General features: G+C 43.7%; 2 protein-coding genes across 5 annotated transcripts; both read right to left on the reverse strand.

Annotated features, from left to right (window-relative positions):
* Positions 1 to 21126: 21126 nt before the first annotated feature.
* LOC311108956 (alpha-amylase-like) lies at positions 21127 to 31070 on the reverse strand. Its single transcript, XM_084151737.1, has 11 exons — positions 30396 to 31070; positions 28474 to 28671; positions 27612 to 27758; positions 24023 to 24229; positions 23623 to 23853; positions 23147 to 23280; positions 22681 to 22803; positions 22507 to 22606; positions 22212 to 22333; positions 21737 to 21862; positions 21127 to 21486 (listed from the first exon to the last, which is right to left on the reverse strand). The coding sequence occupies exons 1-11, from the start codon at positions 30399 to 30401 to the stop codon at positions 21294 to 21296; spliced, it is 1587 nt and encodes a 528-aa protein (XP_084007863.1). The 5' UTR covers positions 30402 to 31070; the 3' UTR covers positions 21127 to 21293.
* A 133-nt stretch (positions 31071 to 31203) lies between these two features.
* On the reverse strand, positions 31204 to 50020 carry rnpc3 (RNA-binding region (RNP1, RRM) containing 3). Of its 4 annotated transcripts, none has more exons than XM_084151880.1 (16): positions 49968 to 50019; positions 48013 to 48172; positions 40507 to 40554; positions 40284 to 40393; positions 40103 to 40192; positions 38977 to 39088; positions 37652 to 37720; positions 37215 to 37354; positions 36735 to 36860; positions 36117 to 36286; positions 34653 to 34829; positions 34101 to 34195; positions 32734 to 32792; positions 32438 to 32570; positions 32113 to 32188; positions 31204 to 31293 (listed from the first exon to the last, which is right to left on the reverse strand). In XM_084151880.1, the coding sequence occupies exons 2-15, from the start codon at positions 48166 to 48168 to the stop codon at positions 32117 to 32119; spliced, it is 1557 nt and encodes a 518-aa protein (XP_084008006.1). In that variant the 5' UTR covers positions 48169 to 48172; positions 49968 to 50019; the 3' UTR covers positions 31204 to 31293; positions 32113 to 32116. The 4 variants fall into 4 exon arrangements, with proteins under 4 accessions (XP_084008006.1, XP_084008004.1, XP_084008005.1 ...); XM_084151878.1 differs by having other exon boundaries at positions 34653 to 34832; positions 49968 to 50007; XM_084151879.1 differs by lacking the exon at positions 31204 to 31293 and adding an exon at positions 31577 to 31859 and having other exon boundaries at positions 49968 to 50020.
* Between the last annotated feature and the right edge of the window lie 22069 nt (positions 50021 to 72089).

Here is a 72089-nt window from a genome sequence, read left to right on the forward strand (position 1 = left end):
GCCAAGGTGCATTGAAGCTGTTCTGGCTCGTGGTGGCCCAACACCCTATTAAGACACTATGTTGGTGTTTCCTTCATTTTGGCAGTTACCTGTATGATTCCATGACCAACTGGTAGCCAAGCAGCTGGCCTGTATTATATTATTTAGCACAAAGCACCATGAAAGCACCATTCCTTTACATAATAATAATAATAATATGCCACTTAGCAGACGCTTTTATCCAAAGCGACTTACAGTCAGTCATGCGTGCATACATTTTTGTGTATGGGTGGTCCCGGGGATCGAATCCACTGAGGGAGCCAGTGAGAAGCTCTAGCCTCTGGCAATGTACCTCCATCATGACAGAAGAAAGCAGTGGGTAGCTAACTATGGGCCCTGGTCAAAAGTAGTGCAATACAGTACATAGGGAATAGGGTGCCATTTGGGACTCAATTGAGAGAGCTGTGCTAGGCTAGGAGGAAGCCTTCAAGAGAAACAAGCAGGCAGGATGCTACAGCAACATCAACTCTGGCCATAGCCGCAGGAAGTATGGGTGCTGAGGGTGCTGCAACACCCCCTGAAAAATCATAAAAATATACAACCTTTTTTAAACTTTTTGTTTTTGCAAAAGTAGTGCACTGGGCCTTTACTAGTCCTGTATTAGCGGACCGATATAGCCGTCTGTAGCGCAGGCAAAAAATAATAATTCTGCCCAGCGTGTATAATATGTTACGAATCTGCAAAACTGGCTAACATTAGCTATGCTAGGGGTTAGGGTTAAGGATAAGGTTACGTTTTGGAGTTAGGTTAAAGGGTTAAGGTTAGGGTTAGGGAAAGGGTTAGCTAAAAGGGTTTGGGTTAGGGGAAGGGTTAGCTACAAGGGTTAAGGTTAGGGTTAGGGGAAGGGTTAGCTAACATGCTAAGTAGTTGCAAAGTAACTACAAAGTAGTAAGTAGTTGAAAAGTTGCTAATTAGCTAAAATGCTAACGTTGTCCTTGATGAGATTCAAACTCGCGATCCTTTGGGTAGCTAGACGTTCACGTTATACACCCGACTTTAGTTTTTGCCTTTAGTAACCATCTGTTTTATGTAACCATACCAAATGTAACATTTCATACTGATTTGAGTGTCCCGGATTTACATTTACTATGTTACGTCTAGTCTGTAAGACCAGGCTGAGACCTTAAACAAGTTGTGTAAATATTGAACATACATGGGGCCTGAAGCTTTGTGGGGCAGTTAGGTTGTTAGGATTTTATGTTGAGCTATTAGGGAGAGAAATTGACATAAATGTTTAGGTCAGACTGTGGGAGTATTCACTGCATGGTGAAACTGCCAATGTTTTCTTCACAGTCTACAAGAACTTGTTAGGTGTTGATGATTCTGTACCAGCTGGGCTGTTTGATGTTAGGCTGCACCTACAGTTAGTAAGCTCAAAAGAAAGAAGGCAGCTTTTCATGTTACCTCACCATCTCCTGAGAAGCCTGACTGGTAAACATCTCCCCATCCCTCTTCTCCTCTCCCCCGCCCTCCCTTCATCTCTTCTCTTCGTGTGTCCTCTCTCTCGCTCACATCTGGTTTCAGAGCGTTCCTGAAAGTCTCAGTTTCAAAGTGCAATCTAAAAATGAGAACACGGATCAGCTTTGGCAACGATAAACTATGTTTAGTTTAGTCGGAGAGAAGGTCCTATCACACAAGCACGCACTCACACACGCAAACACGCACGCACACACACACAGTTAGGAATTGTCAATTTGCCCAAAGTGTGGAAATGCTGGATACAAGGATAAGGCGAACAAATTCTATATTTTAAAAGGTTTAATAGACAGACAGAACGGTGCACCGGGAGACAGACACGATCCTCCGAAGAGTCTCGCAGCAATCTACCAACCATGTGAAGGACAAACCTCTCATTATATGCTCATTCCTTATCTGTTCGTTCCCTCAGTGCCAGGCCCAGACCATAACAGAGCTGGGTCATAGTGAACCATAGATTATTCAATCATTTAGACGGGCCTTTAGCTGAGTTACAGCCACCGGCCTAAGCCTCACTAGAAGGTCTCTCAGGGTGCTAAGTCCTACTTTATGGTGACCCCTAACCTAATAGGAGGGTCATCAAGAGGCTACTAATAGATTTAATGGGCAACTAGAATTTTGATCCTGACAACCAGGGATTGGAACTGAAATTATTTTCTAATCATTCGTTCTGAACAGAACCACTATTTTTTTTGTTCTGTTCCAGTGTTCCGACCAGCATAATAATGTTCAGAACCGGTTCGAACCCCAAAAAATAACGGTTCAACATAGTTTTTACATTTAGAGCATTATTTTACCACACCAATTAGCACGGAATAGAGAAGCTTGCTATGGAACGGATAAACTAGTTGTTTACATGTTTATTGATCAGAGATGATGCGACTGAAATGTCATGGGTGGGGAGGGAGAGGGAGAGAGAGGGCTGAACATGGAGGGCGCATGGTTGACATGACGTGAATTGGAATGTGTTTAGCCTATTACTAGCATCATAACTTCACTGAATTGCAGAATTATATACTAGACATTAGGAATATTTTTGTAACAAAAAATATCATTATTAACTGGTTCGCAAGATTTGAAAATAACGGTTCTGTTCCGGAACACTAGAGATCACTTTTGTTTCTGGTTCTGTTTCTTGAAAATTTTTATTTTCCGGTTTTCGGTTCTGTTCCCTGAACCGGTTGCAACCCCTGCTGACAACAAACACACACACACACACGCACGCACGCACACCCTCATCTCAGTTTGGCGGTCCAAGTCTTTGGACTAAGCGTTTCCTAAGGTTAAGAGCAAAGTGAGTGCTATTCATCGCTCCCCTTTGAACATGACAGTTCCAGAGAAGATGGTGGCTGGCTGGGTGGACCAGAGCAGTTAAATACTTTGCTAACAGACCCACAGCTTAATGCGTTTCAGAAGTGATTATGACTTCACCAATGGCTAATTAGGGATTCTCATTAAAATTTCCTGAGACTGTTTGTAAAGCATTAAGTTCCACTAATTAAATATGGGATGGTTGATGAGAAGTAGTCATCTGAGGGGAAGGAGGAGAAGAGAAGCAATATATTTAAGGGACCCTTCCCTTTTCATCCATCCTCGACAGACAGCATGCTAATTCTACCTCCACGTGGCAGTACATCAAATGAAGCGTGGTCGGATGCATGTGTTTTTATGTCTCAACTACAGTGCTACAAAATGTATCTTTTCACCTCAGTGTGTGTGTGTAACCATCAAACTTAACAGTGTATACTTACCCGGCAAGGGAGATACCATGATCAACAAGGTATAGAAAGGTATAGAAACTTCACCCATGCCACATTTGTACTCTCCCCAAACGTGTGAAGTCATGCCAAAATGTATTACCTTGAAAGAAAATAAGTATACATTTGTTTTTGTTTTCTAATATTGTGCATAACCTTTTGTTCTGTCTGGTAACGTTGATTTCATTTGTCTGATTTCCTGATCCCCATGCGCTGCTTTCTGCCCCCTCTTTTTCTACCCCCTCCATCTCTCACTAATCTTGCCTCAAAGTAATTCCAGGTTAGCAGAATGTCACAGACATCCAATACTTACCCTCGGATGGCTTTTGTTGTTTTTAAGGGGTCATGTACATCTATCTAAGCAATGAATAAAGGATGCCCAAGGGGCAACAATAGGCTAAAAGAGAAAACAGCCCAAAGAAAAACACACATATACCTTTTCAATTGGGCATCCCTGAGAAGACGATACAGCCCTGTAATAGTTCAGAGGTCAGCGCCGGTAAATGCCTGTCACAGTGCAGCCTGTGGTCTTGCTCAGCGGAGCTTGTAGGCAGCAGCCTCCCTCTCTCCTCCCCCAGGCGACCATGACTAGTGAGTGATGACTAAACCAAGAGGATGAAAATAAGCCTATAGGAAGACTTCCACTGGTAATGAAGGACAATAACCAACCTTTCTGACTCATAGAATTATGTTTTCCATAACCATGGGAGATGGGGGTGTAAAGTATACAGTGCATTCGGAAAGTATTCAGACCCCTTGACTTTTCCCACATTTTGTTATGTTACAGCCTTATTCTAAAATGGATCGAATATTTGATACATACACTACCCCATAATGACAAAGCAAAAACATTTTTTTTGAAATTTCAGCAAATGTATATAAAAAAAAAAAAACTGAAATATGACATTTACAGTGCCTTGTATTCATCCCCCTTGACGTTTTTCCTATTTTGTTGCATTACAACTTGTAATTTAAATGGATTTTTATTTGGATTTCATGTAATGGACATACACAAAATATTCCAAATTGGTGAAGTGAAATGAAAAAAATTACTTGTTTCAAAAAATTCAAAAAAATTAATAACGGAAAAGTGGTGCGTGGATACAGTGGGGGGAAAAAGTATTTAGTCAGCCACCAATTGTGCAAGTTCTCCCACTTAAAAAGATGAGAGAGGCCTGTAATTTTCATCATAGGTACACGTCAACTATGACAGACAAAATGAGGGGAAAAAATCCAGAAAATCACATTGTAGGATTTTTAATGAATTTATTTGCAAATTATGGTGGAAAATAAGTATTTGGTCAATAACAAAAGTTTCTCAATACTTTGTTATATACCCTTTGTTGGCAATGACACAGGTCAAACGTTTTCTGTAAGTCTTCACAGGGTTTTCACACACTGTTGCTGGTATTTTGGCCCATTCCTCCATGCAGATCTCTTCTAGAGCAGTGATGTTTTGGGGCTGTTGCTGGGCAACACAGACTTTCAACTCCCTCCAAAGATTTTCTATGGGGTTGAGATCTGGAGACTGGCTAGGCCACTCCAGGACCTTGAAATGCTTCTTACGAAGCCACGCCTTCGTTGCCCGGGCGGTGTGTTTGGGATCATTGTCATGCTGAAAGACCCAGACACGTTTCATCTTCAATGCCCTTGCTGATGGAAGGAGGTTTTCACTCACACTTTTGGTCACACTTTAAGAGGAGCCTCTTAAAGAAGAAGTTACAGGTCTGTGAGAGCCAGAAATCTTGCTTGTTTGTAGGTGACCAAATACTTATTTTCCACCATAATTTGCAAATAAATTCATTAAAAATCCTACAATGTGATTTTCTGGATTTTTTTCTCTCAATTTGTCTGTCATAGTTGACGTGTACATATGATGAAAATTACAGGCCTCTCTCATCTTTTTAAGTGGGAGAACTTGCACAATTGGTGGCTGACTAAATACTTTTTTTCCCCACTGTACGTATTCACCCCCTTTGCTATGAAGCACCTAAATAAGATCTGGTGCCACCAATTACCTAAAAAAGTCACACAATTAGTTAAATAAAGTCCACCTGTGTGCAATCTAAGTGTCACATGATCTGTCACATGATCTCAGTATATATACACCTGTTCTGAAAGGCCCCAGGGTCTGCAACACAACTAAGCAAGGGGCACCACCAAGCAAGCGGCACCATGAAGACCAAGGAGCTCTCCAAACAGGTCAGGGACAAAGTTGTGGAGAAGTAAAGATCAGGGTTGGGTTATAAAAAAATATCTGAAACTTTGAACATCCCACGGAGCACCATTAAATCCATTATTAAAAACGTGAAATAATATGGCACGACAACAAACCTGCCAATAGAGGGCCACCCACTAAAACTCACGGACCAGGCAAGGAGGGCATTAATCAGAGAGGCAACAAAGAGACCAAAGATAACCCTGAAGGAGCTGCAAAGCTCCAAAGCGGAGATTGGAGTATCTGTCCATAGGACCACTTTAAGCCGTACACTCCACAGAGCTGGGCTTTACGGAAGAGTGGCCAGAAAAAGCCATTGCTTAAAGAAAAAAATAAGCAAATACGTTTGGTGTTTGCCAAAAGGCATGTGAGAGACTCCCCAAACATATGGAAGAAGGTACTCTGATCAGATGAGACTAAAATTGAGCTTTTTGGCCATCAAGGAAAATGCTATGTCTGGCGCAAACCCAACACCTCTCATCACCCTGAGAACACCATCCCCACAGTGAAGCATGGTGGTGGCAGCATCATGCTGTGTGGATGTTTTTCATCGGCAGGGACTGGGAAACTGGTCAGAATTGAAGGAATGATGGATGGCGCTAAATACAGGGAAATTCTTGAGGGAAACCTGTTTCCGTCCTCCAGAGATTTGAGACTGGGACGGAGGTTCACCTTCCAGCAGGACAACCCTAAGCATACTGCAAAAGCAACAGTCAAGTGGTTTAAGGGGAAAACATTTAAATGTCTTGGAATGGCCTAGTCAAAGCCCAGACCTCAATCCAATTGAGAATATGTGGTATGACTTAAAGATTGCTGTACACCAGCGGAACCCATCCAACATCCAACGCCCAAGTTTTCAGTATTTTTTTCATATTTCTTGTTTGTTTCACAATTAAAAATATTTTGCATCTTCAAAGTGGTAGGCATGTTGTGTAAATCAAATGATACAAACCCCCAAAAAATCCATTTTAATTCCAGTTTGTAAGGCAACTAAATAGGGAAAATGATAAGGGGGGTGAATATTTTCGCAAGCCTCTGTACATAACTATTCAGAACCTTTACTCAGTACTTCGCTGATGCACCTTTGGCAGTGATTACAGCACCAAGTCTTTTTGGGTATGACGCTACAAGCTTGGCACACCTGTATTTGGGGAGTTTCTCCAATTCTTCTCTGCAGATCCTCTCAAGCTCTGTCAGGTTGGATGGGGAGCGTTGCTGCAGAGCTATTTTCAGGTCTCTCCAGAGATGCTCGATCAGGTTCAAGTCCGGGCTCTGGCAGGCCCACTCAAGGACATTCAGAGACTTGTCCCGAAGCCACTCCTGTGTTGTCTAGGCTGTGTGCTTAGGGTCGTTGTCCTATTGGAAGGTGAACCTTCGCCCAAGTCTGAGGTCCTGAGCGCTATGGACCAGGTTTTCATCAAGGATCTCTCTGTACTTTACTCCGTTCATCTTTCCCTCGATCCTGACTAGTCTCCCAGTCCCTGCCGCTGAAATACATCCCCACAGCATGATGCGAGGTTTCCTCCAGATGTGACGCTTGGCATTCAGGCCAAATAGTTAAATCTAGGTTTCATGAGACCAGAGAATCTTGTTTCTCATGGTCTGAGAGTCCTTTAGGTGCCTTATGGCAAACTCCAAGAGGGCTGTCATGTTCCTTTTACTGAGGAGTGGCTTCCGTCTGGCCACTCTACCATAAAGGTCTGATTGGTGGACTGCTGCAGAGATGGTTATCCTTCTGGAAGGTTCTCCCATCTCCACAGAGGAACTCTGGAGCTCTGTCAGAGTGACCATCAGGTTCTTGGTCACCTCCCTGACCAAGGCCCTTCTCCCCTGATTGCTCAGTTTGGCTGGGCGGCCAACTCTAGGAAGAGTCTTTGTGGTTCCAAACTAATGCCATTTAAGAATGATGGAGGCCACTGTGTTCTTGGGGATCTTCAATGCTGCAGACATTTTTTGGTACCCTTCCCCAGATCTGTGCCTCGACACAATCCTGTCTCTGAGCTCTACCAATCAAGTTGTAGAAACATGTCAAGAATGATCAATGGAAACAGGATGCACCTGAGCTCAATTTCGAGTCTCATAGCAAAGGGTCTGAATACTTATGTAATGAAGGTATTTGTGTTTTTTTTGCAAATATTTCTAAAAACCTGTTTTCGCTTTGTCATTATGGGGTATTATGTGTAGATTGATGAGGAACAAATTAATTTTAGAAATTTTAGAAAAAGGCTGTAACGTAACAAAATGTGGAAAAATAAGGGGTCTGAATACTTTCCGAATGCACTGTAAGTACAATGGTTTACTATCACTATTTTGACGTATTCTAATGAGACCATGTTGACAAGTTTGTGTAACACTGAACATTATTTTTTAACTGGTGACAAATAAAAGTTACAGAGCCACATTAACAGTTATGATTTACAATCCCCAGCCCACAGAATAGTTTCTGCTGTAGAGAAACCCAGGGGATAAAATCCTTGGTTCACCTGGATCACCAGAGAATAAAATGTTCCTGCCAGAATGTGTGCTCATTAAGTAATGATTCAGAGAACAATCTTCATATCTGTTGCGGCTGGTAAGCACTAAAAAACAGATTGCATTTCGAGAGAGAGCGAGAGAGAGAGAGAGAGAGAGAGAGAGAGAGAGAGAGAGAGAGAGAGAGAGAGAGAGCGACGTGTAGAGTGTAGGAAAGTAGAGAGCGAATGTGTGAGAGAGAGGGAGGTAGAGAGAGGCATTTAGCTGGCAGACAGTTCTCCTGATTCAGCCTGGCTGGAGAGCGGGGCTGGCTGTCTTGCTCCATGTACCTCATCTATCATTGCCTATTTCTGGGAGACTCACCCTTTTCTCCCTCTGTCCTTCCTTCCCTCCACACAGCACAGTGGGGAGAATTCAATCTTTCCATGCCTTCCAGTCATCTCCAGAAATGCATTAGTTCGCCCTTCACGTCGGGGGCCTCCTCCTGCCAATAACGGGCCACCACGCAGCACGATGAATGGCCAGAGGAAGCTGCAGCTTTCTACATGTATTCTGATTCCAATCGGTATGGTCCTACAGCTAGATTAGAGTGGAAAGGGAAGGATGGAGGGAGGGAGAGAGGGAGAGAGGTAGAGAGGGAGGGAGGAGGTAGTCTAGCTGCCTGGCTTGAAGGGGTTTCATGGAGCTTGCGGGGAACAGCACAATAAATGTCACAAGAGAAGATGGCCGTATTATATATTAATCTCTGCTCTGAGGTACATTTGTCACATGGGGTTTTGTGATTCAATCTTCTCTGCCTCGGAAGTTTGGCTCTCAGAGAGATGGAGATTCCTAACATGCATGGGTTTCTGGCTATTATGAGTTGAGGAATCTGTGTGTGTGTGTTACTTGATAGAGTAATGCAAACAATTTTTTATTAACTATTTTTAAATACCAACTATCCCATAACAACTACAAAAATATAAAATGCTACATGCAACAATTTCAAAGATTTTACTGAGTTACAGTTCATATAAGGATTTTAAAAAAAAAAGTAGGGCCGTTGATCAGAAAACCAGTCCGTATCTGGTGTGAACACTATTTGTCTCATGCAGTGCGACACATCTCATTCGCATAGAGTTGATCAGGCTGTTGATTGTGGCCTGTGGAATGTTGTCACACTCCTCTTCAGTAGCTGTGCGAAGTTGCTGGATATTGGCGGGAACTGGAGCATGCGATCGTACACGTCGATCCAGAGCATCCCGAACATGCTCAATGGCTGACATGTATGGTGAGTATGCAGGCCATGGAAGAACTGGAAAAAGTTCAGCTTCCAGAAAATGTATATAGATCCTTGCGACATGGGGCCGTGCATTATCATGCTGAAACATGAGGTGATGGCAGCCGATAAATGGCACGACAATGGGCCTCAGCATCTCATCACGATGGCATTCAAATTGCCATCGATAAAATACAAGTGTGTTCGTTGTCCGTAGCTTATGCCTGCCCATACCATAACCCCACAGCCACCATGGGGCACTCTGTTCACAACGTTGACATCAGCAAACCGCTCGCCCACACATACATGCTGTCTGCCATCTGCCCGGTACAGTTGAAACCGGGATTTATCCATGAAGAGCACACTTCTCCAGCGTGCCAGTGGCCATCGAAGGTGAGCATTTGCCCACTGAAGTCGGTTACGATGCCAAACTGCAGTAAGGTCAAGACCCTGGTGAGGACAACGAGCATGCAGATGAGCTTCCCTGAGATGGTTTCTGACAGTTTGTGCAGAAATTCTTCAGTCAGTTTCATCAGCTGTCTAGGTGGCTGGTCTCAGACGATCCCGCAGGTGAGAAAGCCGGATGTGGAGGTCCGGGGCTAGCGTGGTTACACATGGTCTGTGGTTGTGAGGCCGGTTGGACGTGCTGCCAAATTCTCTAAAACGACTTTGGAGGTGGCTTATGGTAAAGAGTGGCCCTTTATTGTCTCCAGCGCAAGGTGCACCTGTGTAATGATCATGCTGTATAATCAGCTTCTTGATATGCCACACCTGTCAGGTGGATGGATTATCTTGGCGAAGGAAAAATGCTCACTAACAGGGATGTAAACCAAAAACATTGTGTGCTTGGATTTTTTTTTTTTTTCAGCTCATGAAACATATTTTGGTTCAGTATACATTTGATGGTTTCCGATTCCATTTTAGAGCATTTCTAGGATACAGCAAAAAGACCAAGTGCATAGTTTCCATGGACCCATTGATACAGTAGAGTGTTGATTGTTTTTCTCACAGCATTTATTCCCAGAGGAAAGGGTTGTTGTGACAGGAAGACAGATCTACAGTTCTGGGTAGCCTGGTTACATCCGTCAGATGAGACCACATCCACTTTGGGGGCCCCAACTGTTTTAGTACTGAACATCTCAAACAGGTGTCTAGACTGAAGAGGATGAAGATATTTTGAATCACCAGGTAACAGTGCCCCATGTTTCACTTCAGACTGTAAGGGCTGTCATACTCTTTAACAACGACATGGTGCTGTTGTGTGTCATCAATGCTGGGGAGATGACCAAACTCTCCTTCTCTTCTCTCTCCCTCTTTCTCTCTCCATCTCTCTCTCTTTCTCCATCTTGATCTCTCTATCTCTCTACCTCTTCCTCTCTTTCCATCTCTTTACCTCCCTCGCTCTCTTTTCTCACCCCCCTCTCTCTCCCTCTTTCTCCTCTCTCTCAGTTATTTGCATAATCCCTGTGACACTCAGATTAATAACTCCACAGTTATTTGCATATCTATGCCTGGAATTGAGAACAGACATTAACACCATAAACGCAGTCCATCTTGAAATAAACTGTTTACTGATGTAGGCCTAGATGTGTTGAGTTATACTGGTAGAGAAGTGAGGGAAACAAAGACAGTCTGATGGTTCCCAGGACCCCAGTACACACACATACACTGAGCCATGCACACACACACACACACTATCCTTCCTTCTGCTCTCTTCAAGCCCTTCACCCCGACCAAACAAACGCAGGCCTGGGAAAAGGGAGACCTTGCCACTCTAATGGTTCTCGGTAACAAACTGCAGTTTAAGAAAGTGTAACCCCAAATTACAAACCCAGAGCTTTGGTTAAAACCATTGCCTTTTCCTGTTGGGGGCGAGGAACCACCAAGATCATATCTGCTTCAACACTGTCCCCCAGTGGAGATAAGATGATCAGCTCTATCATAGATGGTTGCCTGGGAAGCACAGGACTTTGAGTTCTAGTCTTTCCTAGTATAGGAGATCCAGGACTTTGGAGCTTCCAGGAAAGGATTCCCCGTGTGTACAAAGCAATCTGCCGTCAAATATCAAATATGAATGAGACAGTTGAGACTTTCATGAACACAAAATGTAGGCAATTGAGAAAACTATAATGTAGTGCCAAACCTTCAAACCAAGCGGGCCAAACTGGTTCAAGTGATGTCATTACAACTCCTGCCGGGAAGAGATTGAGAATGTCTCCTCGAATAAATGAATTGAGGACCCTGTGAACGAGACATAATGTATGTACAGCTTCCATAAGAGCTTTGAGCATCTCTTATAGTTTCTTTACCCTTATGGCCATCAATAGGTGAAACAACAAGAGTTTTCTGACATTTTTATCTCATATGTCAAGTCCTTTCAAATCATTGGTCAGAAAGGAAAGGAAACATAGAAAGGAGGCCTATCGAGCCACAGTGTGTGTGTGTGTGTGTGTGTGTGTGTGTGTGTGTGTGTGTGTGTGTGTTTGTTACTGACAGAGAGTGGCAGGGTGATCTCACCCCAGGATCTGGTGATAAGAGTATGTTTATTCCCCAGAGTTTGTGAACGGGGTCCTCCTGCTCTGCTCTGCGCAGTGGGGCCTAATGCACTTGTGCTGTGCACTTACACTACACACACTCTTCACAGTCACACACACCCAGAGAGATGCACCACTGCGGAAATGACGTTTGCAATGAGGTAATGACATTTCCCCTATAATGTGGCCGAAGGCATCTTTCAGCAGAATGACAGGTCTAAGAGTCTGACCTGCTCCAGTGACAAGCCAGGCTCTAATCGGTAGGTACAGCTTTCACTGTGGCTCAGGACCCAGCCACAGAGTGGCCGTTCAATTATTGAACAGGTGCAATATGTTCAGGCAGAGAGAGAGAGAGGTACTTCTCTAAAATGGCTGCAGTGTCCTTCCTCTGCTTGCATGGTAGGAGTCATCAAATGTTAGATGGGAGAAAATGTCCAACTACTTTCCCCCTCGTTCCTTCGGTCCGGAAGCATCTTCCTCTCAATTCCCCAAAGGTGCATCGACTTCGTCGGTTGTCAGCCGCGGCACAGATTTCTTTCTTCTTCTTTTATCTCTCTTTCAGAGCAGTTTTTTTTTTTTTCTCCAAAGGATGTTTTATTGTTTTTCAGCTTTTCATCAGGGCCTGGGTTGCCATGACGACAAAGTGGAATGTCATGCTGAATTTCACCTTTGCTGTTTCACCTCATATGCAGCACAGCATCGCAGTGTGTGTGTGTGTGTGTGTGTGTGTGTGTGTGTGTGTGTGTGTGTGTGTGTATATGAGTGTGTGTGTGTCTCATATGGAGCTTGCCGTTCAGAGCAAACACTGCGGAACGGCTCGGCCATACAGATGCCTGATTTCACGGCGCCGGGCGATGAGAGAAGGAGGCGGAGGAGAGGAGGAAGAGGAGGTGGCAGGGGAGAGTGACCTTGGGAGAGTGTCCCTCTTGAGGTTTGGGGGGGGAGGAGGGGGGAGGAAGCGGTGTTTCACTCAGCAATCTGCTGCTTATGAGCCCCCAACACGGGGCCCAAATGGTGAGTGCCACAGCTGCACTCAGGTGAAACCGACATGGCCTCCCACTGAAGGCTAAGGACTGGAGGGAAAGTTGAAATGAATAAAAAACAACACTGACTATACTGTTACTGCAGGAGACCTACAGTGCATTCAGAAAGTATTCAGACCCCTTGACTTTTTCCACATTTTGTTACGTTATAGCCTTATTCTAAAATTAATTGAATTGTTTATTTTCCTCATCTACAAACAATACCCCATAATGACAAAGCAAAAACTGGTTTTTAGACATTTTTGCAAATTTATATAAAAAAAAAATATATATATATCACATTTACATAAGTATTAAGACCCTTTACTCAGTGCTTTGTTGAAGCACCTTTGGTAGTGATTACAGCCTCGAGTCTTCTTGGGTATGACGCTACAAGCTTGGCACACCTGTATTTGGGGAGTTTCTCCCGTTCTTCTTTGCAGATCCTCTCAAGCTCTGTCATGTTGGATGGGAAGCGTTGCAGCACAGCTATTTTCAGGTCTCTCCAGAGATGTTAGATTGGGTTCAAGTCCGGGCTCTGGCTGGGCCACTCAAGGACATTCAGAGAATTGTCCCGAAGTCACTCCTGCATTGTCTTGGCTGTGTGCTTAGGGTCGTTGTCCTGATGGAAGGTGAACTTTCGCCCCAGTCTGAGGTCTTAAGCGCTCTGGAGAAAAGGTTTTCATCAAGGATCTCTCTGTACTTTGCTCCGTTCATCTTTCCCTCGATCCTGACTAGTCTCCCAGTCCCTGCCGCTGAAAAACATCCCCACAGCATGATGCTGCCACCACCATGCTTCACCGTAGGGATGGTGCCAGGTTTCTTCCAGATGTGACGCTTGGCATTCAGGCCAAAGAGTTTAATATAGTTTTCATCCAACCACATAATTTTGTTTTCACGGTCTGAGAGTCTTTTAGGTGCCTTTTGGCAAACTCCAAACGGGCTGTAATGTGCCTTTTACTGAGGAGTGGCTTCCGTCTGGCCACTCTACCACAAAGGCCTGATTGGTGGAGTGCTGCAGAGATCTCTACAGATCTCTACAGAACTCTGGAGCTCTGTCAGAGTGACCATCAGGTTCTTGGTCACCTCCCTGACCAAGGCCCTTCTCAGTTTGGCCGGGCGGCCAGCTCTACGAAGAGTCTTGGTGGTTCCAAACTTCTTCCATTTAAGAATGATGGAGGCCACTGTGTTCTTGGGGATCTTCAATGCTGCAGAATTTTTTTGGTACCCTTCCCCAGATCTGTGCCTCGACACAATCCTGTCTCGGAGCTCTACGGACAATTCCTTTGACCTTATGGCTTGGTTTTTGCTCTGACATGCGAGACCTTACTGTATATAGACAGATGTGTGCCTTTCCAAATCATGTCCAATCAACTGAATTTACCACAGGTGGACTCCAATCAAGTTGTAGAAAAATCTCAAGGATGGTCAATGGAAACAGGATGCAACTGAGCTCAATTTCGAGTCTCATAGCAAAGGGTCTGAATACTAAAAAATGTTTTTAAACATTTGCAAACATTTCTAAAAACCTATTTTCGCTTTGTCATTATGGGGTATTGTGTGTAGATTTATTTATTTTTAAATATAAAAATATATTTTAGAATAAGGCTGTAACGTAACAAAATGTGGATAAAGGGAAGGGGTCTGAATAATTTCCGAATGCACTGTATATCTGAGGGGCTGTGTTATTCAACTCACAAGGCAGTATCACCGTAAACCGTATCAATTATATGATGTTTAATATTCTTATTATTGTTGTCTTATGACTATTTAATAATGTTTTTAATAACATCAGCTGTTTCTGAGATCACACAGTAAAGTTTAAAACATGGCCTACAAATAATAACTATAAACTCCTACTCAACAACCAAAACCACCTATTGTAATGACAGATCATGCAGTGTGTTTTCAGGAGTCTCTACATGGTTCTCTGAAGGTCCCTATTAGAAGAGGTATTGTTGTGAGAAGTGGCACGGTGCCACACAGGTGCCACAGCAAGCAGATGCTGTCGTAGCCTGTCACCGTTGAGTGGTAGAGCGCAGGAAGAATACCCCTCCACCCCAGAGAGAGCGAAAGGGAGAGGGGAGGGAAAGAGAGGGACATACAGAGATGGAGAGAGGCAGACAGAGAGAGACAGCGACAGAGACAGGATTGGGCTCGGTTTCGACATTGTTGTGTATCATGGGACCCCCTGTCAATCCTCCAGACAATGCCTCTCCTCTCCGTTCATGCTGGGGTTTAACTGACAATAATGGCTCTAACTGTCATGGCTGACGGCTATATTATTCACCATGACAAATGGGGTTGAGTGAAGAGAGATGCGGATGCCAGAGATCACCTCCCCCTCTCTAATCCATAAGTGTCTCTTTAACCCCCCTCCCATCACACACACACACATCCCACACCCCCTTATGCTCACCTCTAAAAAGTGATGGACAACTTCATTATTGGACTGTAGAGGAAAATAAGCTTTTCTGTGGTCGTCAGTGTGTGTGTGTTTGTGTGTTTGTGTTGTGAGAAAATGCTTCTGACATTTCTGAGAGCTATTGTTAAACCATATGACAGATGTCATTATGAAGACTTGGGAAAAGGGCACATAAAGCCATCAACGAGATTGACTGTCATCTGCCAAGAGTCAAACACTGTGACCAAGTCCTGATTTATTACAGTGTAAGCCTAGAGTGGAAAATATGGTGTCATACTCTGCCCCGTACCGAAATGCATTACTTCCAAAAACTGTTCCACAAACACCAACAACTATCACAGAACATTCTCTAAAAGCTGCATGTTCAAGATGGGTGTTTTAGTGGGCCTATATTCCTGTCAGTTATGATACGATAGGGGAGAATAGATTATAAGACTGCTATCAGGAGCCTTGGGGCCATATAGTACTGTCTGCTGTTAGAATTCATTAAGTGAGGATAGGCCCTATAGGATTATCTCTGTTCAGAGGCCTGGCTTAGATGCTGGCATCAGGCAGCCTTTCTGACAGGTCATTATGGCGCATCACACTGGGACCCACTGCAGAGAGAGGAGAAGAGCAGGCCCACCATGCCACTGTGTGTGTGTGTGTGTGTGTGTGTGTGTGTGTATGTGTGTGTGTGTGTGTCTGTGTTTGTGCATGTACCCCAACAGACATGGGGTAGTAAGATCTGCTCTTCTCTGAGATGTGTGGAGGGTTCCCTGCTACACTAATTACTTATAGTTGTACACATTGGGCTCTGGAAGGCCTCACAGCAGTAGAGATGCTTCAGACTGGGAGGAGAGGACTGATACATCATCTTAATGCAGATGTTTAACTAGTAGGGGGCACAATGTTAGAATCATAGGAGAGTCAGGCACTGGGTACTGGGTAGCATAGATGAATACACACACACACACACATACATACATACACATATACATACATACATGCATACATGCAGGCACACACACGAACAAACACGCATGCATACACACCCAGTAGAAATAACTCCTCTATGAGAATCCTTTCTGGATAGACATAATGTCTATGAGTTGTTCATATTGGTAGCAGAACTATTACTGTGTCATGCTTGAGCTTAATTCCCATTCATGTTTGATGTCAGTGACTCCCAGTTCAGCTAAATGTCTGTCTGATGCTATCTCCCCTTTAACAGAGAGTAGAAAGAGAGAGAGAGAGAGAGAGAGAGAGAGGGGGAGGGAGAGAGAGAGGAAGAGAAGCAGAGAGGGAGAGAGAGAGGGAGAGAACAAAAAAGAGAGACTGACGGACAGAGAGAGAGAGAGATAGAGATGATACAGTGGGAAAACCAGCATAGATAATACATGTTCCATATGTGCAGCAGACCTTGATCAATAAGCCTTGTTGTTATGGCAGACCAGAGAGAGAGACGGAAGGGGTATCTGAAGGCAGATGGTATCGATTTGCTCCCGTTTAAACAAACCTCCGTAATGCAATTCCGAGGGTAACTGACAGACACACACACACACACACACTGACGACCACGGAAAAGCTATTATTTCTCAATATTGCAAAACAAATTGTAATTAGACTTTGAGGCCACAGACGATCGAGAAACACAAGTGAGTGGAGCCCTTGAAATTCATCTGCCATTTTATTTAACTTGACCTCTCATAAACTAGGAAGATTATTAGAGGCTTAGATGATAAACCTGTCTGGCTGGGAAACTGCCTGGCTTACAGACATGGACAAACAGACAGGAAGGGGACACTTGATCTCATCAAAATGAAAGGGACAGCTCAGCTACCCCTCTCCTATCGAGCTAGGAGCAGCTCATCTAGCCCTAAAGTAATGTGTGACTGACTTCTCCACTCCATATGTCTGAGACCGAGTCTGGCCCAGCCAGCTCCTAAACAATAAAGACCTAGGATTTATGTGGGGCTCATTGGAAGTGGGAGTGCACACACACACACACACACACACAAACACGCACACACAAAGTATACACAAAGTACACACACACACACACACAAAGTACACACGCACGCACACACACAGATTTCTCAATCACACAGTGGTGAATTAACGGGAATAGGTAAATGCATTAGATGAGCATTAGATGAAATTACCCAGTCTGGGCTGCTCCCTCCCAGCTAATATTCATGGCTAATTACCAGGTGCTGGTCGACTGTCTATCAACACGGTCGGTGACGCAAGCAGACGTTACAAAGACCTGTAGGCCTAGGAGATGAGTCCAGAGACTGGATTAATGTTAACGACTGATCAAACGCTTGGAGATGAACTTCATATGGGTGCTGAGGGGAACACCATCAGGCTTGACAATGTAATGCACAGAAATTAAGTGGTGAGTTTATAGGAACTCAATAGGATTTTGTCAGACCTAGTTTCAAATAATAATACTTTGAGTGTTTGCTGTAGCCTTCGTTCCATTGCAACAGGCAAGCTCAATCAACCACAGCTAAAGTATTTGAAATAATTTCAAATAGTATTTGAAACCAGGTCTGAATCTCGTACACACGTTACGTGTAGAAACTTTACTCCCCCCAGAGAAATGAGTAGGACTTTCTTCAAACATCTCACTCTTCAAGGTCATACGTCTTCTGCGCTCCTGTTGCTTTAATTACTCTTGATTTAAGGATTCATATCTAATTCTACCAGTGGGCCCAGATTACTCTTTTGTTATTAACTTTGGCACGGCGAAAGAAAACCTGTTGGATTATTTCAATTGAAATGTTTATTTTTAGGCTCATAGCCGATTGCACACTGTGCAGCGAAGGTTTACTCACCACATCGATCTTCTGGATGATATTGAGGGTGGAAATCACAGGATACATCATCATCACCCTGCGATGGCTTCTACTCACTCGCTCTAACTTTTATAAGAGATTAGGCCGTACGGATGCTCTCTCTACACACGCTACGAGAGAGAAGAGCACAAGGTTAAAAGATTAGCAAAGTTCTGTTGAGATTTGAGGCCCCAAAGTAATGCATACCTGTCTGGAGCTTTGCATGCTGGGAGCTAGAAATGCTAGAAATCTCTGCCTTAAAGGTCCAATGCAGCTGTTTTTATCTCAATAACAAATATTTCTGGGTAACAATTAAGTACCTTACAATTAAAATGGTCCAAAACAAAAATAGCTTCTTAGCAAAGAGCAATTTCTCAAGCAAGAATGTTCCTCTTCTCTTACTCTGTCTCCTCTTCTCCCATCCCCTCCAACCCACTCTCTCTTCATCAGTATGCTGTCAGGTCATCTCCATACATCCCCTATGAGGAATCCCTCTTTAGGTGGAGATAAAGATATACATTATGTTCCATAATTCATCCCATTAATAATGGAAGCATTTGCTTTTCAGATGTGGGAAAACATTATCATCTGTGCTCTCAAGGGAATCGCTGGAGACACTATCTCATTGATTACAAAATTCAATGGCGACATGTTGCTGTACGGTAGTGGGTGCACAACCGAAATCACTCAATAGGAATACTACACATGGCTTAGTAGATAGCAGATAGTGGATTGTATAATCTCAGAGGCAATAGTAATGTTTTTTATTCATGCAATAGCTTCAGTTGCAGTCCCTATCAGTTCGATCGTTCTCGTTTGAACAGGCTCGACAGAAATGACTTGACTATTTTCATGAATTTTATTTATATGTTGTTATTGCCTGTATTACAGAGCCAGTGAGTGGTAACTCACATTCCCAAGAGTGTTTTCATGCCTGTAACACATTCAAAACACAGTCAGGCCTGGTACTCAGTCTGTGCATCAGGTCAAACTGAACATATTGTAAAAAAAGGCTGGTACATTAGATGGCTAAGTTAGCCCCTGACACAAATACACACATACACCTAAATAACTTGCATGTAAACTGATATGTATCTATGCAAGTATGTAAGGGATAGATGTGACTGAATATAGGCCTAGAGCATAGGTCTACCTGCTTTCTCAGGGTTTTGTCACTACAGGACATTTTTTTGTTCTAGATTCTTATTTTAAATGTATGTAATTCTGTCCTTGAGCTGTTCTTGTCTATTATTGTTCTATATTATGTCAGGTTTTATATGGACCCAGGAAGAGTAGCTGATGCATTTGCAACAGCTAATGGGGATCCTAATAAAATAACAATACACACACACACACAGCTGAGTCAGGCCCACTCGGTCTGGGCTAATGATACACACTCATAGATGGATACCGGCCCGCCTTACCGGCTGTCTCAGAGCCGAAGGCCAGCTGAGCCATATTAAAACCATGGTGTACACACACTGCTGTGCTGTTTGGCATGCTGCTCTGTCGCCTTACCTTAGTCCTGAAGAGTTACCCAGGGAATAGTTATATCCATACTGATCACCGCCCATACCCTTCTGGCCCTGAGAAATCAACAGGCAGGAAATATATATTTGCCTTAGATTGCCTCTTCCGCATTTGTCCCCCCATAAATACTTTTACAGCTCTACTAATGCCACTACGGGGAATAAGCAAGGTTACAGTGGATAAGATGAGGCCGAGATTTAGTTGGCAGTTCAGACAGCTCCGGACAAGTGATGAGGAAGGGATTGTTGTTGGGCTGTGTAGCGTTAGCATCGTTAGCATGCTGTGTGTGTGTGTGTGTGTGTGTGTGAGTGGGAAGGCATCACAGATGCTGGGGTGTATGTGCTCCCAAGCAGGGTCTAGTGAGAATATTCCTCAGCCTAATGTGACAACACCACGGCATTGTACTCTCAACACATGCATTGAGTTTACTGTAGAGACTGTGACATGTTTGTTCCATGTGTTGTTGTTTTGCTGAAGAAGGATTGCATAATTCAAGCCCTGCACTGTACCACAGCTATGGTGTTAGTTATGTCTATATCAAGCCCTCTGAATAAGTAAGAAGCAGGTTTGGTAGAATGAGGAAGCTCCCTCTGTGACACTCTCTCTCTATCTCTCTGTGTCTCTCTCGCTCTCTCTCTCTCTGTGACTACAAAGTTGTTTATCAATGGGCAGCATTATTGAAAAGCAGCTCCTGGCTGAAGCAGAACGGATGACCTTGGTGCTAATGCTTATCAGAGACATCCAATATAAATTATTCAAATGAATGACTTCATTTTAGTTTTAAATGCTACTCATTTGGACAACTTCATGAAACTTGCAGGGTTTAAAGCCATAAAATATGCATAGTAAAGCCATCACTCGCTGTATAATGAATAAGCACACCTTGGAATTGACAGATTTGCTCCAGGAAAGTCTTGTTAAACTGATTACAAGAGTACTCTCTAGAGTTGGCTGGGTTCTCTTCACACACTATGTGAAGCCACATCAGCAATATTAGGAGGAGTTGTTAAACAGGTTTTGTCATCATTGTGCCATGGCCAGTTAGCCTTTTTAAAAATCTACCTGACAGTTTTCAGTAAAAAAAAAAACTGGAACTGGTTCTATTTCCAACTGGACATTTAATTAAATGTTATAAATGATAACACATACAGTATATAATTAATGTAAATGTATGTATGTGAACGCTAACTTGAAGTCATGCAGAATCTATAGTGCATAATCACATCTGATGTAACATTTCCATTGATTATGTTTTTACACATTTCACTTGACCCACATTGATATGAGCCATAATAACACATGACATTTCAGTATCTCAATACATCACTGTAGTATAATCTTCATTATAAACTGGGTGGTTTGAGCCTTGAATGTTGATTGGCTGACAGCCGTGGTATATCAGACCGTATACCACGGGTATGACAAAACATGTATTTTTACTGCTCTGATTACGTTGGTAACCAGTTTATAATAGCAATAAGGCACCTTGGGGGCATTGTGGTATATGGCCAATATACCACGGCTAAGGGCTGTGTCCAGGCACTCCGCAATGCGTTGTGCCTAAGAACAGCCCTTAGCCGTGGTATATTGGCCATATACCACACCCCCTCATACCTTATTGCTTAATCATCCATCATCATCATCTTTCCAAACATCGATAGAAAGAACACTTGAAATACAGTAATGATACATTAACTATAATATCATAGTCTGTGGTTCAAAGTGCAGTGTTATTAGCTCCTACTCTAGCTTAGAGTGTGTGTGAATGGCTATGACAGGGTCCGGGTCAGAGGGGCTGATGGTGAAGTGTGCTCTCCCATCCCCTCCAACGGTAACCTGTTTCCCCGAGCAACGCCCCCCTGACCTCTGACCGGAGATGACATCACAGTAGGTTCCTCCAGGAAGGCCGGTGGACAGCATCACATCCAGGGAACTGAATAATAGGAAAGAGTTCAGTGTTACATACAATTATTGTAGGATGACTGCTACTATGTTATGGAATTGATTTCCTTACCCATTCAAAGATCATCTTATTAGTATTTGTCAATTCCATCAAACAGTGCTTCCCTTTCGATCAAAAATGGACCATCAAAATGTCCTCTAACAAATTAATTAATGGCATTCATTTAAATGTCTGCAAATGTGTTATCTACAACTTCTTCCATATGGTGAAACTCACATACCAGTTATCATTGTTGATAACTATGAAGCCTTGGTTGCCTCGTCCAAAAGCTATCTGGTTCCCCCCATTGTCCCACCAGTTAGACAACGGCTCCCCATCAACAACATTACGGAACATCACCATATTTCTACATGGAGAGAGAGAGCAGTTCAGCAAAATAATAACCACCATTAAGCGCACATACAAAATAACTGTACATTGACCAGGTCAAACTGCTCACATTACTGGATAACGCTTTGTTTGAAGGGGACCTACATTAATACTTAATATAATACTATCATAAGATGCTTATGTCAACGACCACATTTTTGAGACGCTTACACACTTTTTAAGAAAGCTTTACGTATTGCTTATGAACGTGTTATGAAGTCCTTGTTGAAGGTACCCTTCAAATAAAGTGTTACCCTTTATAGTAGGTCAATACAATACTATTCAACATGATTGACTGACTGAGATCTGGAGGTTTAAACTGTCACCTGATTGTGGGCCATCGGTGTTCACACACCCAGCCCTCCCCACAGCTGCCATCTGGCTGGATAGGGACAGGCTTGGTGGAGCCGTCAGGGAAGCTGGGAGGACCTATCCAATCATTCTGGTCCTGACCGACAGACAGGTAGCAAGACGAACAGCACGACCGTGAGGCGAGCAGTCACATTGACCATAGTCAAGTGACTGTGGTCATACACAATGTGCAAGGTTTAAGATCTAAAGTGTTGTGGTTTAAGAGAAGTCAACAGAACTTTTCCGAGGTTTAGACTGTCAGAAGCATACCTTTCCATCCACAACATGTTGATCCCACCAGTAGCTTGACATCACTCTTGTAACTCCATAGGGATGGGCCAGCATGAAAGCCATGGCCATCTTATACATTCTGAGGATATGATATAAATAATTTGTCTATACTTATACAATATATATAATCAGATTCTACAGTATGGTCCCTACCTGGGCTCCCAGAATGTGAGGATGGAGGCCCCTCCTGCACCATGCCCTCTCTGGTTGTCATGGTTATCCACAAACACCAGCGCCTCGCCTGAGGGCAGCAGATCCCAGCTCTCACCACACGTCCTGAAACAACAGACAAGAAGCTAATTTTCACCTCAGAATAGTCCGATTCTCACAGTATCACAAGCGGGTTCTCTTTCAGTGATGTTTTGTTCTCTCCATCAGAGAACCAGGGTTATGTAGTAACCGAGACAATATACTTCAGTCATACATGCTGAGGGTTCAACATATATTTGAGAATTTGCTGATATACAATCTGCCATATTTATATTCTTAGACCAAGGCAAGATGTTATACTATGTGTGTGCATCCCAAATGGCACCGTATTAACTTCATAGTACACTACATTTGACCAGCAAGGAACATAGGGAATAGGGTGCCATTTGGCAGGCATGCCAAATCATACTTGAGGTCAGAGAGTTTCCGTTGGTTCCACTTGCGGATGACAGAGCCCAGCATAGCACCATACTTGAACTCTGTGACGAGGCCCAGTCCAGAGTAGTCTGTCGCTTTTATCGGCTCGCCACCTAGGTCGATAACCTTGAAGAGAAAATGGGCATGTGTTCCTGTTGGATTTGCAGTGTTTTTGCTAAATCACACAAATAAACATGGTGCCCACAGTAGGCCTACAGCTTAAATGTCAGAAGCTGATTGATAAATTCCTAAATCTGCAGCATTAATGTTTAATTGTCACTTACAAGAAACACATGACAAAAGGTATATATAAAATATTTGCTAGACTAGCCTGTTGTTTTGAATAAATAAACATATTGTAAGCAATCAAAAATGATACATAACAGGCCAAAACAACAGAACACATTACCTACTTAAATACATTATACAAGTACAATAAGTCAACATATGGACATTTCTCATTCCCACCTCTTGGTAAATGAGTGGTCTGGATCCCTGTGTGAACCAGGTGGTGTTGAGGTTGTGAAGTCTGCTGTAGATGTTCTTCAGGTCCCTAGGCCACATGTGTTTACATGCGTCCACCCTGAAACCTGCTATACCCATGTCCACCAGCCTGTTCATGTAGTCCACTATCCTCTCCCTCACATGCTCCTTGTCCTGCGCCAGGTCCAGAAGACCTAGCAGACGACAGTTCCGCACCTGGTGGGTTGAAATGCCAAAGCAATACATTGTATGATCTCTGGGTTTATATTACATTACGTGATTTAAAAAAAGAGGTTTGCAGAGAGAGAGAACATAATACGTCTCTATCAGTGTCTAGTGGTATTTACAAGAAGTTATCCTATTTATTTTCTCTCTGAAATTATACCTGATAAATGTCTTGGAAAGTCTCAATATTTCTGCTGCTGGTGGTGCATTTGTCATCGTTGAAGTGGGAAGCGGAGTAGGGCACAGATGGGAACTCCCTCTTGCTGGCATTGAAGTATGAGCCACAGGTCGAACGGCGTCTGCCCTCCCCCTCGCCCGCGCCAGACATACACATGTGATTAATGACCACGTCTGCATAGATCTTCACCTGCAGAGGGAGATGTGTTCATAACCACACTAATACTGATACATGAATGTAGTTCACTATTCAAACAGATATCATATCCATTTATAGCAGTAGTTCACGCTATTTTCATGGATCTACAATGAGAGATCTAAAGGCATACAGTACAATTCACACCAGAACTTTATATTTAGATATGATTTATACAGTGCCTTCAGAAAGTATTTATATCCAATGACTTATTCCAAATGTTCTTGTGTTACAGCCTGAATTCAAAATGTATTAAATATACTGAACAAAAATATAAACATGTAAAGTGTTGGTCCCATGTTTTATGAGCTGAAACAAAAGATTCCAGAAATGTTCCACACGCACAAAAAGCTTATTTCTCTCAAATGTTGTACTCAAATTTAATCCATCCACCTGACAGGTGTGACATATCAAGAAGCTGATTAAACAGCATGATCATTACACAGGTGCACCTTGTGCGGGGACAATAAAAGGACACTCTAAAATGTGCAGTTTTGTCACACAACACAATGCCACAGATGTCTCAAGTTTTGAGGGAGCGTGCAATTGGCATGTTGACTGCAGGAATGTCCACCAGAGCTGTTGCCAGATAATTAAATGTTAATTTCTCTACCATAAGCCGCCTCCAATGTCGTTTTAGAGAATTTGGCAGTACGCCCAACCGGCCTCACAACCGAAGACTACATGTAACCACGCCAGCCCAGGACCTCCACATCCGACCTTCACCTGCGGGATCGTCTGAGACCAGCCACCCGGACAGCTGATGAAACTGTGGGTTTGCACAACCAAATAATTTCTGCACAAACTATCAGAAACCGTCTCAGGGAAACTCATCCGCATGCTCGTCGTCCTCACCAGGGTCTTGCCCTGACTGCAGTTCGGCATCGTAACCGACGTCAGTGGGCAAATGCTCACCTTCGATGGCCACTGACACGCTGGATGAATTCCAGTTTCAACTGTACCGGGCAGATGGCAGACAGCGTGTATAGCATTGTGTGGGCGAGTGGTTTGGTGATGTCAACGTTGTGAACAGAGTGCCCCATGGTGGCGATGGGGTTACGATATGGGCAGGCATAAGCTAGGGACAATGAACACAATTGTATTTTATCAATGGCAATTTGAATGCACAGAGATACCGTGATGAGATCCTGAGGCCCATTGTCGTGCCATTCATCCGCCGCCATCACTTCATGTTTCAGCATGATAATGCACAGCCCCATGTCGCAAGGATCTGTACACAATTCCTGGAAGCTGAAAATGTCCCAGTTCTTCCATGGCCTGCATATTCACCAGACATGTCACTCATTGAGCATGTTGGAAGGCTCTGGATCGACGTGTACGACAGAGTGTTCCGGTTTCTGCCAATATCCAGCAACTTTGCACAGCCATTGAAGAGGAGTGGGACAACATTCCACAGGCCACAATCAACAGCCTCAACAACTCTATGCGAAGGAGATGTGTCGCACTGCATGAGGCAAATGGTGGTCACACCAGATACTGACTGGTTTTCTGATCCACACCCCTACCTTTTTTTAAAGGTATCTGTGGACAACAGATGCATATCTGTATTCCCAGTCATGTGAAATCCATAGATTAGGGCCTAATGAATTTATTTCAATGTAATGATTTCTTTACATGAAATGTAACTCAGTAAAATCGTTTAAATTGTTGCGTTTATATTTTTGCTCAGTGTAAATAAAAATGTACTACACAGAATAATCAGTAATGAGAGTGAAAACATGTTTTTAGAAATTTTTGCAAATATATTGAAAAATGTCTACACAGAAATATCTCACACCCCTGAGTCAATACATGTTAGAATTACCTTTGGCAGTGATTATAGCTGTGAGTCTTTCTGGGTAAGTCTGGGTAATTCATTTCCACATAATTCTTCAAGCTTTGTCAAGTTGGTTGATGATCATTGCTAGACAGCCATTTTCAAGTCTTGCCATAGATTTTCAAGCTGATTTCAGTCAAAACTGTAACTAGGCCACTCAGGAACATTAAATGTCGTCTTGGTAAGCAACTCCAGTGTATATATGGCCTTGTGTTTTATTTTATTGTCCTTCTGAAAGGTGAATTTGTCTTCCAGTGTCTGTTGGAAAGCAGACTGAACCAGGTTTTCCTCTAGGATTTTGCCTGTGCTTAGCTTTATTCCGTTTCTTTTTACCCTAAAAAAAACTATATTCCTTGCCGATGAAAAGCATATAAATAACATGATGCAGCCACCACCATGATTGAAAATATTATTGCGAACAGGATGCATGTTTTGTATTATTTTTATTCTGTACCGGCTTCCTTTTTTTCGCTCTGTCATTTAGGTTAGCATTCTGGAGTAACTACAATGTTGTTGATCCATCCTCAGTTTTCTCCTATCACAGCCATTAAACATTGTAACTGTTTTATAGTCACCATTGGCCTCATGGTGAAATCCCTGAGCGGTTTCCTTCCTCTCCGGCAACTGAGTTAGGAAGGGCGCCTGTATCTTTGTAGTGACCGGGTGTATTGATACACCCTCCAAAGTGTAATTAATAACTTCACCATGCTCAAATGGTTATTCAGTATCTACTGTACCAATAGGTGCCCTTCTTTCCAATAGGTGCCCTTCTTTCCAATAGGTGCCCTTCTTTGCGAGGCATTGGAAAACCTCCCTGGTCATTGTGGTATAATCTGTGTTTGAAATTCACTGCTCGACTGAGGGACCTTACAGATAATTGTGTGGGGTACAGAGATGAGGTAATCATAAAAAAATCATGTTAAACACTATTATTGCAGTCCATGCAACTTATTATGTGACTTGTTAATCAAATTTTTACTCCTGAACTTATTTAGGCATGCCATAACAAAGGGGTGAATACTTATTGACTCAAAACATTTCTGCTTTTTATTTTTAATTAATTTGTTTAAAAGAATCTAAAAACATAATTCCACTTTGACATTATGGGGTATTGTGTGTAGGTTAGTGACACAACATCTCAATTTAATCCATTTTAAATTCAGGCTGTAACACAACAAAATGTGGAAAAAGTCAGGGGGTGTGAATACTTTCTGAAGGCACTGTACATGTCGTGTCTCAATATAAGGCTCACACAATTCAAATAGATCTATACAATGAGAGGTCAAAACGCATACAGCACAGTATCTGTGGGCAGTCGTGTTCCTTCCTTAACAATTAAAACAGAAATTCGGTACATCCCTCTAGTACAAATGAGTTAAATGATATCTCTTCTCAAGCAAACCATTGCATAACCAATAAGATAGTTTTAGAAAGAGTGAGAAATGATTGGACCAAGGCCTTTTTCTCAAAATGTATATAACCATGTCCACTTTTCCTTCTATAAATGAATTCAAAGGAATCATGTTCCATCATCATTACCCCGACATTGTTGCACCTGCAGACCATGTCTCGGAGCTCCTGTTGGGTTCCAGAGCGAGAACAGAGGTTGTAGCTGACTGGCTGGTACCTCTCCCACCACGGTCTCCATGGTTTAGTCACCACCACGTTCTCACTGGGAGGGGAGATCTAGTACAACACATTTATATTTTATTTTATTTTACCTTTATTTAACTAGGCAAGTCATTTAAGAACAAATTCTTATTTACAATGACGGCCTACACCGGCCAAACCCGAACGACGCTGGGCCAATTGTGCGCCGCCCTATGGGACTCCCAATCACGGCCGGTTGTGATACATGAAGAATATAGTCTGTAAAATATATAAATTATCAGTCATTTCTATGAGGAATATCTACTGTACATGTGTATCAGTGGAGGCTGGTGGGAGGAGCTATAGGAGGATGGGCTCATTGTAGAGGCTGGAATAGAATCAATGGAACGGAGTGAAACGTGGTTTCCATATGTTTGATCTGTTTGATACTGTTCCATTTATTCCATTCCAACAGTGGAGGCTGCTGAAGGGAGGATGGCACATAATAATGTCTGGAATGGAGTTAATGGAATGGTACCAAACAAGTGGTTTCCTTGTGGTTGATACCATTCCATTGACTCCATTCCAGCCATTATTATGAGCCGTCCTCCCCTCAGCAGCCTCCGCTGATGTGCATCTATACTGTATGTACACATGATCTATATTATCAATAGTGTTAACAGTGGAGGCTGGGTCATCAGATCTTATACATAAATGTTGTAATAGACTTTAAAAGTAGAAGCGGTCTTCCAACAGAAATACAATGTGATTTGACTGTACTGTTGCCTGGAAGAAAAACACATAGGCATACCTGCACTCCATCAAATCCATTGGGTCCCAGATATCGCTCACACTCTTCAGCTATGTCATTCCAGCGCCACTCAAACAGGTGGACTATGGTTGACCTGCCCTGCTGAATGTGATGCTTTGTGTGACTTTTAGACTGGTATTGGGAGAGGCCTACTCCAAGACCCAGAGCCAACAGGCAGCCACATAGTTTAGCTTTTACCTGGTGGAGGCAATGACACAAGTGACTGATTAATTTATTACAATACCTAGGTTTCTGTCCAACTGGCGACAGATTTTCACTTGAATATTCTAAAATCTGCGTAAAAACGATATGCAAATTTTCCCTCCAGAGGGATGTTCATCAACACTGACATGTTGCGGATAAAAGGCTGTGCGTGATGATGTAGTATACATTTAAAAAAAAGTTTGGACCTGGGTGGCGCAGCGGCCAAAAGCACTGCACACAATTGGCCCAGCGCCGTCCGTGGTAGGGGATGGTTTGGCCGCTGGGGCTTTCCTTGGCTCATCGTGCTCTAGCAACCCCTTGTGACAGGGCCGGGCGCCTGCAAGCTGACGACGGTTGTCAGTCGAACTGTGTTTGTGCCCCTACCACCCTGAACACACCTGAGGGTCGGGCCTGGTTAGTACTGGGACAGACTACCGCATGGGAATACCAGGTGCAGTAAGCTATTTTTATTTATTTGACAAATAATCATATATATATATATATATATATACACACTTTTGCAGTTAAGTTAAATGGATTTCCATTGCATTTTCAACTCTACTGATGGTTTTGTCACAGATGCTACAAAGATGTCGATGACCTCCTTAATTCGATTTAATGGCGAGAACGCGGGGGGAAAAACGGGGGAAATATGCATACTTTCTTTATGAAGCACCATTTTCCACCACCATGCTAATACTTCTTCCTGATGTTGCACCCCTAGTTCAGCCAGGGATAAACAAGACTGCTGCAACCTGATAGTCTGAACGCAATATCCGGGACTAGGCATTAACCACTTGCTGGAGGAAAATTGCGTATCATGAAGAAAGTACTCATATTTTCAGTCTTATCATTAAATCGAGTTTAGGAGGAAATAGATGCATTTGGAGCCTGAATTGCGAATGTTTTATGTACGAACAGGTCCACGGGGATACAAATGTATACCCATCTGCGTGCATTCACTTTGGACAATAAGATGAAACGACTCAATATCGCCATCAGGCGGGGTTTGGGCTAGATAAACGCCAGATCATTTTTATTTGATTATTGGCAGCTAAGCACCTACCATGTCACTAACATAATTCAAATAATAGCCCATCCTCGATATTTAGTGAACATTTGCATGAAGCTTATCAGTGTGCACCTAATCACCATAAGTTCAGTCAAGAAATAAATTATAAAGTTCATAATAACTTATTCCATCTGTCTATAAACTCAGCATGTTTTTCCACGTCCTTGTGGTAACATATGAAACATCGCGTGACTACAAATTTACTGCGATTATGGTTTTTATATAAACATTTGCGCACAAAAGCGTTTCCACCGCAATTGTCGCGTAATCCATTTCACCAACAAAAAAAAAGATCCCACCTTGTCTTGCAAGTATTACGTTTAAATTGGAACATTTTACAGACACATTTGCTGCTTCCAAAAGACCTGTAGTGCAACCTCAACGAGAGATAAAGACAAACCTCATAAACACTAACATAGGTCCTACAACCAAATTATTACACGGGATTTACTGAACAAATGTTTCAATGCAATAGAAAACATATTGAATCGAGAAAAACAGCATGCGTTTGCAAAGGATACTAGTTTGTTCACATATTTTGGCAGTGGTAAAGGCCTGTGTGTCAGACTGGATATTTCTAACTAGTGTGTTTGTATCATTCAATAACACCGCCATCTGCAGTAGGCTATAGTTCTAAATGGCTCACCTTCATGTTTGCTCTTCAGCTCTGCAGATCCATGCAGTCCAGTTGCAAGCTGCTTCTCAGACAACACAGCCAGTCTGTGCAGCATTTGAAGGGGCTTGTTTATAACAGGCCCTAAAGCAGGGAGCTGTTCCTCTTCTGAAGCCCACAGATCAAGCACCCTCAGTGGGCAGGGCAGTAACTGAGAGACCCTGGTCAGTCTCTGCAGCAGTGGTTGCAAGTCATGCAAATGCTACCATATATTGCTAATACCATATATTGGTGCTAAACATATGAATGGGTGACTGATTATCTTCATGAAATGAGGCATGGAACTGACAATACAAGAAAAGTGATTTTAATAAACAATTCTGTCTGTTTTGTTGGCACTGCTCACCTTCCTACAGTGTGTACTTTGGTCTATCCCCAATAAATATATCAATCATCATGCATTCAGAGTACAGAGAGCAGGGTACAGCTAAGCTTATGGACTCAGTCCCTGCCTACCAGCATCATCGCTCACATTCTCCTCAAGAGTGTTACTCTACAACTTTGACACCACCATCTGTAGCTTACAGCCAATCTAGATTTCAATTTGCTTTCAGTCTACATTTACCTTCTCTCTCTCCTGTTCAGTTATCACTTTCTGAGGTTGAAAACTCCTGTGACCCTACAGATGGTTCACCAATGCTACAAAATGGTGTAAATTCATATCTATATTTTGTAATTAGGCAAATTTGACATTGTGTGATTATGTAAAATATACAAAAATAATAATTAATAAATAAAGACCTTACAGTGGACTATTAGGCATTTATAGGCAAAGACAATATATATATAAAAAAAGATGTTTTTATTTGTTAAAACAGAAGAAATTATATTCCTAACTTGTCGTCTTCAGCTTTGCAGAGGATTCCATCACCTGTAGTTCAGAACCAAACAGGGGAGATGTCAAATATTGAAAGGGGGAGATTTTCACAGATTAGAAATACTACATCTCACAGCAACAGCAAAAAAGATTTAATATCAGGGGAGAAGAACATTTCAGATAAATAAAACACTGACTCCAGGCTCTACAATTTATGCAAGAATTGGTGTGTGTGCATGTTGGAAGGATAGAAACAGGTGTGTTTTATTACATTTATGTCCCTCATCAGAAAATAAAACCCCATAAGACTGTATATTGTGATTTATTTTTTATTTTTAATATGACGTTTCTTCTGTGTTAGGGAGTTAGGTTGTAACCTATCATTTTAAAACTGCTATTGATTTCACTGGATATTATAACTAGGCTTAATGTTTGGTGTTTTAACTCCAAGGTACCGGTAATTACAGAATAGCCTGGTTGTATACCCAAGCAGAGAAAACAGACAGGTATCATGATGGTATGATGTGTTTTGGAAAGGATATGACAGACTCAGAAGGATACAAATGGTACTGACTGCTGGGCCACACTATCACCATGTAACGTCAACTTGACATCAATATCTTAAACAAAAAATTTAAAGATACAGATAGTGTTTTAGATAAATATAGGGATCATGTTTTAGATACAGAACTATAATAAATTCACTAATAAATAGCTTGAATTTCTCAGATTAGGCCTATCTTTTTTTAAATCAATACTTCTTTGAATCAACATTCAGCACAGGAGTTATATTTCAAGAGTTCTATTTATATTTTTCAGAAGTCAGTGAGACAACATAATATGGACCTAGAGGAGCAGAAGAACCCTTCTCACCTGTTCATCGGGTTCGTTTGGGTCCTTTCTTGGGGTCCGGGGCGTCCGCTTTAGGTCTGGCAGACCTGGCAAACGACTGGGAGGTCTGAGTTAAGGTCGGAAACAGTTAACATACACATATTGTACAGGAAACATCACACAAACTAAGAAACAAACTTATGCACTAAGCGTAATATGTATCTCTAGAGAATTTCAAATACCAACCTTGCTTTATAATTGTTAAAACTGTTTTGATTACATTTAAATTAAATATATAAATATATTCTTAATGATTGTTTAAAGTATATATTTGTCTGTTTTATCTTTGATTAGAAGTAAAGGATACAACGACGAGGGGCTTGTCATAGAGGACGAAACCGTTGGTGTCTCTCAGGGCCTTCTCTGCACTCCTCTCACTGGGGAGTCCTACGAATGCCTGGCCCTTCATACGACCCTCCTTCATCAGCACTATGTCAAACCTGAGGCAGAGACAAGGGAGAGGTTATTCTCACTGATGCCTAGTCTACACATTCACTCTGTCAAACCTGGGGGAGAGAAGTGACAGATCATTCTCAAAGATATCCTAAAGATTCGATTTTGATTTGAAGCACCGTACACCGCAAGCAATGTCTCAATACATACATATTTCTCTCTGCCTCAGATGAGACGTCGATGTATCTCCCATAGATGTATTTCAGATCCTGCAATACAGAGAATAACAAATAGCCACCATCAGCATAACGTTATCATAACACCACATTACACAGTGAGGGAAAAAAGTATTTGATCCCCTGCTGATTTTGTACGTTTGCCCTCTGACAAAGAAATGATAATTCTATAATTTTAATGGTAGGTTTATTTGAATAGTGAGAGACAGAATAACAACAAAAAAATCCAGAAAAACGCATGTCAAAAATGTTATAAATTGATTTGCATTTTAATGAGGGAAATAAGTAATTGACCCCCTCTCAATTAGAAAGATTTCTGGCTCCCAGGTGTCTTTTATACAGGTAACGAACTGAGATTAGGAGCACACTCTTAAAGGGACTGCTCCTAATCTCAGCTTGTTACCTGTATAAAAGACACCTGTCCACAGAAGCGATCAATCAATCAGATTCCAAACTCTCCACCATGGCCAAGACCAAAGAGCTCTCCAAGGATGTCAGGGACAAGATTGTAGACCTACACAAGGCTGGAATGGGCTACAAGACCATCGCCAAGCAGCTTGGTGAGCAGGTGACAACAGTTGGTGCGATTATTCGCAAATGGAAGAAACACAAAATAACTGTCAATCTCCCTCGGCCTGGGGCTCCATGCAAGATCTCACCTCGTGGAGTTGCAATGATCATGAGAACGGTGAGGAATCAGCCCAGAACTACACGGGAGGATCTTGTCAATGATCTCAAGGCAGCTGGGACCATAGTCACCAAGAAAACAATTGGTAACACACAACGCCGTGAAGGACTGAAATCCTGCAGCGCCCGCATGGTCCCCCTGCTCAAGAAAGCACATATACAGGGCCGTCTGAAGTTTGCCAATGAACATCTGAATGATTCAGAGGAGAACTGGGTGAAAGTGTTGTGGTCAGATAAGACCAAAATCGAGCTCTTTGGCATCAACTCAACTCGCCGTGTTTGGAGGAGGAAGAATGCTGCCTATGACCCCAAGAACACCATCCCCACCGTCAAACATGGAGGTGGAAACATTATGCTTTGGGGGTGTTTTTCTGCTAATCAATTTATAACATTTTTGACATGCGTTTTTCTGGATTTTTTTGTTGTTATTCTGTCTCTCACTGTTCAAATAAACCTACCATTAAATTATAGACAGATCATGTCTTTGTCAGTGGGCAAACGTACAAAATCAGCAGGAGATCAAATACTTTTTTCCCTCACTGTACATGATTTGATGGGATTAGACAGGAGAAGCAGAAGACTAGAAGCAAACGTTTGTAAACTAAACATACACATTGAAAGTTTGTCAACTCTGTAGTATAAAAAGGTACCTACTTTCTCTTCCACTGACTTGGCAATGTTCTTCACGTAAAGTCTGCTGGTCGGCTCTCCAGGTTCATAATTTTTATACACCGACATCCTTTTAATCTCTGGTTTGAAAGAGAGGAAAGAGAAGAAGCCAGTCAACCCCAGTCCTACTTCAATACAAACAGCTACAGAAGACCACAGGGGTGCCTCTGCCAATCTGATGGCTATTCAAACCTTATTTAAATTCAAGGCCAAACATTGAGTCACTCCCTATAGTTAGAATGACAGGTATCATTAAAAAAGGCATGTTTTGATCTCAACACCCCCAACAGTTACAAATCCAGACACTACACATTTCTCTCAGCATTTTCAAATAATTGTGCCCTTTAAACATTTAAATGCTTAGAGAGTGGTGTCAGCTACCCAGACAGAGTAGTTTAGTGATCTGGTAAAGTGAGAAGTGTCTGAGCTACCCAGACAGAGTAGTGTAGTGGTTTGGTACATGTTGTGATGTCCTATGTCTACATATTGACGGGTATCTGTAGATCTAAGGCTGTAGTGATCTGGTAGGTAGTGTACCGTCTCTGGACAGCCGTCCCTTATCCAGTTCCTTCCTGGAGATGACATCAGAGGGGACATCCTCGTCCTCATCACTGTCCTCCTCCAGCTGGGAGGCCTGGGCGGCAGGGTAGATCTTCCCAAAGCCCTCCCCTGGATCCTCCTCTGTAGTGGTGGTGGCCTGCATCTCCTCAGCTGCTACTGGGACAGATAGAGGATTATTAGTCTCAAATGTCATGTTTATTTGGCTTATGTAATTAATACATTGGAAATCGTATTAAATGTTTAGGCTGAACCAGTCTACTGTAATGAGTGGACAAGCTGCAATAAACAAATGATACGTTTGTCAGGGTTTAAAAGAGATTGTTCAAAGCATTAGTTGACTGCTACTGCTATGTGGACTGTTTTGGTAAAATAACAGAGCTATTAGCAAGCACAGCTCCATGGAACTTTCACTTAAGGCTGAGGTAAAAGGTAATTGGGCACTCTGAGGTGCGCGCACACACAAAATTATGAGCAGCGAGCTTATACAAATCCTCTGGAAACTTGTCATACACATCTAGCGTGCGCGCCCACCGGTGCGGAATGCCAGGGCTGTTCTGATAAATTCTCAGTAGAGAATTTTTCAAATGATCCTCCTCCTTATCACACCCCTTTGCTTCATTTAAACGGGTTGTTTATCAGCACCCCAAAACAAGAATAATCCACAAACCCACCTGCCACAGTTAGTCTTCTATGCGTTAGACAATCTTTTGCATTTGACTTTTTAGATCCATTTTATTTCTCGGGAGTTGGGACAAGAGTGGATTCATGGGAAGAGGGTGGCTTATAAGAGACAGAAGATAAGACAAGCTGCGACAGCCAGTCAGGGTGGCAGGTGACAACACACAGTGCCACAAAATGAAATATCTCTAATCCTGATAATAATGAAACACCTTCCTGCTTTGATAATTCTATAGTGCATTCTATAGAAGCCTTGAAATACAATGCAGCATATCCTGTGATTCCTCTAGTGGTGCGGCTACTGATTGAAATTAATCCATTTGTATTGTAACCATGGAATCACAGATGTTCCAATAAAATGGAGGTGTTAAAAGCCTTTTACATAATTCTATGATTCCTCATTATTACCATTCAAAATGTGCTACAATATGATAACGCTTCATTATAACCTTTGTGTGGCCTATAATATTATCTTCTCAATCTTTTGAGTTGACATGTTAAATTCCCCCTTCAAACTGTTCTTCAAGTCTCAAGGAATAGAAGCTCCATCCTGACTGTTATGGATGCATTTGAAATGGCACCCTATTCCCTATACAGTACACTCCTTTTGACCAGGGCCAATAGGGACAAATCTAGTGCATTATATAGGGAATAGGGTGCCATTTTGGATGTAACCTTAGACCACTGAAACTGTGGGTAGTGTGTGTGTTTCCCAGAGGGGTGCAGCCTGGCCCTGTGGCGAGTCCGAGTCTGAGGCCCTACCTTCAGCCTCCTCAGCTGGCTCAGTGGGCTCCTGTGGCTGGTTGGAGCTGATTCCTCCTCCTTCCAGTATGGCCGACACATCTGTTGAAATGTGGAACTCAATCTTCTTCTGTCCGCAGGGCTGGGGCTGCTCAAACACATCCGATGGCTGCAGGATGGGCCCTGGAGCACTGAGAGATCACCAGAAAGCTAACATACACCACTAAACACCAGGGTCTGGCACTGGGCACAGTAAACTGTATTTCTCTGTGAATCTAGCTAGTTTATCTTTTTTTCTGGTCAGCTTGATATTTCCCAGTCCACTGTGTAGGCTCAGGGAACATTTAGAGTGCGTTTGTGGAATTTCTACTCTCTTCAAACTGAGTTTGTGGTCTGATCTATTTTGGGGTTACACAAGGTGCAGGCAGATATCCAATATGCAGCCAAAGCCACATTGGCGGACTATTGTGAGTGAGAAATGTTGTTTGGAAGGAGGATAAATCCTTCACAGCTAGTTATGTTGTCTGGCCCTTCAGACAGACAACCCTGTACCTTTCAAACAGAAAACTGCATATTTTAAAGTTGACAATAGATTAAGAAGAGGAGGGAGAGGGTTGATGTGCATGAGTGGCTGGGTACCTCTGAGAGTCGGGCTTTGGGACAAAGAGAAGGTCCTTGAACTTGGGTTTCTTTCTCTTGGAGGACACTTTAGTTCTCAGGGGTCTCTTGCATGCTTGGTTGACCAGACCCATCAGGCGAATCATCCTGGAGAAGAAATCAACAAAAGGAAATAAAAGCAGCCTAGACATTCACGCCACTGTGCAAATTATGACTGCTCTAGAAATGGCACAGGGGAAATAGTGGTATACTGTGAAATACCGTCAGAATAATGTGACTCAACATTCATTGCAACAACCCATTTGGATATGTTAGAGCAAATTGCTAGCTGTGAAGGAAAAAATACAGGTACAGCTACCACACAAAAACATAAAAATCTCATATCTCTTGTAATCATTTGGCTTGAGACCAAAAGACATTGACAGGGGGCAGCCTCTAAACTGATTTTATTGGTTGAAATTTAAATCAATCGCCAATAAAGAAGTGTGATTGGTCCCTCACCTCTCTTTGTCCTCGTCATCGCCACTCTCATACTCAGACCCCTCCTCACTGGAGAAATCCATCTCATCTGCTGGTAAGGGGGGGTAGTGGGGAGGATAGGGGGGCGGCATTGGTGGAGGGGGGGCAGGATACATCTCATACTAAGGGGAGAAAGAGAATATATTCATTGAGGCCTGAATTTACAAGACCTGCTACAGTACGCAATCTTTCATACAATCACACACAAAGACGTGGTAACACTAGTCTACATCCACAGATGGGATTGAAATCTAACTAGTGTATATTATAGGTATTGGACAATCTAGTCTAGTTGTGACAATAATCTGGGTCTTGGAGTATGGTCTCCATAATCTAGCTAGTATATAATGAAGCTAGTATAATGAAGCTAGTATATAATCTACTAATCTGTGTGTTGGAGTGTGATCCTGTAATCTCACCATCGGAGGTCTTGCTGTGATAGGGCCGAACGGAGACGGTAGGTTCATCTTGTTCATCAGGTGAAGGACCTGTTGGGATGACAACACACTGTACTGTAACAGCCAGACTACGACGCTCCACTTCTTAAAGGTTTAGCTAGCTGAAGCTCTGAATCCAATCATTTATTGTAAAATGTCTGGGCGGATTGGCGTGACTGTGCCAACATCACAAACACACACTAGCAACCAGGCCCCCAGTGTCCAGTCTGGAGCGCGAAGTCACAAGCTCTGCTGGGTGGCTACTGTGTAAATTACGATCGCCAGAACAGCCCCCAATAAAAATGTTAGCAGCCTATTTGGCCTTTAAAATTAGTTTATTATGATCAAATTCGATCCCCATGGTGAATTATTTTAAAGTTCGGTACACATCGAGATATTTTATGAAATAGTGATCCATTCTGACTACTACATTTGTCGTCACACGTACTGACACAAACCAATCACAGGCGGGCAGGCTACGAGGAGGCTCCAGTTGACCCTCTCAGTCAGGATGAAAACGACTACATCGACCATGATCCTTTGATAATTATGGCCACTTTCACCATGATCCTTAGCGATTTTTTGGTGCCATTCAGCAATATGGCGCGCTTCAAATTCAAATACTTCTGGCTTCATGCGCCAATGGGAGTTTTCAATAGGAATACGTGGATGACATCAGCACTACCACCATCTACTGGTTTTAATGTCTATGCTAGCAACACAAACACACAGTCATTGTGACCTCAGCTCCATATGCAACACAGATTGCAAGGAGAGCATATGTCTGCAGCATTTACCAATGGAAATATACAGTGGATGGGTGAGGTAGTGAGTGAGTGAGGAGAGTGCCTGCATTGTTAGGACAATGGCATGCCCTTCCACAACACACTAGCGCCACCAAGAGACCATTATGAGGTACTGCAGCTGTGAATAGTTCCCAGAGAGTAAGAAGGACAGCCCAGCAGCATGGAGGGAAATGTTAAACCCATTACTCATGCCTCCCACTTATAATTTGCTCCCTTAATTGTAATTTCCCAGGCAAATGTTTGCTGTTTGATCTTTAAAGTGTGTTGGATGTGGCAAAAAAACAAACACTAGAGACATGTTCTGAGTCAAGAATATATAAATGTTATTTTGTTAACATAATTGTTTTTCTCTAAGGTTAAAATAAGAAAATGTAACTGTGGAATAAATAAATGCACAGAGATATGAGGAATAATATATATATTTGCATAAATACATTTCCCAGCATGAGCTCATAAATAAACCAACACAGAAGGAAATATCACTTTGCAGGATGTACTCACCTGAACGTAGAACTTTGGTACGCTCAGAAGGGCATGTGTTATGTTTGTCAGGATCCCATTCGAAGGAGGTGGGTATAAATATTTCAGACTGGGATTTGTTTGAAATTTCAACCTGCAGAGAATGAAGAAAAAAACCCACAGAAAACAGAATAATAAGCACATAAAACATGTCAAGCGCTACCTACGAACGTACGGTCTCCTAACACGCAAAAATAATACCAGAAACAAAATAAGTCAAAATAATGGGGCCGCATAAATATGTAAGCAGGCCACTGAGGTTTAGAAGCGGGCTTTGGCTGCCTTTTTCCTTAACAACCTGCGCAGCATGCGACTGAAATATACTCAATATCACACTTCCTATTCAGGGACGTTGAGACCAGTATGCTATCTCAGCATCTATTCAAGGTCTGTTCTCGTGTAATGACAAAGGACTGTGCTTAGGCTAGGCCGTGTTCTGTGCCAGCCATGGAGGCTGAAACTCATTCAACTCAAAGTATATTTACACTCAGAGTATGGGGGCCTTTTAATGAACAAAGTCATTACCTGCATTAAAGAATTCATCGTTTGTAACTGAATGTGGAGGGACCATAAACTCAATGGGTCGCTTTCCTGGAATAAGCCCTTTCAGTATAGGATTGAGAAACCAACCCTAAAGCCCATCTTTCTGCAAGTCTTGCTGTAGGCTTACTGGGGCTTCACAGCCACATAATTACTAAAAATGACTGTACACATGCATTTCATCCAACTACGATAATGCACATACCCTCGAATAACTGACAGACAAATCAACCCCCAATGTGTGTGCTGGGTAGGATAGGTGACTTCTCATAGTGCCATGACACCTCACACCTCAGCCCTGAGTGTCTTTATCAAAGGCCACCTGGTGCCACCAACTGGCAGCAGCAGATGGCCTGTCACTGCTGATGTCACTGCCGAGCACCAAGCCACAGACCTGACCTGTCAGTGCTGATGTGCTCAGCCACAGACCTGAGACCTGGGGTTATAATTGGACATGAGAATGCTGACAGCTCCTCATTGGAGATTCCGGCTGAGTCTCAGTCAGTCATCCCCCAGGCAACACACACGCACAGCGTCAGTCTCAAGACACACACATGCACACAATTACCCGAGTTTGGGTGCAGTGCCAGTCTCTATCAGCGGTATAGTCGGTTGTTTCACCTCCTTTTTCTTCTTCACGTCTTTGACATCTGTTGCACTGAGAAAGACAAAGGGTTTAATACACACTAGACACGTTTTGCTTTACAACTGAACATATTTGACTGTCTCACCCAGTTGAGATAAATTACCTGTCTGACACAGGTGGGTCTTTCAGCACCGTCACATGTTCCTGGTCTTTGGCAAACTCCACCACCAGGGTATGGTTGAGGATCTGCAGCTGGTGAAGCCTGCTCAGAGCCTGCAGGACAGGGGAGAGAATACAGGTTTTACTATATCCTATTACTATAACTCTAATTTACATCATGTAATATGATAATGAACTACTACTGAATGCAGAAACAATTAGCCTACCTTTGCTGCAGACTTTTCACTCCCAAATGTTGCAAAGGCTGTGTGTCTCTGGAGGTATAAGAATTTAATTGCATTAACAGGAGAACCGCTAAAGCAGTCATTCTGACTGCTCATGATTTTTTATTTGTTTATTACTCTGCCATTTTTTAAGTCAATATCCCCCTCCATCCTTGACTTTTCCTAAATAATCATGTATTACAAAGGGAAAACCAGCCACGTCACGGACACCGACGTCTTGCTCCCAGACAAGCTAAACACCTTATTTGCCCGCTTTCAGGATAACAGAGTGCCACCAACGCGGCCCGCTCCCAAGGACTGTGGGCTCTCATTCTCCGTGGCCGAAGTGAGTAAGACATTTAAGCGTGTTAACCCTCGCAAGGCTGCCGGCCCAGACGGCATTCCTAGCCGCGTCCTCAGAGCATTCGCAGACCAGTTGGCTGGAGTGTTTATGGACATATTCAATCTCTCCCTATCCCAGTCTGCTGTCCCCACTTGCTTCAAGATGTCCACCATTGTTCTTGTACCCAAGAAAGCCAAGGTAACTGAACTAAATGACTATCGCCCCGTAGCACTCACTTCATGAAGTGCTTTGAGAGGCTAGTTAAGGATCATATCACCTGTACCTTACACCCTAGACCCACTTCAATTTGCTTACCACCCCAATAGATCCACAGACGATGCAATCGCCATCGAAATGAGTAATGCCATATCCCATCTTGACAAGAGGAATACCTACGTCAGAATGCTGTTCATTGACTATAGCTCAGCCTTCAACACCATAGTACCCTCCAAGCTCATCATTAAGCTCGGGACCCTGGGTCTGAACCCCGCCCTGTGCAACTGGGTCCTGGACTTCTTGACGGGCCGCCCCCCAGGTGGTGAAGGTAGGAAACAACACCTCCACTTCACTGATCCTCAACACGGGCCCCACAAGCGTGCATGCTCAGCCCCCTCCTGTACTCCCTGTTCACCCATGACTGCGTGGCCACGCACGCCTCCAACTCAATCATCAAGTTTGCAGACGACACAACAGTAGTAGGCCTGATTAGCAACAATGACCAGACAGCCTACAGGGAGGAGGTGAGGGCCCTGGCAGAGTGGTGCCAGGAAAATAACATCTCCCTCAACGTCAACAAAACAAAGGAGCTGATCGTGGACTTCAGGAAACAGCAGAGGGAGTACCCCTCCCTATCCACATCGACGGGACCGCAGTGGAGAAGGTGGAAAGCTTCAAGTTCCTCGGCGTACACATCACCGACAATCTGAAATGGTCCACCCACAAAGACAGTGTGGTGAAGAAGGCGCAACACCCCTCTTCAACCTCAGGAGGCTGAAGAAATTCGGCTTGGCCCCTAAGACCCTCAGAAACTTTTACAGATGCACAATTGAGCACATCCTGTCGGGCTGTAACACCACCTGGTATGGCAACTGCACCCCCCACAAATGCAGGGCTCTCCAGATGGTGGTACGGTCTGCCCAACGCATCACCGGAGGCACACTGCCTGCCCTCCAGGACACCTACAGCACCCGATGTCACAGGAAGGCCAAAAAGACAGTCAAGGACATCAACCACCTGAGCCACTGCTTGTTCACCCCGCTATCATCCAGAAGGCGAGGTCAGTACAGGTGCATCAAAGCTGGGACGAGAGACTGAAAAACAGCTTCTATCTCAAGGCCATCAGACTGTTAAATAGCCATCACTAGCCTGCTACCACCCGGCTACTAAACCCTGCACCTTAGAGGCTGCTGCCCTATATACAGTGAGGGAAAAAAGTATTTGATCCCCTGCTGATTTTGTACGTTTGCCCACTGACAAAGAAATGATCAGTCTATCATTTTAATGATAGGTTTATTTGAACAGTGAGAGACAGAATAACAAAAAAATCCTGAAAAATGCATGTAAAAAATGTTATAAATTGATTTGCATTTTAATGAGGGAAATAAGTATTTGACCCCCTCTCAATCAGAAAGATTTCTGGCTCCCAGGTGTCTTTTATACAGGTAACGAGCTGAGATTAGGAGCACACTCTTAAAGGGAGTGCTCCTAATCTCAGCTTGTTACCTGTATAAAAGACACCTGTCCACAGAAGCAATCAATCAATCAGATTCCAAACTCTCCACCATGGCCAAGACCAAAGAGCTCTCCAAGGATGTCAGGGACAAGATTGTAGACCTACACAAGGCTGGAATGGGCTACAAGACCATCGCCAAGCAGCTTGGTGAGAAGGTGACAACAGTTGGTGCGATTATTCGCAAATGGAAAAACACAAAAAAACTGTCAATCTCCCTCAGCCTGGGGCTCCTTGCAAGATCTCACCTCGTGGAGTTGCAATGATCATGAGAACGGTGAGGAATCAGCCCAGAACTACACGGGAGGATCTTGTCAATGATCTCAAGGCAGCTGGGACCATAGTCACCAAGAAAACAATTAGTAGCACACTACGCTGTGAAGGACTGAAATCCTGCAGCGCTCGCAAGGTCCCCCTGCTCAAGAAAGCACATATACAGGCCTGTCTGAAGTTTGGCAATGAACATCTGAATGATTCAGAGGAGAAATGGGTGAAAGTGTTGTGGTCAGATGAGACCAAAATGGAGCTCTTTGGCATCAACTCAACTCGCCGTGTTGGAGGAGGAATGCTGCCTATGACCCCAAGAACACCATCCCCACCGTCAAACATGGAGGTGGAAACATTATGCTTTGGGGGTGTTTTTCTGCTAAGGGGACAGGACAACTTCACCGCATCAAAGGGACGATGTACGTGGCCATGTACCGTCAAATCTTGGGTGAGAACCTCTTTCCCTCAGCCAGGGCATTGAAAATGGGTCGTGGATGGGTATTCCAGCATGACAATGACCCAAAACACACGGCCAAGGCAACAAAGGAGTGGCTCAAGAAGAAGTTTGCATACTGCTTTACTCATCTCATATGTATATACTGTATTCTATTCTACTGTATTTTAGTCAATGCCACTCCGACATTGCTCGTCCTAATATTTATATATTTCTTAATTCCATTGTTTGACTTTTAGATTTGTGTATTGTTGTGAATTGTTAGATACTTTCAACATGGCACCGTCATAGGATGCCACCTGTCCAACAAGTCAGTTCGTCAAATTTATACCCTGCTAGAGCTGCTCCGGTCAACTGTAAGTGCTGTTATTGTGAAGTGGAAACGTCTAGGAGCAACAACAGATCAGCCGTGAAGTGGTAGGCCACACAAGCTCATAGAATGGGACCACAAGTGCTGAAGTGTGTAGCGCGTAAAAATTGTTTGTCCTCGGTTGCAACACTCACAACCGAGTTCCAAACTGCCTCTGGAAACAACGTCAGCACAAGAACTGTTAGTCGGGAGCATCATGAAATGACTTTCCATGGCCGAGCAGCCGCACACAAGCCTAAGATCACCATGCACAATGCCAACTGTCAGATGGAGTGGTGTAAAGCTCGCCGCCATTGGACTCTGGAGCAGTGGAAACGCGTTCTCCAGTATGATGGGGAGAAAGGGGGAGAATGGGTGAGTTGATGAACGAGGGGAAGCAAACATGCATAATTATGTAATCACTAATTGTGATTGAAGAACAGGGCGGGCCATTCTATTCTTCTGGACCTGTACAGCCTTACAATGACAAGACAACGAGAACACAAAGAGAAAACCGGAGACTATTACGCACTACAATAAGACAAAGGTATGTCAAAGTGTGTCAAGCAAGTGAAAGTTATGAAAGTTCTGTCAACTGTTAGGACATGGGATAACAGCTCAGTGAAATCCAACTGATGCCATTGTGTAAAGATGCACACAATGTAAACACGAGCTGACAATAACTTACTATTTTTTACTATTGTCATATCGACACTTATATTCATTATACTGCATTTATTGCTTTTGTGGCGAGTTTCACTATTTATCAAGGCCACTTGGCACTTATAATGACGTTTACGCTACTGAGCATTTCGCTACACCTGCAATAACATCTGCTAAACATGTGTACGTGACCAATAAAATTTGATTTGATGTTTTCATTGACCACGCGTCTTTTGACCACGCGTATTGGTGGTTGGGGTATTATAATTTTTTCGTTATAAAAATAAGTTATTATCGTGTCCCACCACATATACTTTCTGTTTCACAGTTGTAACAAAGGCAATCCACAAATCAAATTGATTGAACACCTGAATTTTGGCGTTTTTACATATAGCCTACAGTAACATAAACTAATGAAAACACTTGTGTTATTTTAAATGAAAAAAATATATAGTATTCTAATGTTACCCAAGGCCTTCATAAACACAACCATATGATTTTTGCAATAGCATTCAGTGGGGAAAAATAAGTATTTAGTCAGCCACCAATTGTGCAAGTTCTCCCACTTAAAAAGATGAGAGAGGCCTGTAATTTTCATCATAGGTACATGTCAACTATGACAGACAAAATGAGAATTTTTTTCTCCAGAAAATCACATTGTAGGATTTTTTATGAATTTATTTGCAAATTATGGTGGAAAATAAGTATTTGGTCAATAACAAAAGTTTCTCAATACTTTGTTATATACCCTTTGTTGGCAATGACACAGGTCAAACGTTTTCTGTAAGTCTTCACAAGGTTTTCAAGGGATCATTGTCATGCTGAAAGACCCAGCCACATTTCATCTTCAATGCCCTTGCTGATGGAAGGAGGTTTTCAATCAAAATCTCACGATACATGGCCCCATTCATTCTTTCCTTTACACGGATCAGTCGTCCTGGTCCCTTTGCAGAAAAACAGCCCCAAAGCATGATGTTTCCACCCCCCATGCTTCACAGTAGGATAGCATTCTTTGTCCTCCAAACACGACGAGTTGAGTTTTTACCAAAAAGTTCTATTTTGGTTTCATCTGACCATATGACATTCTCCCAATCCTCTTCTGGATCATCCAAATGCACTCTAGCAAACTTCAGACGCGCCTGGACATGTACTGGCTTAAGCAGGGGGACACGTCTGGCACTGCAGGATTTGAGTCCCTGGCGGCGTAGTGTGTTACTGATGGTAGGCTTTGTTACTTTGGTCCCAGCTCTCTGCAGGTCATTCACTAGGTCCCCCCGTGTGGTTCTGGGATTTTTGCTCACCGTTCTTGTGATCATTTTGACCCCACGGGGTGAGATCTTGCGTGGAGGCCCAGATCGAGGGAGATTATCAGTGTTCTTGTATGTCTTCCATTTCCTAATAATTGCTCCCACAGTTGATTTCTTCAAACCAAGCTGCTTACCTATTGCAGATTCAGTCTTCCCAGCCTGGTGCAGGTCTACAATTTTGTTTCTGGTGTCCTTTGACAGCTCTTTGGTCTTGGCCATAATGGAGTTTGGAGTGTGACTGTTTGAGGTTGTGGACAGGTGTCTTTTATACTGATAACAAGTTCAAACAGGTGCCATTAATACAGGTAACGAGTGGAGGACAGAGGAGCCTCTTAAAGAAGAAGTTACAGGTCTGTGAGAGCCAGAAATCTTGCTTGTTTGTAGGTGACCAAATACTTATTTTCCACCATAATTTGCAAATAAATTCATGAAAAATCCTACAATGTGATTTTCTGGAGAAAAAAATTCTCAATTTGTCTGTCATAGTGGGAGAACTTGCACAATTGGTGGCTGACTAAATACTTTTTCCACCCACTGTATACAGTTGAAGTTGGAAGTTTACATACACCTTAGCCAAATACATTTAAACTCAGTTTTTCACAATTCCTGACATTTAATCATTGTAAAAATTCCCTGTCTTAGTTCAGTTAGGATCACCACTTTATTTTAAGAATGTGAAATGTCAGAATAATAGTAGAGATAATTATTTATTTCAGCTTTTAATTCTTTCATCACATTACCAGTGGGTCAGACGTTTACATACACTCAATTAGTATTTGGTAGCATTTCCTTTAAATTGTTTAACTTGGGTCAAACTTTTCAGGTAGCCTTCCACAAGCTTCTCACAATAAGTTGGGTGAATTTTGGCCCATTCCTCCTGGGTTTGTAGGCCTCCTTGCTCGCACACGCTTTTTCAGTTCTGCCCACACATTTTCTATAGGATTGAGGTCAAGGCTTTGTGATGGCCACTCCAATACCTTGACTTTGTTGTCCTTAAGCCATTTTGCCACAACTTTGGAAGTATGCTTGGAGTCATTGTCCATTTGGAAGACTTTAACTTCCTGACTGATGTCTTGAGATGTTGCTTCAATATATCCACATCATTTTCTTTCCTCGTGATGCCATCTATTTTGTGAAGTGCACCAGTCCCTCCTGCAGCAAAGCACCCCCACAGCATGATGGTGCCACCCCCGTGCTTCACCGTTGGGATGGTGTTCTTCGGATTGCATGTCCCCCCTTTTACCTCCAAACATAACAATGGTCATTATGGCCAAACAGTTCTATTTTTGTTTCATCAGACCAGAGGACTTTTCTCCAAAAAGTATGATCTTTGTCCCCATGTGCAGTTGCAAACCGTAGTCTGGCTTTTTATGGCGGTTTTGGAACAGTGGCTTCTTCCTTGCTGAGCGGCCTTTCAGGTTATGTCGATATAGGACTCGTTTTACTGTGGATATAGATACTTTTGTACCTGTTTCCTCCAGCAACTTCACAAGGTCCTTTGCTGTTGTTCTGGGATTGATTTGCACTTTTCGCACCAAAGTACATTCATCTCTAGGAGACAGAACGTGTCTCCTTCCTGAGCGGTATGACGGCTGCGTGGTCCCATGGTGTTTATACTTGCGTACCATTGTTTGTACAGACGAACGTGGTACCTTCCGGCATTTGGAAATTGCTCCCAAGAATGAACCAGACTTATTGAGGTCTACCATTTTTTTTTCTGAGGTCTTGGCTGATTTCTTTTGATTTTCCCATGATGTCAAGCAAAGAGGCACTGCATTTTAAGGTAGGCCTTGAAATACATCCACAGGTGACACAAATGATGTCAATTAGCCTATTAGAAGCTTCTAAAGCCATGACATCATTTTCTGGTATTTTCCAAGCTATTTAAAGGCACAGTCAACTTAGTGTATGTAAACTTCTGACCCACAGGAATTGTGATACAGTGAATTATAAGTTAAATAATCGGTCTGTAAACAATTGTTGGAAAAATTACTTGTGTCATGCACAAAGTAGATGTCCTAACCGACTTGCCAAAACTATAGTTTGTTAACAAGTAATGTGTGGAGTGGTTGAAAAACAAGTTTTAATGACTCCAACCTAAGTGTATGTAAACTTCCGACTTCAACTGTATGAAATATATTAATGACACTGTTAAAATGTTGCCGTCAGAATGACTGCTCCTTAGCTTGAAGGGGGGCCCCTCTGAGACCCAGCAGTTCTAGCGTTAATGTACAATTGTTGTAAAAATGTGTTATTGGACAGTGTTGGTGTATTGTGTGTTTTGATGTCATGTTGTTTTGTTGTCATGTTGTTGTTGTTTATTGTGCACAATCTACTGTTAAGACCGTAGCCAGCTAAGACTTAAGATACAGTAGTGGGCTACATGGTCTGACCTACCAGTACTCCTTTATCAGAGAACACTCTGACTGCCACGGCACCAAAGTACTTGAGTAGATCCTGCTTCTCATCCCTGGACAGGTCAGCTGGGAGATGGCGGATAATCAGAGTTCTACTCTTCCTCGATTGGACCAACTCCTCATCCTCACCCGCCATTACGCTGTCAGAGATAGATCAGAAAATCTTGACTAACCCGGTAACATTAACTAGGGATAGAAAAAAAAGCCAGCTAGCGGGCTACGAGATTTAATGTTACTGTTGTTGACGTTACTGTTGAGGGAGGGTTGAATGCAATATGGTGGCTTGCAAGTATGCATCTGCAATAGTGTGAACTCCTTGTCTCCTTTCCTTTATCTGTACTGATTTATAGGAACTGGGCTTTTACCTACCCTGTGTTTTCAGATCAGAGTGCAGATAAAGGAGAATCAATGACAAGGCCGGGAAAGAACCCACATTATTGAGAGTCAAGATCAACCTGTGCTGGCTAGCTAGCTAGTAGCTGTAGTGTACAGGTAACTGCCAAAATAGAAGAAACACCAACATAAAAAGTGTCTTATTAATAGGGTGTTGGGCCACCACAAGCCAGAATAGATTAAATGCGCCTTGGCATAAACTCTACAAATGTCTGGGACTCTATTGAGGGATGCGACACCATTCTTCCAAAAGAAATTCCATCATTTGGTGTTTTGTTGATGGTCGTGGAAAACGCTGTCTCAGGCGCCTCTCCAAAATCTCCCATAAGCGTTCACTTGGGTTGAGATTTGGTGACTGAGATCGCCATGGCATACATCGTTTTCATGCTCATCAAACCCTTCAGTGACCTGTGGATGGGGGCATTGCCATCCTATGGGGGCATAGCCATGGTAGCCAAAAATAATGACCAAAATAATGGCCTGCCCAGCATTTTTATACATGACCATAAGCATGATGCATGTTAATTGTTTTAAGGAAAACTACCCCAAAACTATCTTTTGGTATTTGTTTCATTAGTCCATTATTGATATAGTCCCAAAATGTTTTGCATGTCATCACTCAAGCTTTCAAGTTATATAGCTTTCAAAATACAGAAATACAGCAGGTATGATGTATTCTGCATCATATTCAAAACGTAGCATCATGTGTATGGGACCAATACAATTTGACTTGAAAACGCAACATCATATGATGCAAAATGCAGCATACCGGCTGTATTTCTATATTTTTTAAGTTATAGATCTTGAAAACTTCATTGATGACATGCAAAACATTTTGTCATATCAACAATGGACTAATGAAACAAATCCCAAAATATATTTTTTGGGGTGGAATTTTCCTTTAAACAACTCATTAACCATACCTGTGTGGAAGAACCTGCTTTCAATACACTATGTATCCCCCATTTACTCAAGCGTTAACATTATTTTGGCAGTTACCTACACATTGATCAGCGAAATGAAACAAGCCAACTGTTAATGTTACTAGTTAACATTAGTTAATCCACTGAAATCCTCCCGGCCAAACAAAACCCACACCGGTATGATATCCAACATATCAAAGATTTATTTGGTTATTCCTTTCTGTTAGCTAATATCCCACAGCGTCCCGACACAGTCCTAACATTTTGTTGAGTCTACTAGCAGCAAGCAAAAGCAATAGCAAGCTAGCTAGAGTAAGTAAATTCATAATGAAGCTACCTACAGTTTTGGTTGTGCTTAGCCAAACAGTCGATGAACTCAACTCAGACCCCGAGGCTAGTAGCTAGCTAGCATAGCTAGCTATTGGACCTGCATCAGCTAGTCTGTCAGTTAACAGCTAGCAAGTTATTGAACAAGCTGATGTTTGTAACTAGTGTTCAATTCACATTCTCCACCATCCAATGTCGTACATGTAGCTATGTCATTACACAACGCCATTCAATGAGTAGTTCATTGTAATTAAATACATTTTGAATTGAAAGAACAGTTTTTGCCACATACCTGCTAGCTAATCTGTAGGTTTTTCTTGCAGCCAGGAGCGCATGCGAACCACTTCCGCCCAAAATGATCGATGATTGGATGTTTACACATTTGACCGCCTACCAAGAGTCCAAAGCCTGTTGGTTCATCATGATGTCCATCACTAGTTTTATTAACGTGAGTGTATCGCTTTCATTTCACCAGTAGAGGTCAACATTATCAAGAAAATAGTCAGGTCCCTAAAGTTGATGAACTATGGGAAATTAAAGTGGTTTAAGTTTGAATCCCATTGCACAAAGCACACCACAGTATTTTAGCTATACTTACAGTTTTATTTGTCTTTGATTGTCTAGAGATACTATTAAGAAGGCTTTCTCTCTCTTGCTCTCTCTCTCGCTCTCTTTCTCTCAGGGGCCTGTATTGCTGGCATCTGACCAAGCAAAATGCTGGACTTCTGTCTCTCATTCATTCCAGGCCAAACTGGTTTCCTGTGTCAAACTTTGTCTTGGATAGAGGCAAGCTTCTAGAGACAATTTTGAAAATGCCCCTCAAACAGTTGGTGACTCTCTGGGATGTTATAATGTATGATAAAGTAATCTGAAATATGAAAAAATAAAAATCTTCAGCTACATGAGACAACATCATCACATAAGTTCCTTACTGTCATATACTCATATCTCATTGCATATTAGGGCATATTCATCTACAGTTACACAACCCACTGACCAGTTAGTGACCAGTCCCACCAGAGGACATCACCCCAAGATCTCCTCCATGTTCTCAAGTCTCAAGGAGCTTCCAAATTCCTGTGCAAATTAAGCCTTTATTTGAGGACAACACAGGGCATTCCTCTAGGGGGGGAAACAATGTCCCCTTTCAGCCTGGCTCCCTCTGAAATTTCACAGGTGAGGGGAGGAACGGTATACTTTTTTTCCCATCCCAGGACTACACACTCAACCCAAGCCCCTGGCAGAGGGTGGGTGGAAGTTTATGGGAGAGAGAGAGAGGGAGAGAGAGAAGGAGAAGGAGACATAGATAGAGAGTGGGTGAGGTAAGAGAGAGGGTGAGGGAGGGAGGGAGGGAGGGAGAGAGAGAGAGAGAGAGAGAGAGAGAGAGAGAGAGAGAGAGAGAGAGAGAGAGAGAGAGAGAGAGAGAGAGAGAGAGAGAGAGAGAGAGAGAGAGAGAGAGAGAGAGAGAGAGAGAGAGAGAGAGACATTCTCACTTTACAGTACAAAAGAAAAAATGCATTTTGTCTCAAATCATACATGAAACTGACAGATGGATAGCACTGAGATTTGGGATGTGTGTTTGGTGCAGTGTAAATTTATTAGTAAGCTGGTCAGGTTGACAAATACTTTCTCAGCTGTATAGGACAGTAGCCAAAAGTAAAGATTGGGGCCTGCTATCTAGGACCTAAGTAGGAAAGCCATGTTCTTCAGTATTTGGCAAAGTCTTGGTGTGTTCAATGACACCAGCACATCCTCTTCTTCCTCTCTCCAAAGAGACAGATCATAGTTTCCCAACGTTCCCCACTGGGAGACTAGCCCAAGTTGGAGATGTTTGCCAGTAACAAACATCCATTGGAGTGTGAGGGACAAGGGACTGGGAATCAACGTAATAGCCGGGCTGCAGTAAAAGTGTGAGTCTGAATCAACACAAAGTTTAGGGAGCACATTCCACATGCAGTAATTTATAGGACAGCTCTAAACCAAGACTCCTGTTTCTGCTTGAAGGAAAACCTCAAATCCCAAACATCCAACTTCTTCTAACATGACTGCTGGTCATTACATAGAATACAAGCTTTAAAAGTCATCAAGGTTTCAGCTCTGCGTCCTCAGAGTTGAACCCAATGATTGGAGATATATGTACACGGAAATACATATATTCTCCCCTGCCAATAGTATATTGTATCATTATTTCAGAAAATGTCACATTGGTTCCTCTTTGAGGAGTGAACTGTAGTTGTCCTCTTCTAAGTTTTAAAGCTATGTAGAGCAGATGTTTCAGATCTGAGATCTCTCAGTCACTTTCTTAACAGTGGGTGGGAACTTCAGCAGAGATTCACAAGCCTGCTGGTTGCAAATCTGTTTGTGCTGTAATACTCACACAATGACCTTAGGAGTTGGTAAGACAGCTCAAACAGATCTGGGACCAGCAGGTTAGAAGTCCTCTGAGAAGGTTCCATATTCAAGTTTCAAGTTTTCAAGTTTCAAGTTGTATTGTCACGTGCATAAGTACACTGAAATGCCTTTCTTGCAAGCTCTTTCCCAACAATGCTGTAAAAATATTATACTATAAAATCAGGTAAAGTAGAACAAAAACACACGAGAAATAGAAATAAGAAGAACACCAGAAAGTATGTAAGCTATATACAGGGTCAGTTCCAGGGTCAGTGCCAGTACCATACTTACAATGTGCAGGGATACTGGAGTGGTATACTCTTAAAAAAAAGGGTTCCAAAAGGGTGTCCTCATAGGAAAACCCTTTTGGGTTCCATGGAGCCAAAAGGGTTCTACCTGCAACCAAAAAGGGTTCTTCAAAGGGTTCTCCTATGGGGAGAGCCAAATAACACTTTATGGTTCTAGATAGCACCTTTTCTAAGATAGCACCTTTTCTGTAGTAGGGGTAGATACAGTATGTATGGGGATATGGTGACTAGGCATCAGAAGATATGATAAACAGAGTAGCAGCAGTGTAAATGATGATTGTACCTGAGTGTGTGTGCGTGTGTGGAGAGTCAGTATGAATGTGTGTGCGTGTTATGTTTGTGTGAGCAAATTAAGTGTGTGTGTGTGTGTGTGTGTGTGTGTGTTGGAGTGTCAGTGTGAGTGTGTGTGAGTGAGTGTGTAGAGAGAGTCCTGTGAGTCAATGCAAAAATAAAAATAAAAGGGTCAATGCAGATAGTCCATGTAGCCATTTTGTTAGCTATTTAGCAGTCTTATGGCTTGGCGATAGAAGCTGTTCAGGAGCCTGTTGGTGTCAGACTTGGCACTCCGTTACCGCTTGCCTTGCGTAAACAGAGAGAACAGTCTATGGCTTGGGTGGCTGGAGTCTTTAACAATTTTCTGGTCCTTCCATTTACTCTGCCTGTTATAGAGGTCCTGGATGGCAGGGAGCTCGGCCCCAGTGATGTACTGGGCTGTACGCACCACCCTAACTAGCGCCATGCCAGGTCACTGACCTCCTCCCTGTAGGCTGTCTCATCCTCGCCGGTGATCAGGCCTACCACCGCCATGTCGTCAGCAAACTTGATGATGGTGTTGGAGTCGTGGGTGAACAGGGAGTACAGGAGGGGACTGAGCTCACACCCCTGTGGGGTCCCCGTGTTGAGGGTCAGCTTGGCCAAGGTAATGTTGCCTACCCTCACCACCTGGGGTCGGCCCGTCAGGAAGTCCAGGGTCCAGTTGCAGAGGGAGAGGGATATTCCATAGGTTCCGTATTCCAAAGGTTCTAGGTTCCATATTTCTGAGTGGGTCTTACCGTTTGCTCAAGCTCCCTGAGTGCTCCTTCAGCAGGCCGTGGGTGCAGCAACCCCAGCCCAGATACAAACAGTAAACCAGGTCTTCCCCAGCCTCAGAGTGGGGTCTTTCATTATGGGAGAACTGGATGTAGGTCTGTGCGTTTGTCTGTGTGTCTGTGTGTGTGTGTTTGTTTGTGTGTGTTTGATATAAGACTTCTCTCAGATGGGTGTGGAATGTTAGTCAGTAGTGACTTTACATTCCTTCACTCTGTTCTCTCCATCATCTAGACTACACTGTGGATGGATAGGCCTGTAATACGGCCCCAGAACCACAACCAAAGGTATTGAATGCTACTGTAGCTTATCAATAAGTAACTGCCCTCTATAACGTAGTGTGCAGTGTGCCCTTGTCTCCCCATTAAATCTCACTGACAATGGGTCTGGATAGAACAGCTGTTTCACTGTTAGTGGTGCACTTGTTTCCTTCAGGAATGGGAGCAGTACCCCTGAGCAGAGAAAGGGAATACTTGTCCCTGAGGATGGATGTGTTTTGTACGCCGGCCTTCGCTGAATGTTTCTTGTTTATCAGTCACAAACAATCAATAGGAAGAGAATCGTCTTTCTCCCTCAGAGAGACTAAAGCTACTGTCTGTTTAGCCCTCAATATGAATCAAAAGGCCACATGTAGCCGGTCCATGTCGCACACTGAGTGTGCGCCCCAAATGGCACCCTATTCCCTATATAGTGCACTACTTTTGACCAGAGCCCTATGCGGACTCTTGTCAAAAGTGCACTCTATAGGAAACAGTGTGCCATTTCAGATGCAGCCTAGCTGAGTTAGCCACACACAATGAAGGTATTTGTAGGATCACAACCAAGATGTAATAATGACATGCTATTACATGGGTTACATGTTATTAAATGGGGCAAAACAGGGCCATATCTGTGTTATCACACGTTTAATTAATCTCAGAGAGGATGATGAGAAGCATCTCCAGAGGAAAACCCTTATGAACTCTCCTGCTCCAATGGTTTTCCAAAGCAATGTGCCATGCAGATGTGCTTCACTTCTTTTGATGGAAAAAGATCTACCCCAGGCAGGACTCTTTTAAAAGGTTGTATTTCTTATTTTTTTCATCACTTCTTTGCTCTTTGTTCAATCTGCTTTGAAAACAGAACTGAACCGAGAAAGGTGGCCTACGACCAGGCAGAGAAGTAAGAAATTAGTGTCCTAAAGTTTTGAACCGAGGCCAACAGTCGTATACAAATTGATATTGTCCCAGTATTTATTTAATCTTCATTTATTTGAATGAGATTGTGGTTTGTGTGCTGGAATCTCTGTTTTCCTGGTTCCATGTCTTTGCCTGGCTACACGCACTAACTATACTGTCCATTCTCTGCCAGGCATGTAGCTATGGAAGCCAGTATAGTATGACTGACTGCAGACAGACAAAGTCCAGTCCTAGATGTTAACCATGTTAGACCCATATCCTCCTTGTGTTTCAAGGGACTTTAGTGATAATCAATGATGAAGGGCCTAAGCCCTGTGTTATTCAGGTATAATCTCCCTTTGGAGAAATATTCAAAGGCAATTTATGTGTTCATTTATCAGCCTCCCTTTCCTGTCCATATGGGAGTGGGTGAGCAGGGCCGGCCCTTTACTTTTGGGGACCCTAAGCAACTTTTTGTTGGGGCGTCCCATACCTCGCAGGGAAATTTTCTTAGTGGCCTTTTAGAGTTAATTTCCTGCAATTCTACACATTTTGCCATGGGACGCAGAGAAAATATTGCAATTTCAAAGCAAATTTGCTAAATTGCAACTTTTGTATTCTACTATTCTAGCTCTCAACAGTAAGTTTAGACCCCGACTGAGTTCCTAAAAACTCAGACTGATTTCCTTTTTTTGGGTCACTAAGCGACCCTGTGGGTGAGGTATAAAGTAGTGTCCACCAGGTGGCATTCCAGGTGACATTCTACATGGCCATGGTATTGACAAGGAAGGATAGGAAGAAGAAAAACATGTATTTGATATGAACGGCCAAAATTCACTCCCTAATATTGAAGTTAACTTGATAATACATGAAAGGGTAGTTAGATCCCAACATTTTAAAGATCTAAGTTCATTTCGGACCACACCGTCTTAATAATAAAGCTCTATATGAGGCCCCCAATTGTACTGACTAAATATGTCACAAAATTGAGAAATGACAAGTGTAGGCCTACCTGCCAGACGTTGACATTGTCTAAGCAACTCATGAAGTCCTTGTTTGACATACAGTACCAGTCAAAAGTTTGGACACACCTACTCATTCAAGGGTTGTTCTTTATTTTTACTATTTTCTACATTGTAGAATAATAGTGAAGACATCAAAACTATGAAATAACACATATGGAATCATGTAGTAACCAAAAAAGTGTTAAACAAATCAAAATATATTTTAGATTTTAGATTCTTCAAATAGCCACCCTTTGCCTTGATGACAGCTTTGCACACTCTTGGCGTTCTCTCAACAAGCTCCACCTGGAATTCTTTTCCAACAGTCTTGAAGGAGTTCCCACATATGCTGAGCACTCTCTCAACTTCTCGTGACACTGAGATCATACCACCAAATTACAGTAGAAGAAAAGACTCAGGATTTGTCTAACGGATCTTGCTGCTTTGTATCAGAATTTATCATTACCTGTAAGAACAGAAGTTCGAACAAACATAAGGTACTTTTTGAAAACACCAAATAGATGTTCAGGCTATCAAATAGTTTTAGCATGTTGAAGCACAACAGTAAAATGTGTCTCCCAATAGCAACATAGACATAGTTTAAAGGGTCTAATATTGCTAATCTAACTAGGTCTAACCTAGCTACCTCAACAAAAAACTATTAAAAATAACATTTATAATGAAGATAATTTGTATTCAACAGCATATCCCCAACAGCATACCATCCTGCATCCTGCATCCCACTGCTGGCTTCCCTCTGAAGCTGAGCAGGGTTAGTCCTGGTTGGTCCCTGGATGGGAGAACAGATGCTGCTGGAAGTGGTGTTGGAGGGCCAGTAGGAGGCACTCTTTCCTCTGGTCTAAAAAAATAAAATCGTATATCCCGGGGACGTTATCCTGTGTTGAGTGCTGTCTTTTGGCTGGGAAGTTAAATGGGTGTCCTGACTCTCTGTGGTCACTAAAGATCCCATGGCACTTATCGTAGGGGTGTTAACCCTGGTGTCCTAGCTAAATTCCCAATGACCATCATGGCCACCTAATCATCCCCAGTTTCCAATTGGCTCATTCATCCCCTCTCCCCTGTAACTATTCCCCAGGTTGTTGCTGTAAATGAGAATGTGTTCTCAGTCAACTTACCTGGTATAATAAAAGGTTTATCAATTTTATTGCCAATTTTTCAATGCGAATCTTAGTTGAAGGGCAACCTAATCACTCATCGGCCGAGTCTGGCTGTTAAGGTTTATGTTATCAGGCATATACGGTACATGATGTAGTTTTTTGTCTGAGTGTGTGCATGGAGAAGGCAGCCATCTTGGCATGGTGGGAGTAAGGTTGGGACACGGTATAGAGCTTCTCCACTGACCTCTATTTTGAGGTGCGTTCTTGGCCCTCACACGGAATCAGTATTTTCTCTTCCAACAAGGCCCCAGTCATGAAGGCTGCTCCTGACACAGGCTACAATGGACTCTCTGTACTGCTCACCTAGAATCTCCATCTGCCACATAGGCATGATGAACGATAATGAGTGACATTTACTCAGAGGTTGCTGTAATGCACTGTAAAACACTATTCTTTAGCACAGGTGAACCCCCTGAGAAAGAGGATCTAGCCCTCTCCAAATGCGACACGATAAGCAAACTGCTGTAGTTGTATCACGATGCTAGTCTATCTACTTGTGATTTAGTTGTTACATGATATGGGAGTTTTCCCAAGAAAAGTGGCCAGTATTGTTAAGTGTCATTGAGTATGTACTTGGGAAAGCCCTGAATTGTATGTCTAGGACCAAGAGCCAATGCCAGAACAGGATATCCATGTATAGTAGCCTATATCCTCCAAGGCACTTTTTTACAAAGGCTATCAGAAGTAGGCTGATATCAAGACAAATAAATGTCTCCATTATTTGGAGTAGTTGTTTTCAGTGTCTGAGAAGAAGAAGAAGAAGAAGAAGAAGAAGAAGAAGAAGAAGAAGAAGAAGAAGAAGAAGAAGAAGAAGAAGAAGAAGAAGAAGAAGAAGAAGACCCATCTCCAGCAGTATACTGAGCGTAGAGGAGAACAGCAGCCGTCTCAGTGGGCTTGTTTAACTCATCTGCTCAGACCGTTTAGTCTCTCTCATTGAGGAAGAAAAGCATTAACACTGTTCTTTCTGCCTGCATGCTGCTCTGCTATGGGAGTATGCCACCCAACCCTGTCTTATCAAGAAGATGAATTCACTCGATCCTTCCTACTGGCAAGTATGTCTTCTATCCAAACACCTGAAACAGAAATAAACAGTGAAAGGAGTGCTACTCGTCAATTGTCCAACTTTGTTTATACATTTTTTATTTGACATGCAATGTTACCAAGGTGATTGGAATAGTGGTTAGAGTGGCTGCTCTGAGATTGGAAAGTTGGGAGTTCAATCCCTGGCTGAGTCATGCCAAAGACCCGATGGGTCTCTGCTTGGTACTCAGCATTAAGGAGACAGATTGGGGGTAAGGCGCTGTGATAGACTAGCATCCTGTCCAGGGGGTGTACTTCAAGCTGCCTCATGTTACAGTAGATAGACTCCTATTAGCCATTCCGGTTGGCACAAGCTAAGGCTACTTACTTGCATACCTGGTGCTTCAAAGGAGGGTGTTTTTGGCCTAGAGCTGCTAAATCTTACGTCATAGTGCATCGTCAAATTGAGTGATGTAGCCTATACACCTTTCTCTCTCAGCATGTCAAGGCAATGGCTAGGCGCAGTTCAGACACAAACCAACATGCCAAAGTTGTCTTAGTTGAGCAAATCTGAGTTTTTCTCACATAGTGAGTGAAACGAATCAAAGTATTGATGTTGTCTGGCGAACACGGATAATGTGGAGAATAGGAGTAGGATAAATATGAACGGTGTCACTGGGAGAATGTTTAAGTCCTTGTTTGGAATGCCTGGAAGAAAGACACAGCTCTTTTTCAACAACAGTAAAAGGGAGGTACTCTCTCTGTGCAGCATAATCACATCGTTGCCCTGCAAACGTCCCAAAATTAAACCAAATCTCACACATTGATAGCCGGGTAGCTGCAATCATGGTTTTCCGAAATCGCCATCTTGTCTTAACATGGTCGCTGTAATTGCATAGTCACCAGGATTGTTTTAATGAGAAATCCCTTGGTGGACTATCCTTTCACTCTGAAGGGGGTTGTTAGAACTATCTCTATGCTGCAGGGACTACAGTATTTAAACCAGAGTAGGGATATCATGGTGCTGCTGCGTCTCTACTGGTGAGCAGCTGTCTCTATGGTCTTTGACCCCTCAGCCTGTAGGTGAAACATGTTGGGGTCAAGGATCAAGGCTTCCACTACAGGTTGGTTGGTTCACTACCTCCAGCGTTGGGCTGCTGCCTGTCTCTGCATTGCCCAGACCTGCTCTGCCACGTCTGGGCTGTGTCATCCCGGCAATGCCCCCCTCGTTGCCTCCAGCGCCAGCGCCACAGCTCACTTCCACCTTCCACCACAAGCCCTGTGTTGTGATTGAGTGTGCTGCCAAAAAACAAATGTGCAGAAACTGATTATTTTCAAAAAAAGAGACCTTCACTCCTGCAGGTGCATGGTTGGATAAGACACACGTTTCAGCTTGCCCAGCGTGTATTTTTCACTTAACTACCAGGTGACTATTTGCCCCTAGTCTTCCCTGTTTCTAATCGCCATCAAATTCCATCTCCCGCTGCAGTAAACTCTTACGTCATTACCTGAATGTCAGTGTGAGATTTAAAAAGTGTTTGAGTACCCTGCATGAATAAGGTCTATTGTGTCATCATTACCCTATATATCTTTAATATAATACAGTATGCTGTATATAATAAAGTGTATGGCAGTGTATCACTTGCCTTCCATTTGGAGCCACAAGCCTGCCTGGCATGGCCAGCCCTTCTGCCAGTCAGATAATGGTTGGTTGCACTCTGAGGCACCCTTATATTACCCCTAGATCTGTAATCAACAATTAGTGGCAAAGAGAAACTTTTGATCAGGACCGTCCGCGGCGAGGAGTAAAAGAAATTAAAGAGAAGTAGGTGCATGCACCTACATTTATTCGTCTTTTTTCCCCCTCCAACTGTTTTCTGCCTGAAGCGGGATCCAATAACATTGGTGCTCATTTTGATAACCTCTAGATACAGCCAATCAATCGGTCAATTGTTATTTTATTTTTTACGTCAAGAGTTGTCATAACGTGCTTTACGTTAACCCAGCCTAGACCTCAAACAGCAAGCAGGAGCACAGTGTCTCTCTGAAATGTATTAAACTGCCTGCCTAGTTATAGTACTTTCATGCGTTTCTCTCATTCCCTTCAGTATATCCCTCCTATAATGAAGGTCCTGTTGGCTCTGACTGACTGTCTCTAGTACAGTGAAGGGAGATTCATCAGAGGGTAGAAAGATGTGACTGATCGTTATTTTAAAGTTCTTGCTCTGCTCTTACATTCCAGGTTATGACAGCACCAGACATGACCATTTCACCCATTACCCCAACAAAGACAAGCTTATGCTAAAAGAGAAAACATGAAGGTTCCAATACAGTAACGACATAATATTCTGTTCATATTTATTTTTTATTTTATCTGTACCGATTGCTGTAACAGAGAATAGTCAATAGGACAGTAACTATTGTGCTAAGATGGATCGGTCATCCCCTACCTCCCCGCTCCAGGAAAGGAAAACTTCACTGAAATTGACAGTGGCTTGCGAAAGTATTCACCGCCCTTGGCATTTTTTCTATTTTGTTGCCTTACAACCTGGAATTAAAATTGATTTTGGGGGGGTTTGTATAATTTGATTTACACAACACGCCTACCACTTTGAAGTGCAAAATATTTTTTCTTGAAACAAGAGAAAAAAAACACAAAACTTGAGCGTGCATAACTATTCACCCCCCCCCCCCCCCCCCAAAAAAAGTAAAATCAATACTTTGTAGAGCCACCTTTTGCAGCAATTACAGCTGAAAGTCTCTTGGGGTATGTCTCTATAAGCTTGGCACATCTAGCCACTGGGATTTATGCCCATTCTTCAAGTCATAACTGCTCCAGCTCCTTCAAGTTGGATGGGTTCCGCTGGTGTACAGCAATCTTTAAGTCATACCACAGATTCTCAATTGGATTGAGGTCTGGGCTTTGACTAGGCCATTCCAAGACATTTAAATGTTTCCCCTTAAACCACTCGAGGGTTGCTTTAGCAGTATGCTTAGGGTCATTATCCTGCTGGAAGAGGTAAAATCTCTGGAAGACTGAAAGAATTTCCCTGTATTTAGCGCTATCCATCATTCCTTCATTTCTGACCAATTTCCCAGTCCCTGCCAATGAAAAACATCCCCACAGCATGATGCTGCCACCACCATACTTCACTGTGGGGATGGTGTTCTTGGGGTGATGAGAGGTGTTGGGTTTGCGCCAGACATAGCGTTTTCCTTGATGGCCAAAAAGCTCAATTTTAGTCTCATCTGACCAGAGTACCTTCTTCCATATGTTTGGGGAGTCTCCCACATGCCTTTTGGCGAACACCAGCTCCTTCAGGGTTATCTTTGGTCTCTTTGTTGCCTCTCTGATTAATGCCCTCCTTGCCTGATCCGTGAGTTTTGGTGGGCGGCCCTCTCTAGTTTGTTGTGGTGCCATATTCTTTCCATCTTTTAATAATGGATTTAATGGTGCTCCATGGGATGTTCAATGTTTGGGATATTTTTTTATAAACCAACCCTGATCTGTACTTCTCCACAACTTTTGTGTATGTCCATTAAATGAAATCCAAATAAAAATCCATTTAAATTACAGGTTGTAATGCAACAAAATAGGAAAAACGCCAAGGGGGATGAATACTTTTGCAAGGCACTGTAGACACCCTTTGCCTTGATGACAGCTTTGCAAACTCTTGGCATTCTCTCAACCAGCTTCATGAGGTAGTCACCTGGAATGCATTTCAATTAACAGGTGTGTCTTGTTAAAAGTTAATTTGTGGAATTTCTTTCCTTCTTAATGCGTTGGAGACAATCAGTTGTGTTGTGACAAGGTAGGGGGGGTATACAGAAGATAGCCCTATTTGGTAAAAGACCAAGTCCATATTATGGCAAGAACAGATCAAATAAGCAAAGACAAACGACAGCCCATCATTACTTTAAGACATGAAGGTCAGTCAATCTGGAAAATTTCAAGAACTTTGAAAGTTTCTTCAAGTGCAGTCGCAGAAACCATCAAGCTCTATGATGAAACTGGCTCTCATGAGGACCGGCACAGGAAAGGAAGACCCAGAGTTACCTCTGCTGCAGAGGATAAATTCATTAGAGTTACCAGCCTCAGAAATCGGCAATTTACAGCCCTTCAGATTGCAGCCCAAATAAATACTTCACAGAGTTCAAGTAACAGAAACGTCTCAAAATCACCTGTTCAGAGGAGACTGGTTGAATTGCCGCAAAGTAACCACTACTAAAGGACACCAATAAGAAAAAGAGACTTGCTTGGGCCAAGAAACACGAGCAATGGACATTAGACCGATGGAAATCTGTCCTTTGGTCTGATGAGTCCAAATTAGAGATTTTTGGTTCCAAACGCCGTGTCTTTGTGAGACGCAGAGTAGGTGAACGGATGATCTCTACATGTGTGGTTCCCACCGTGAAGCAGGGAGGAGGAGGTGTGATTGTGTGGGGGTGCTTTGCTGGTGACACTGTCTGTGATTTATTAAGAATTCAAGGCACACTTAACCAGTATGGCTACCACAGCATTCTGCAGCGATACGCCATCCCATCTGGTTTGCGCTTAGTGGGACTATCATTTGTTTTTATACAGGACAATGACCCAAAACACACCTCCAGGCTGTGTAAGGGCCATTTGACAAAGAAGGAGAGTGATGGAGTGTTGCATCAGATGACCTAGCCTCCACAATCCCCCGACCTCAACCCAATTGAGATGGTTTGGGATGAGTTGGACCGCAGAGTGAAGGAAAAGCAGCCAACAAGTGCTCAGCATATGTGGGAACTCCTTCAAGACTGTTGGAAAAGCATTCCAGGTGACTACCTCATGATGCTGGTTGAGAGAATGCCAAGAGTGTGCAAAGCTGTTATCAAGGCAAAGGGTGGCTATTTGAAGAAACTCAAATATAAAATATATTTTGATTTGTTTAACACTTTTTTGATTACTACATGATTCCATATGTGTTCTTTCATAGTTTTGATGTCTTCACTATTATTCTACAATGTAGAAAATAGTCAACATTAAAAAATAATAACTTGAATGAGTAGGTGTCCAAACTTTTGACCGGTACTGCATATGGGGGATACAACCATCCCATCTCTGCAGATTTTGCTGCAAAGAGACAGAATAATTTGATGTTTTTTTTCTTTTTAACTGTCCATATGTAGCATGTTTTTGGTCACAGGTTCAGGAATGGCTGAAGAATTGCAACACTTACCTGCAAATAGCACTGCTGGGTGATCTGAAAAGTCATAGTCAATTGATCAATATTATATAATAATGCTCTCAGCAAAAATCTTTAATTTACAATCTGTTGAAACTATGGTCAACTGTGAGTGCTGTTATTGTGAGGTGGAAACGTCTAGGAGCAACAACGGCTCAGCCTCGAAGTGGTAGGCCACACAAGCTCACAGAATGAAACACGCTCTCTGGGGTGCTCTCTCACGTTGAAACACGCTCTCTGGGGTGATGAATCACGCTTCACCATCTGGCAGTCCAACGGACGAATCTGGGTTTGGCGGATGCCAGGAGAACGCTACCTGCCCCAATGCATAGTGCCAACTGAAAAGTTTAGTAGAGGAGGAAGAAGGGTCTGGGGCTGTTTTTCATGGTTCGGGCTAGGCCCCTTAGTTCCTGTGAAGGTAAATCTTAACGCTACAGCATACAATGACAAGCTAGACGATTCTGTGCTTCCAACTTTGTGGCAGCAGTTTGGGGAAGGCCCTTTCCTGTTTCAGCATGACAATGCCCCTATGCACAAAGCGAGGTCGATACAGAAATGGTTTATCGAGATCGGTGTGGAAGAACTTTACTGGCCTGCACACAGCCCTGACCTCAACCCCATCGAACACCTTTGGGATGAATGGGAACACCAACTGCGAGCCTGGCTTAATCGCTCAACATCAGTGTCGGACCTCACTAATGCTCTTGTGGCTGAATGGAAGCAAATCCCTGCAGCAATGTTCCAACATCTAGTGGAAAGCATTCTCAGAAGAGTGGAGGCTGTTATAGCAGCAAAGGGGGGACCAACTCCATATTATGGAATGAGATGTTTGATGAGCATGTTTCCGCATACTTTTGGTCATGTAGTGTAGATAGATAGATAAGTATTATTGGTTGGGGGCCCCTAGAGGCCGGGGGCCCTAGGCGACCGCTTATGTCGCTTATGACTGGGGCCGGCCCTGTAAGGTTCCATGGTTCCATGTGATCCCCACATATCTCTGGGAGGGGCCCAGTATTAGACAGAGATAATTGGTACTTGAGAAAGGGCAGCATGGCTTTAACCAGTGGATTGGGCGAGGTGGAAAAAATAAACATCAAAGCGTCTGCAAGCGAGAAGACAGGGCAGAGAGTACTGCAGCCAAAGCAGGATTACCAGTACTTTAGCTGAAATAGAAATGTGTGTGGAAGCATATACATTATGGTTTCTCTGAAGAAATGAGAGTGCTTACTTGCTAACTTTTTGAAAGGGGTTTGGACTGGGCTGAAAGCAATGTGTGTTCCTATATGCACTTAAACAAATCAACAAAAAATACTATCCTAACTGGCTATACAGAGGTGACCAAAAAACGATTACATCATTCTTATGTGTGTAATTTCCTTCCCAATCAAGGGATTCATCGTTTAAAACATTGTTAAAATGAAGGGGATCTTGTGGTCTACCACAAACAAGACATATGACTAAGTCTACCCTTACATATTTCTCAAGTGTGAAAAAAGGAGAAGGGGCACCTCCCAGCCCCCAGGATGTGTTTTAATTTACAAAGGGGTTTTGGTGCGCTAGCTAGCTGCAAGAAGGGAAGGCTGACCTAAGCTGGGGGGAATGTCAGCATTCCTATTCACGGTTGTTTAATCACCACTCTAGGAGAAGAAGAAGAAGAAGAAGAAGAAGAAGAAGAAGAAGAAGAAGAAGAAGAAGAAGAAGAAGAAGAAGAAGAAGAAGAAGAAGAAGAAGAAGAAGAAGAAGAAGAAGACCCAAGAGCTAGGGCTAGCGCAGTGATAATTTTGAGAGAACCCAGATCATCCTCTTTTGTAGGCATTTTTCCTATTTTGTTGCCTTACAACCTGGAATTAAAATGGATTTTTGGGGGGTTTGTTTCATTTGATTTACACAACACGCCTACCACTTTGAAGATGCAAAATATTTTTTCTTGTGAAACAAACAAGAAATAAGACAAAAAAATACAAAACTTGAGCTTGCATAACTATTCACCCCCCCCCCCCCCCCCACCCCGGGTCTGGGCTTTGACTAGGCCATTCCAAGACATTTAAATGTTTCCCCTTAAACCACTCGAGGGTTGCTTTAGCAGTATGCTTAGGGTCATTGTCCTGCTGGAAGGTGAACCTCTGTCCCAGTCTCAAATCTCTGGAAGAATGAAACAGGTATCCCTCAAGAATTTCCCTGTATTTAGCGCCAACCATCATTCCTTCAATTCTGACCAGTTTCCCAGTCCTTGCCGATGAAAAACATCCCCACAGCATGATGCTGCCACCACCATGCTTCACTGGGGATGGTGTTCTTGGGGTGATGAGCGGTGTTGGGTTTGCGCCAGACATAGCGTTTTCCTTGATGGCCAAAAAGCTCAATTTTAGTCTCATCTGACCAGAGTACCTTCTTCCTTATGTTTGGGGAGTCTCCCACATGCCTTTTGGCAAACACCAAACGTGTTTGCTTATTTTTTTCTTTAAGCAATGGCTTTTTTATGGCCACTCTTCTGTAAAGCCCAGCTCTGTGGTGTGTACGGCTTAAAGTGGTCCTATGGACAGATATTCCAATCTCCGCTGTGGACCTTTGCAGCTCCTTCAGGGTTATCTTTGGTCTCTTTGTTGCCTCTCTGATTAATGCCCTCTTTGCCTGGTCCGTGAGTTTTGGTGGGTGGCCCTCTCTTGGCAGATTTGTTGTGGTGCCAAATTCTTTCCATTTTTGAATAATTGGGTTAATGGTGCTCCGTGGGATGTTCAAAGTTTCTGATATTTTTTTATAACCCAACCCTGATCTGTACTTCTCCACAACTTTGTCCCTGACCTGTTTGGAGAGCTCTTTGGTCTTCATGGTGCCGCTTGCTTGGTGGTGCCCCTTGCTTAGTGGTGTTGCAGACTCTGGGGCCTTTCAGAACAGGTGTATATATACTGAGATCATGTGACAGATCATGTGACGCTTAGATTGCACACAGGTGGACTTTATTTAACTAATTATGTGACTTCTGAAGGTAATTGGTTGCACCAGATCTTATTTAGGGGCTTCATAGCAAAGGGGGTGAATACATATGCACGCACCACTTTTATTTTATTTATTTTTTAGAATTTTGACTATTTTGTGTATGTCCATTACATGAAAACGTATGCACTCACTAACTGTAAGTCGCTCTGGATAAGAGTGTCTGCTAAATGACTAAAATGTAAAATGTAAAGGAAATCCAAATAAAAATGCATTTAAATTACAGGTTGTAATGCAACTGTCACGACTTCCGCCGAGGCTGCCTCCCCTCCTTGTTCGGGCAGGTTTCGGCGTTCGACGTCACTTACTAGCTACTGCCGATCCATTTATCATCACTCCATTTGTCTTGTCTTCAATCACACACACCTGGTCCTTATTCCCTCATTAGTCATTGTATAAGTGTTCCCTCTACTTCCTTGTCTGTGTGGGTGATTGTTTATTGTGGATGTTAGTGAAGCTCGGTGGAGCTCGTGTATTTTGTATCGACAGGAGTATTTCCTGTGTGCCTTGTATATTCCAGTGCGCCTGTTTTGTGCCCTGGAGTGTGTTTGACGCATTTCTGCGTAAACCTGTATTTTGCGGATTAAAGCCTGTTATTTCTGCGCCTGACTCCTTCAACACCACCTCATCACAGAATCACCCACCCGTACATGGAGTCAGTGGGAGAGACGCGCATGCCTGGAGTCGTGGAATGGGTCCAGGATCATTCAACTATGCTAGCCAGCTTGGGTGAAGCGATGGATCGGGTTCTTCAGGTCGTCCAACGCCTGGAGAGGAGAGAGCCTGATCCGTCGAGACCCGCTGGCCAACCGGATCCCGCCACCTACAGCCCAGCACCCGGAGGGATCCAGATATCCCGACCACGGGAGTTCGACGGGACAGCGGTCCCATCAGAGCGGGAGAGGGTGTCCGCCCTCGTCTCCTGCCTCTCGGGGAAAGCCCTGGAGTGGGCCAACGCGGTGTGGAACGAAGGAGGAGCCGCGTTGGAGAACTACGGGGAGTTCGCTCGCATCTTCCGGGCGATCTTCGATCACCCGCCCGATGGTCGAGAGGCGGGAGAGCGGCTGGTCCACCTGAGGCAGGGGACGAGGACTGCACAGGACTTCGCATTGGAGTTTCGAACTCTGGCAGCTGGGTCCGGGTGGAATGAGCGGGCCCTGATCGACCATTTCCGGTGCCATCTGCTAGAGGACGTCCGACAGAAGCTAGCCTGCCGTGACACCATGTTGTCCTTCTCGCAACTGGTGGACATGGCCGTTCGTTTGGACAACCTGCTGGCAACCAGAGGACGTCCTGGAGGAGGCCCGTTTCCATCCCGGCCGGCTCGGATCCAGAACCGATGGAGATGGGTGGAACCGCTAGCCGAGAGAGCGGAGGACGACAGCGCCAGTGCCACACTGGTGGCGCGAAGGGACATTTCACCACACGTTTTCATCAACGCTCTTCTGGGTTTGGAGGCGGCAGGTAGGGCACTCTCGCATCACCCCAGGTATCGGACACCCACACTCGTTCAGAGCCCTCTGCTGCGCACTGTAAAATACACATCTCCTTTCCTGAGCACATGGTAGTTCCCCAGTGTAAGGCGCTAGTCGATTCAGGCGCAGCAGGGAACTGTATGGACAGGGCATTCGCACACCGTATAGGCATTCCATTGATTCCCCCTATCCATTCCACGCCCCATCAGAGCACTTGATAGTCGACCATTAGGGTCCGGGTTGGTTAAGGAAGTTACTGCACCAGCCACCATGATTACCCATTATTGAGTATCCTGCTTTCCCTGTGGTATTAGGTATCCCTTGGCTAGCACTCCACAAGCCCACATTCTCATGTTCGCAGAGGGTTCTTACGGGGTGGTCGCGAGAGTGTCAGGGTAGATGTTTGGTGTTTCCGTCGGTGCAACCACGGTGGAAAGTCCAGACAGTACCTCCACCGTGCGCATTCCCCCTGAATACCTCAATCTGGCACAAGCATTCTCTAAAACGCAGGCGACTAAGTTACCACCTCATCGGGCGGGGGATTGCGCGATAAACCTCCGGGTAGACGCTGTACCTCCCAGGAGTCATATATACCCCCTGTCACAGGCTGAAATGGTGGCTATGGAGACATATGTAACCGAGTCCCTGCGCCAGGGGTATATACGTCCCTCCACTTCACCCGCCTGCTCAAGTTTCTTCTTTGTGAAGAATAAGGACGGAGGTCTGCGCCCGTGCATTGATTATCGACCACTGAACAGGGACACGATAAGATTTAGTTATCCTCTCCCCCTCATTCCTTCAGTGATTGAATCAATGCATGGGGCTCGCTTCTTCACCAAATTAGATCTCAGGAGTGCGTACAACTTGGTACGTATCCGAGAGGGAGATGAGTGGAAGACAGCATTCAGCACAACCACGGGGCATTATGAATACCTGATGATGCCCTATGGTTTGATGAATGCTCCCTCAGTTTCGGGACATGCTTGGTCGCGGTGTAGTGGACTGGTGTATTCCGCTACGCGCGCCGAGCATGTGTCCCTGGTTCGCAAGGTGCTGGCCCGACTGTTGGAAAATTACCTTTATTACCTTTATGCTAAGGCAGAGAAGTGTATGTTTTTCCAGCAGTCCGTCTCCTTTCTTGGATACCGCATTTCCACCTCAGGTGTGGAGATGGAGGGAGATTGCATTTCAGCCGTGCGTAATTGGCCGACTCCAACCACGGTTAAAGAGGTGCAGCGCTTCCTTGGCTTTGCCAACTACTATCGGAGGTTAATCCGGGGCTTTGGCAAGGTCACAGCTCCGATTACCTCCCTGTTGAAGGGTGGGCCGTCCCGGCTCCGCTGGTCTGCTGAGGCTGACCTGGCCTTCAGAAAACTGCGGGGTCTGTTCACCTCAGCCCCAGTACTGGCCCACCCCGATTCATCACTACCGTTCGTAGTGGAGGTCGATGCTTCCGAGGTTGGGATAGGAGCTGTCCTGTCTCAACACTCGGGTACGCCACCCAAGCTCCGCCCCTGTGCGTTCTTCTCAAAGAAGCTCAGCCCGGCGGAGCAGAACTACGGCTTTGGTGATCGGGAGCTGTTGGCTATTGTCCGAGCCGTGACCATGTGGAGGTATTGGCTCGAGGGGTGAAACACCCTTTCCTCATCTGGACGGACCACCGTAACCTGGAGTACATCCGGGCAGCGAGGAGGCTGAATCCTCGCCAGGCCTGGTGGGCCCTATTCTTCACCCGGTTTGATTTCACTCTATCATACATCCCGGGTACCAAGAACGTGAAGGCAGACGCACTTTCCCGGCTGTTTGACACAGAGGCGAGGCCCAGCGACAACACCCCCCATACTGCCGGCCTCCTGCATTGGGGCGGCGGTAGTATGGGCGATGGACGCGGATATAGAGCAGGCATTATGCACGGATCCCTCTCCACCTCAGTGTCCAGAAGGGCTACAGTATGTGCCTGCTCTTATCCGTGATCGTCTGATCTACTGGGGACACACGTAATCCTCCTCTGGTCACCCACGTATCGGCCATACAGTGCCCTGCCTGACCGGAAAATAATGGTGGCCTACCTTGGCTAAGGACGTGGGGGTGTATGTCTCCTCCTTCTCAGTGTGCGCCCAGAGTAAGGCACCTAGGCACCTCCCAGCTGGTAAATTACAAACTTTACCAGTTCCACAACGACCATGTTCTCACCTAAGTGTTGATTTTCTAACTGATCTTCCCCTCTCCCAAGGTAACACCACCATCCTGGTCGTTGTGGACCGCTTTTCTAAAGCCTGCCGCCTCCTTCCTCTGCCCGGTCTCCCCACGGCGCTGCAAACTGCGGAGGCCCTGTTTACACACGTCTTCCGGCACTACGGGGTACCAGAGGATATAGTGTTTGACCGAGGTTCCCAGTTCACGTCCAAGGTCTGGAAGGCGTTCATGGAACGTCTGGGGGTCTCGGTCAGCCTGACCTTTGGGTTCATCCCCGAGAGTAATGGACAGGTGGAACGGGTAAATCAGGACGTGGGTAGGTTCCTGCGGTCCTACTGCCAGGACTGGCCGGGGGAGTGGTCGGTGTTCTTGCCATGGGTAGAATATGCCCAGAACTCTCTCCGCCACTCCTCCACTAACCTAACGCCTTTCCAGTGTGTTCTAGGTTACCAACCGGTTCTGGCACCATGGCACCAGAGCCAGACCGAGGCTCCTGCGGTGGATGACTGTTTTCGGCGCACGGAGGAGATGTGGGATGCTGCCCACGTTCACATCCAACGTGCCGTGCGTCGTCAGAAGGCCAACGCTGACCGCCACTGCAGTGAGGCCCCCGTCTTTGTACCGGGGGATCGGGTCTGGCTCTCGACCCGGAATCTGTCCCTCCGCCTGCCCTGCCGGAAGCTGAACCCGCGGTTTGTGGGGCCGTTCAAAGTCCTGAGGAGAGTCAACAAGGTCACTTATAGGTTATTACTTCCCCCTGATTACCGTATTAACCCCTCGTTTTATGTGTCTCTCCTCAGGCCGGCGGTAGCTGGTCCGCTCCAGGAGTCTGAGGTGCAGGAGGTCCCTCCACCTCCTCTGGACATCAAGGGGGCCTGTCCGTTCCATCCTGGATTCGAGGCGTCGGGTGGGAGGCCTTCAGTACCTCGTGGAGTGGGAGGGGTACGGTCCGGAGGAACGGTGCTGGGTCCCGGTGAGGGATATCCTCGATCCCTCCATGTTACGGGATTGCCACCGTCGCCATCCGACTCGCTCTGCTCCGTGTCCTCCGGGGTCGCCGTGCTGCTGGAGCCGCGCGTCAAGGGGGGGGGGTACTGTCACGACTTCCGCCGAGGCTGCCTCCCGTTCGGCGTCACCGGCTTACTAGCTACTCCCGATCCATTTGTCTTGTCTTCAATCACACACACCTGGTCCTTATTCCCTCATTAGTCATTGTATAAGTGTTCCCACTGCTTCCTTGTCTGTGTGGGTGATTGTTTATTGTGGAGGTTAGTGAAGCTCGGTGGAGCTCGTGTATTTTGTATTTCCTGTGTGCCTTGTATTTTCCAGTGCGCCTGTTTTGTGCCTGGAGTGTGTTTGACGCATTTCTGCGTAAACCTTTATTTTGCGGATTAAAGCCTGTTATTCTGTGAATTACCCTCCTGCGCCTGACTCCTTCAACACCACCTCATCACAGCAAAAAAATAGGAAAAACGCCAAGGGGGATGAATACTTTTGCAAGGCACTGTATCATCATCTTTTGTAGGCCCGCAGATCATACGGTAGTTATAGGGTTGTCAAGGTCATTTCCATAAGGGATTCAAACTTTTGTCAAATTAATGTCAAAAGTAGATTTTCTGTTGTTGCATTTTAGTTAACCCTTTTCCTAACCTTAACCTAATTCTCATAATCTGCTACTTTAATTGTCCTAACCTGCTTTGTAAGTTCTCCTAACCTGCAACGAAAAGTCAAATCTGACAAAAGCTGTATCCCATCTAGTTAAAACCGGTTGTCAGAGTGTGCCACTCAACAAACATGCATATAAAATGTTCCAGTGTGCATACCTCTCACTCACACCCTATCATTTTGATTCAACATCTTAACAGACACCACTTACAGAATGTCCATAAACCCAGCGTTATAGACCGACATCCATATAAAAAATGTAATCAAATGTTATTGGTCGCATACACATATTTAGCAGATGTTTAGCAGATAGAATATGTAGTATATCTGAAGAATATTATATGTTCAGCAATAGTTGAATAGGATGACCCCTTGACTTTTTCCACATTTTGGTAGGTCACAGCTTTATTCTAAAAATTATTAAATCGTTTTTTTCCCTCATCAATCTACAAACAATACCCCATAAGGACAAAGCAAAAACAGGATTTTAGAAATGTTTGCTAAAAGCTGAAATATAACATTTGCATAAGTATTCAGACCCTTTACTCAGTACTTTGTTGACGCATCTTTGGCAGCGATTACAGCCTCGAGTCTTCTTGGGTATGATGCTACAAGCTTGGCACACCTGTATTTGGGGAGTTTCTCCCATTCTTCTCTGCAGATCCACTCAAGCTTTGTCAGGTTGGATGGGGAGTGATGCTGCACAAATATTTTCAGGTCTCTCCAG

Source organism: Coregonus lavaretus, assembly GCF_964263955.1.
Source record: "Coregonus lavaretus genome assembly, chromosome: 34".
Taxonomy (NCBI): domain Eukaryota; kingdom Metazoa; phylum Chordata; class Actinopteri; order Salmoniformes; family Salmonidae; genus Coregonus; species Coregonus lavaretus.

Bases quoted from the DNA above. Each gene is read 5' to 3' on its own strand.
- rnpc3 (XM_084151878.1), bottom strand. From the start codon at position 48,168: ATGGCGGGTGAGGATGAGGAGTTGGTCCAATCGAGGAAGAGTAGAACT. The intron at 39,089-40,102 runs GTAATTGTGTGC...CATTCTCTGCAG, and splicing joins GGCACTGCACCCAAACTCGG to GTTGAAATTTCAAACAAATC. The intron at 36,861-37,214 runs GTGAGGGACCAA...TTTCTTCTCCAG, and splicing joins GATGACGAGGACAAAGAGAG to GATGATTCGCCTGATGGGTC.
- LOC311108956 (XM_084151737.1), bottom strand. The intron at 22,804-23,146 runs GTATGATTTGGC...CTGTTGTTTCAG, and splicing joins CGGAAACTCTCTGACCTCAA to GACGTGTGGTGAGAGCTGGG. The intron at 21,863-22,211 runs GTGACAGTTTAA...CTCTCCATGTAG, and splicing joins CACCGATGGCCCACAATCAG to AAATATGGTGATGTTCCGTA.